A 72089-nucleotide genomic window follows, 5' to 3' on the forward strand; every position below is an offset into this window, starting at 1 on the left:
GCCTACTTCTGTTCCCAATTCTTATGTTCTTATATTAAATCTTCATGGAATAATTACCAGTCATTTTTAAACTGAAATCTTAGACCTGCCATTTCACTTTCAGTCAGGACAGATCGCTGTTTTACACCAATCTCTGATTTGACAGCATGTTTCCAGCATTCACCTTGGAAGAAGGGACTGAGTGTAACGTAGCCAAGTTTGCTGACGATACAAAGATGGAGGAAAAGCAATGTGTGAGGAAGATACAAAAAATCTGCAAAAGGACATAGACAGGCTAAGTGAGTGGGCAAAAATTTGGCAGATGGAGTATAATGTTGGAAAGTATGAGGTCATGCACTTTGGCAGAAAAAAAATCAAAGAACAAGTTATTATTTAAATGGAGAAAGATTGCAAAGTGCCGCAGTACAGCGGGACCTGGGGGTACTTGTGCATGAAACACAAAAGGATAGTATGCAGGTACAGCAAGTGATCAGGAAGGCCAATGGTATCTTGGCCTTTATTACAAGGAGGATGGAGTATAAAAGCAGGGAAGTCTTGCTACAATTGTACAGGGTATTGGTGAGGCCACATCTGGAATACTGCGTGCAGTTTTGGTTTCCATATTTACGAAAGAATATACTTGCTTTGGAGGCAGTTCAGAGAAGGTTCACTAGGTTAATTCCAGGGATGAGGGGGTTGACTTATGAGGACAGGTTGAGTAGGCTGGGCCTCTACTCATTGGAATTCAGAAGAATGAGAGGTGATCTTATCGAAACGTATAAGATTATGAGGGGGCTTGACAAGGTGGATGCATAGAGGCAATTTCTACTGATGGGGGAGACTAGAACTAGAGGGCATGAAGGTTGGCATGCAGTCATTGAAGGTTGGCATGCAGGTACAGCAGGCGGTTAAGAAAGCAAATGGCATGTTGGCCTTCATAGCGAGGGGATTTGAGTACAAGGGCAGGGAGGTGTTGCTACAATTGTACAGGGCCTTGGTGAGGCCACACCTGGAGTATTGTGTACAGTTTTGGTCTCCTAACCTGAGGAAGGACATTCTTGCTATTGAGGGAGTGCAGCGAAGGTTCACCAGACTGATTCCCGGGATGGCGGGACTGACCTATCAAGAAAGACTGGATCAACTGGGCTTGTATTCACTGGAGTTCAGAAGAATGAGAGGGGACCTCATAGAAACGTTTAAAATTCTGACGGGGTTAGACAGGTTAGATGCAGGAAGAATGTTCCCAATGTTGGGGAAGTCCAGAACCAGGGGACACAGTCTAAGGATAAGGGGGAAGCCATTCAGGACCGAGATGAGGAGGAATTTCTTCACCCAGAGAGTGGTGAACCTGTGGAATTCTCTACCACAGAAAGTTGTTGAGGCCAATTCACTAAATAAATTCAAAAAGGAGTTAGATGAAGTCCTTACTACTAGGGGAATCAAGGGGTATGGTGAGAAAGCAGGAATGGGGTACTGAAGTTGCATGTTCAGCCATGAACTCATTGAATGGCGGTGCAGGCTAGAAGGGCCGAATGGCCTACTCCTGCACCTATTTTCTATGTTTCTATGTTTCTATGATCTTAGAATAAGGGGCCGTCCATTTAAAACAGAGATCAGGAGAAATTTCTTCTCTCAGAGGTTTGTAAATCTGGAATTCGCTGCCTCAGAGAGCTGTGGAAGCTAGGACATGGAATAAATTTAAGACAGAAATAGACAATTTTTTAACCGACAAGGGATTAAGGGGTTATGGGGAGCGGGCGGGGAAGTGGAGCTGAGTCCATGATCGGATCAGCCATGGTCTTATTGAATGGAGGAGCAGGCTCGAGGGGCCGTATGGCCTACCCCTGCTCCTATTTCTTATGTTCTTATGTTCTTCCTGACTCTAAGCGCAGTTCTAAAGGAGACTTCCGTTCAATGCCTAGGAGCTCTGAAACATGGAACAGAGCGGCTGGGACATATTTCTTACACGCCTCGAGATTAACCCGCACGACGACTTTGGTGTCAGTGAAGAGAGACGAGAAAGACCAAAGTGCCATTTGGCCCTCTCAGTGTGGCCCTGAAGGACTGTGTCCAGGCTGAAGTTCTGTTCCCACCGTATGATCCTCCCCCCAGATTGTCCTTTCTGAGCTCCAGCCAGGTGATGCTAAACACTCAGGTGGGAAAGACTAAAATCTACAACAATGTGTGTAAACTAAAAATGATTTATTTGACATATATATCCAGAATATTAAACTCCAGCCCAGTTATAGGCATTATTAACATCAACAGAAACAAACTCCAACTCTCAGAATGAACATGGTTCAGTCCTGGATATGATTAACAACAGCAATAACAGCAGAATCCAACCACTGCAGTCACGTGTGAACTCGCTGGTGTTTCAGCAGGGTGGATGATCGCCTGAACCCAGTCCCGCAGTGAGAGCACCTGAACGGTCTCTCGTCAGTGTGAACACATTGATGGCGCCTCAGCTCTGTAGGCGGTTTGTTCGGGCATACCGAAAACGCACCTCCTACTACAAGTTCTGGACGATAAGGATTATATGGACAGATCAGACTCGAACACACGTTTTTCGGGCTCAACCGTATTGTGTTTAATAAGATTAACAACACCACTCATAAACAGTCCAATAAGCCCTGCCATGCTAAGTTACCATGGCCTAATCAAATAAAAATAAACTAACACAGGACCCTCCCCCCACACCCCCCCCCCCGCCCCCCCAGCACTAAACCCCTTGGGTTTGGTTGGGACTTACAACTACCCCCTCACACAGCTAAGTGGTCTTGCGGATGTGTAGGCGCAGGCAATATGCTCACCCTGATTGCCCATTGTCTTGCTTGCACCTTCTTCCTGTGAGTCTCCATACTGCCGACGCAATATCCAAGTTCCAGTTTGAGTCGAGGTCCGTTGGTGAGGGTTGAAGAGCAGCGCTCAGCTTCTGGCGGTATTTCGTTGAATGAAGAGAGCTTCGAATTGTTACAAAACGGCTCCTTAAACCCATCACCTTTCCTCCCGCCAATACTGACTGGTGTATTGACTCAGATGATCTGTCTGTACACCATCTCCCCCCCCCACCCCCCACCCCACCCCGCCACCACTGCCGTGGTCTGGAGTGGCTCATAACCTTTGAAATCTTTGTGAAAAATGACATTTTGCTTTCCCGCTCCCAGGCCTTGCACTTGGAGAGACAATGGGTGCTGGTTAATGGATGTCTGTCATTTCCTGAGTTGATGGCCCCCATTAGCAGGTAATGGGTTTCGATCTCAAACCGATCTTGCTCCACTGTCTTACATCTCACCATTCACAGTGGGGAGGAACTGTACATGTGTTCTGTGTGTGGACGCGGCTTCAACTGATCGTCCAACCTGGAGAAAGACAAGAATACTCGCATCACGGAGAAACTGTGGAAATGTGGGGGACTGTGGGAAGGGATGCAGTTTCCCGTCCCAACTGAAAATTCATCGACGCAGTCACACTGGGGAGAGGCCGTTCACCTGCTCCGTGTGTGGGAAGGGATTCACTTATTCATCCCACCTTCTGTCACACCAGCATATTCATACTGGAGAGAGGCCGTTCACCTGCATTGAATGTGGGAAGGAATTTAATGCTCTATCAAACTTCCTGGCACACCAGCGAGCTCACTCTGATATCAGACCTTTTAAATGTTCTTACTGTGAGAAGAGCTTTAGAAGCATTAATGATGTGCTGAGACAGCAACGAAGTCACACAGGGGAGAGGCTGTTCACCTGCTCTGTGTGTGGGAAGGGATTCACTGATCTATTCAACCTGCAGAGACACCAGCGAGTTCACAAGTGACTGCAGGGGTTGGATTCTGCTGTTCATCACATCCAGGCCTGAACCATGTTCATTCTGACAGTTGGGGTTTGTTTCTGCTAATGTTAATAACCCCTATAACTGGGCTGGAGTTTAATATTCTAGTAATCAGTTTGTTTTACTCTATGACCTTTACTCTTCAAATAAAGTCACTTCCTTCGGGCTATTCTCAAGGTTTCTTGGGATGAAACTGAACAGTGAATTACTTGTACTTCTTTCAATTTAGTATATTGTATTCACTGCTCACGATGCAGTCTCTACATTGGGGAGACCAAACGCAGATTGTGTGATCGCTTTGCTGAACACCTCCATTCAGTCCACAAGTGTGACCCTGAGTTTCAGTCTCTTGCCATTTTAATTCTCCATCCCACTCCCACTCCGACATCTCTGTCCTCGGCCTCCTACACAGTTCCAATGAAGCTCAACGGAAGCTCGAGGAACAGCACCTCATCTTTCGATTGAGCATTTTACAACCTTCCGGACTCAATATCGAGTTGAACAATTTCTGTACCAGCCAAGAGTTGTCGGGATCTGAATGTTCTACCTGAAAAGGTGGTGGAACTGATTCCATTACTAATTTTAACGGAGTTGGACAGGTACTTGAGGATCAGGACCTTGCAGGGTTACGGACAAAAAGCGGTGTGTGGGACTAAACATGACGTATCTTTCAAAGAGCCAGCACAGGCACAACGGGTCGAACAACCTCTGTGCTGTAAGTTTCAATGATTCACGACTGATCTGTGACCCAACTCCATATACCCGCCTTTGCCCCATATCCCTTCATACCTTTGGTTGACAAAAATCTATCAATCTCCGATTTAAAATTGACAACTGACCTAGCATCAACTGTTGTTAGCGGAAGAGAGTTCCAAACATCTCCCACCCTTTGTGAGTAAGAAGTGTTTCCCAACTCCACTCCTGAAAGGTCTGGCTCTAATTTTCAGGCCATGTTCCCTAGCCCGAGATTCCCCAACCAATGGAAATAGTTTCTCTCCACCTACCCTATCAGTTCCAGCTAATATCTTGAAAACTTCAACTCCTGTGTGCAGAGTGAGAATAAAATAAATAACAACAGAGGAAATAGGAGCAGGAGTTGGCCATTAGGATGTTCCCCCTGGCTGGGGGGTCTAGAATGACGTTGCATAGTCTCAGGATCAAGGGTCGGTCCTTTTAGACTGAGATGAAGAGGAATTTCTTCACTCAGGGTTGTGAATATTTGGAATTCTATACCCCCAGAGGGCTGTGGATGTTCAGTCATTCAACATAACATAAAAAATCGATGTAATTATTTGTACTGCACTTTTTTTGACAGACAGACGACTGTAAAGCTGCCCCCACCACCTGCCTGTACTGCATTTTTTGACCGACATGCGACAAGCCCCACCCCCTGTCAAGTTCCACCCCCCGCCCCCGGCCCGAATCAATCCATGCATGTGGTGCCGAGAAGCAGGACCTGAGGATCCGACTCTTCCCCCACCCCCCCGTCCCCACCCTGGCTGATGGGGGGCCGAGAGCAGCCAGTGTGGGCCCGATAGTGGCGGTCCTGGGCCTGGAGAGCAGCCGGCAGGGGAGGCCGATAGCGAGAGAGGGGCTGGGGGGGCGGGGTAGAGTGAGGCTGGGGGGGAAAGAGAGGCTGGGGGCGAAAGAGAGACTGAGGGGAAAGAGAGGCTGGGAGAGGGTGAGGCTGGGAGAGAAGCTGGGGCGAGAGAGGCTGGGGAGAGAGAGAGAGAGAGAGGCGGGGGGGAGGGAGAGAGGCTTGGAGGGGGGGGGAGAGAGAGAGGCTGGGGGAGGAAGAGAGGCTGGGAGAGGGGGAGCGAGAGAGAAGCTGGGGGAGAGAGAGAGACTGGGAGGGAAAAGAGAGGCTGGGGAAGGGAGAGAGGCTGGGGGGGAAAGAGAGGCTGGCAGAGAGAGGCTGGGGGAGAGAGAGGCTTGGGGAGGGTGGGGGGGAGAGGGAACTCAGGGAAGACGGATCACATTCTTCCAACCCCCTACAAGGGATATCGATGGAGTGGATAATATCCAGAAGTCACGACACTGTCACTATTCACTTCATACCCAATAAACCTGTTAACAATCCATACATCTATGGGGGGGGGGGGGCAGGGAGTGGGGGAGGCATGTACTTGGACTGGGGTAAAGTACTTTGTCTGGGGAAGGCATGTACTTGGACTGGGTTAAGGCTATGGCTGGCCCTTGCTGTCTTCTGGGGAGCTCGGTCCTCTGTCGCTTCAGGAAGTCAAAGTGGATTGAGTTACAATTTGCCAAGTCAGTGAGACCTTGGGATGGGCGGATCCAGTGACACATTGCAGTGAAACTTCAGGGTGTGGCTTATCCTCCAAGGGGACCAATCAGAAATAAAGGGTGGAGCATGTTGGTCATTTTTGCAGTACAAATAAGCAAGACCATAAAAAATAGGAGCAGGAGTCGGTCATTTGGCCCCTTGAGCCTGCTCCGCCATTCAATAAGATCATGGCTGATCTGACCATGGCCGCAACTCCACTTCCCTGCCCGTTCCCCATAACCCTTTATTACCCTTATCATTTAAAAATCTGTCGATCTCCAACTTAAATATATTCAATGACCCAGCCTCCACAGCTCTCTGGGGCACAGAATTCCAAAGATTCACGACCCTCTGAAAGAAGAAATTCCTCCTTATTTCAGTTTGAAGTGGGTGACTCTTTATTCTGAAACTATGCCCCTTCACCATCAACCAGTAAATCCCCAGACTGTTCCCATAGTAAGGATTCTTCTGGTTCCTCGGCATTTATTTATCAGGATACTGAAACCCAGTGGAATTGAGTCCATGATCAGATCAGCCATGATCTTATTGAATGGAGGAGTAGGCTCGAGGTGCCAAATGGCCTACTCCCGCTCCTATTTCTTATGTTCTTACAGTCCACTCCTGGAGGCCCCATTCCCTGAGCCGACAACCTTCAGCAGAATCAGCGGTGGAATTCCGCAGTGGGAGCAATCCCAGAGAAACTGTTGGGCTCGCACCCCCGTGGATGTTCCGGGTCGTGTATTTTTAGTTATCCTGGTGTCTAACACACACACATCAATAAAACAGGGAATTCCTGGAAACACGCTGCAGATCCTTCTTTATCTGCAGATCAAATATCTGTTGTATAATTGTACCAGCAGTTAACGGGCTCCTGTGAACTCTGCTATTTTAGTGCAGACTTTAACCAATTTATTTTTAATCGAGCTGAGCCTGCCTTAAAATGATAGACTCAGGACTGTCACACAAACACGTTCAAGACAGAGATAGATAGATTTTTGATCTCTAAGGGAATTGATATGGGGATCGGGCGGGAAAGTGGAGCTGAGGTCGAAGATCAGTCATGATCTTACTGAATGTCAGAGGAGGCCCGAGGGGCCGTATGGCCTACTCCTGCTCCTAATTCTTATTTTCTTACAATGGATTCGGGGGTTGGGAACTTTCTTTATTCTGTCCCATTGAGGAGTTAAATAACAGACTTTCCTCTGTGAATGTCGAGTTGGATTAATGGGCAGTGATGTATTACTTGTTCATCTTTTGCTAAATATATATCCTGAGTAAATTTAAATTGAAACCAGGGGCTAGACGTTCCACTTTCTGGCTAAGGCCGAAAAAAATGTGCCTTGTTCCAGCGATGTGGGACCTATCGCCCGTGCTGATCGCTGGCTCAAGGTCTATTTTTTTTTTGCGATTTTCCACTCGGCCTTAGCCCAGCGATGTCAAATGGGCGATGTCATTTCTCCTGATCGCCCAAAGAAAACAGAAGTGAATGAAAAAAAAAGCTTCCCTAGCAATGCATTACTGTGCATGTGCAGGTTGATTTATTTTTCAGGTTGATGCTTCTTTCCACGTTTTGAGAGGTCAAGGGTCTTCACACATGCTCAGAAGCTCTGGGTGGGTCTGGGAGAGAGAGAGAGAGAGAGAGAGAGAGGAGAGAGGAAGCAGGTCGGAAAGTCTTATCCAAATTACAGATAAATTTAAATAATGGAGGGAGGTGCAGGAAAGAGAAGGGCCAAACCCTTCAGCGAAGTGGCAAATGAGGCCCTCGTAAATGCTGTCAGCTCCAGGTGGGAGGATCTGACATGGGGTGGGCAGGGGAAACCTCCACCCCGTGCATATCGCAGGAATTGGTCCGAAATAGCCGACATAGTCACATCGGCCTCCAATGAAATGCACACACCGGACCAGTGCCGCAAACGATGGGACAGCCTACTGGCAGCTGCGAGAGTAAGTTGAAATTTATATTTATGTATTATTTAATGATCTAAATAGTAAGTAGAATCTGCAATGTTATTGGGTTACATTTGAACATAACTAAATTTTACGCAACCCAGCATAAAGTTAAATGTTGTAGTGCGAAATATGCAACGTAATGCTAATTTGCGATAGAGCATTTAAATCTGTCAGTCTTATATGTCTTCAATGTCTTAAATTGCCTGATCCATTTGCTTATGCCATGCAATGTTATCGTATCATTTACAGAAGAAGATTTCAGTGATTAATCGGGAGCGACAGAGGACGGGTGGGGGTGCTGCCATGATGCACACACTAAGCCAGTACGAGGAGCTCGCGGTGTCCTTGGTGGGGCCAGAAAGCCGTTCGGTCACATCCCGTGGTGTGGCCGAACCCACCCTTGAGACATGTGAGTAATGAGAAATGTGCGTTGTGCAATGTGTGAATCATTAGTAAATATTGAAAATATGGTAGTTACGCATGTAATGTTATGCAATTATAATATAATCTGATATATAATTGTGATGTCCTATAGATCTTCGAATGAGGTCATATTCGGTCATGTTAAACCTTGTGATCACTTGTGCATATGGGGTAATGGAAAGCATTGCAATGTTTTCAGTTGGAGAAAAATTGTAATGTAATGATTTGAATCGTTAAACGTTGTTTATCAAATTAAAGGTCAAGTGGTCGTCGAGTCGGTGGAATCCACTACTACCACCACTGAAACTTCGCCGAGATCGCAGGAGACTGAGGAGGAAGGGGAGCCACTGTGGACTCCTGCTGCTGTGGTATATCAGCAGGAGGAGGAGGAGATTGACGAGACGGAAGAAGAGGAAGAGATTTTTGTGGGGGGGAGCAACCTGCGGCCATCTCAGTTGAGATGGAAGAAGCACCGGGACCAAGCAGTGTGCAGGTGGCAATGCCAAGGCGCGTCATATTGCAAACGCCGACTCCACGGAGGTCCGGTCAGCGTGGCGAGCAATCGCCTGCCTTGGAGGGCCAGACAGAGAGCTTGATTTCCCTGTGCAGGGAGACGGTCGCGATTGGTCACAACCTTATCCAGGAGATCGCGGGATTCTCTACGAACTGGAGCCAGTTCTCTGCGGCCAGTTTCCAGCATCCTGGAGCGAGTCTGCCAGAACTTCTTGAACTGGTCTTCTGAGCAGTCACAGACTGCTCGGGAGATGTTGGAGGCGATTCGGCAGCAGATTGCCGCAACCAATGCCCTACGGCATGCGTGCTGGCTGGACATGGCGCTGCACCCCAAGGTGTTGTGTCTGCTCGCAGCGAGACCCCTAGCACACAAGCGAGTACAGAGGGCTTCTGCTTCCTCTCCATCACCTCCACCACGGCAGGAGGTCTTGACATCCCACTCTGCACGACGTCTTGGTGTCAGTCTGCGTAGACCAAAACGAGCGGGTGGGGTGCAAACACGGGGTGGGATAGAATCTGGAGGGAAATATGACCGCAGGTAGGGAGGGGGGAGTGCTTCTCAATAGTTCACCTGTTTTAAAATGTTCACTTATTACCAATTTATTATACTCTTGTTATTGTTACTAAATTGGCCAATTGTATTCAATAGTTAAATGTTCACTTGTTATCATTACTTAATTGTTCCCTTTCCATTCTTTCTGAAATGGTCACTTGTTATCGTGACTGAAATGGTCACTTGTTATCATCACTGAAATGGTCACTTGTTATTATTACTTAAATGGCCACTTGTTCTGTTCATTTCTTCTTGTAACGTTTTGGGGATTTTGAGGGAAGGGTAGGTTGGTGCGGGGGGGGGGGGGGGGGGGTTGGAGGGAGGGTGTTGTTCATTAGTTCTTTGTTTGTTAATTTTAAAAAAATTCTCCAACTTTTGAATCTTCTCTCTTACATAAGTTTTACAATGTACAGATTTGTTTGTTTATTCTGTTTCCCCACGGAATATCATTAAATAACTTCATTATGTAAAAAGCTATTTAATAAATAATTCCAATATATGCATAAATAAGATAATACCTATTTATATTTGTTGTAGATATTAGGCACCCTAGGGCAACGGCACCTGTAGGATAAGGTTAGAAATACACCTGTAGTATAAGGTTAGAATTAAATATGTAACTTGTACCATAAAATGGCTACCAGTGAAGCCTCAAGGGATTTCTGTTAGCTGAAATAGACCACATTCCTGGAGACTGATACTTGTTGTTCCCACAGAACCAGCAAGCAAGCTCTGCAGGTGTCTGTAATCAGCCAAGCCTCATGACTAAATGTTCTAGTAACAATACGACTCTGTAGCAGGATTGAGATAAGGAGGCTACCCAAAGACAGCATCCAAGGACAGTAAGATAAGGGAGGCCCAGGCCATGTTACAAGACACATGAGTCATTCCTAGCAACACACCCCTTAGCAACACATCTCTTGGCAACACATGAGCCACTTTATGTTTAGAAACGAACTTTACCTATTGGTCTAATTGAATTTATAATCAATATGATTGGATAGTATGTAACTGTAGTAAACTGTTGTAAAACACATGTTGTAAAACATATAAAAATCCATGAAACCCTTTGTTTGGCGGAGAGAAGCCTGGATCCAGTCCTGTGACTTCCTCCCCGCTGGTGGCAATAAAGACCACACTGGCGTTGGAACCGACTCTTGAGTGTTGAGTGATTCTTCTGATAAACACTAACACGAACAATATTCCCTGTCCAAAATTTCTGAGTACAATTTGCACCATAATAACTCACAACAATTCTCCACCCTGCCTCAGAGGCTAAAAATGGTGTCCGTAGTGCCAATTTCCCTCTGAAAGGCCCTGAAAAAGCTACTATTTTTGGGCCTTGCATCAGCCCAGCGAAGTGCATGCTAAGTGCTGAAACTTAGGATGGGCCTTGTGTGGGCGATCATCTCAGCGATCAAAGTGGAAACTTTTTCCGGCGATATTTTGGGCCTAGTTTCCATTTTTTGCTCAAAATGGGCGCTAGGGGTCCGTTTTGGGCCAAAGATGGGCGATGTGAAGTGGAAAGTCTAGCCACAGGTTTGCAGGCATGATACTCTATTCACACATTGAAGGTGAGAGAGATGCTGTGGGGCACACGGTAAGTCCTGTAGCTCAAAGTGATGAATAGTCTGGGTTTTGTGTTTAGTGATCATTGGCTGCCAAGGCAAGGAAAGGCACTCTGGAAGGTATGGGGAGCTGGAACTTGTCCATGAGAGATACAGAAGGTATGAGAATTGAAATAATCCAGAGTGAGAAAGGAGAAAAGGCCCAAAAATGGAGCAGTCGGTAACAGGACATCAATTAGTCTCCTTTTATATTGGGAAATCAAGGAATCGACACACTGTTTGACACAAAACTGATTTATTGACAAATGTGCAGAAAATATAACTCAAGCCCAGTTATTTGAGCCACTGACATCAGAAACAAACAACTGCCAGAATGAACATGGTTCAGTCCTGGATAGAAACAGATTATCGGGTCATTATCACATTCCTCTTTGTGGGAGCCTGCTCTGCGCAAATTGGCTGCTGTGTTTCTTACATTACAACAGTGATGAGACTTCAAAAGTACTTCATTTGCTGTAAAGCATATTGGGACACACGAGACCGCAGGCGTTATATAAATGCAATTCTTTCCTTCTGGATGTGATTAGCAGCAGCCCTAACAGCAGAATCCAACCCCTGCAGTCCCATTTGAACTCACGTGTGTGTCAACAGGTGGGATGACTGAGTGAGTCCCATCCTATACTCAGAGCAGGTGAACGGCCTCTCTCCAGTGTGAACTCGCTGGTGAGTCAGCAGATCCCTTGTGCTTTTAAAGCTGCTCCCAGTCAGCATTTCAAAAGTCTCTCCCCAGTGTGAACTCTGGTGTGCCTACAAGGTAGATGACTGAGTGAATCCCTTCCCACACTCAGAGCAGGAGAACGACCTCTCCCCAGTGTAACTGGAGCAATGAGTTTCCAGCTGGGAATTGAATCAGTTCCCACATTTCCACGGTTTCTCCATGGGTCCGGTGTCCTCGTGTCTCTCCAGGTTGGATGATCAGTTGAAGCCTCGTCCACACAAACACGTGTACGGTTTCTCCCCGCTGTGAATGGTGCAATGTTTTTTCAGGCTGTGTAACTGGTTAAAGCTCTTTCCACAGTCAGCGCACTGGAACACTCTCACTCGGGTGTGTGTGTCTTGGTGCTTTTCCAGTCACACTGATGTTTGAAATCTTTTCCCACAGACAGAATAGACAAACATTTCTCCTTCCACATTCAAAGGCCGATGATATTCAGATCCTGATGAATTGAGTGATTCTGTCAGATTTTGATGTGATATTTGGTTTGAGTTTCCTGTCTGTAAATCGTATGCTTCTAACACCCAGTGAAAGGATAAAAATTTAGAACAGATAATTCTAGTTTTTATGAACTCTTAGACATCTCTGAAAGTTGTAACTCCTCGTCCCACGCACTCTCCTCCATCCCCGTCCCACACACTCTCCCTCCTCCCTGTACTGAAATCAAAATCCATCACACATCTCCCAACAGATTTTCGTCCTCTCCCAGTTTTCGGCCCTGACTCTGGCTGGGTTTAGTTCTACACTCACTGGTTCTCCTCCCTCTCCACCCCTGAAGGTGCTGACTCAGGCCGAGTTCAGTTCTACACTGTATTCTAATGGTATTCTGAGCACCTAGTGTCTGCCTGAAACACGCTCCAGTCAGATACAGCACGGGTTAAATACAGAGTAAGGCTGCCTCTATGCTGTCCCATCAAATGTTAAACCCAGCCCATAATGAGCAAGGCTCAGGGAGGTTGGTTGCTAGGCACTGCAGTGATGTCATAAAGCAGGCCATTCAGCTCAAGTGGTCCTCGCCTTGTCCCTTTAAAGGTGGAGAGCTGGGACATCCTGTCTCAAAACACATCCCGCCTGTTCATACTGAGAATCCCCGGGGCAATACAACCAAGGGGGGAAAGAGGAGGAGAGAAGGGGAAGTAAATCAGGGAGTACGACCGGAGGGACACCAAGCTGAAGTGGAAGAGTGAATTCAGTAGTTCTAGGATCCAGGGAGAGAACAAGGTGCAAGGCACATTGGACAAATTCCTACTATTTTACCCTTCTCTCCTTTCCTCCCTGGAGATGCTGACTCTGGCTGGGTTCAGTTCTACACTCACTGGGTCCCCTCCCTCTCCACCCCTGAAGTTGCTGACTCTGGCTGGGTTCAGTTCTGCACTCACTGGGTCCCCTCCCTCTCCACCCCTGAAGTTGCTGACTCTGGCTGGGTTCAGCTCTACACTCACTGGGTCCCCTCCTTCTCCACCCCTGAAGTTGCTGCCTCTGGCTGGGTTCAGCTCTACACTCACTAGTTTCCCTCCCTTTACTCCGCAGAAGGTGCTGACTCTGGCTCTACTCCTCTGTCCTTTGCTATAAGCTTTCCCTCTGTAATTTTGGTGAGCAGCTCTCCTTAACTAGTCACCAATTTGCCTTTATTTACAGACTCTCCCTGACTCACTTCCTGTCCCGGAGTTGGCCATGGGGCCGCTTCGTTGAGCTTCGGGCTGGAATGAAATGGGAGAAATCAGGAACCAGTGGATGAGGGGTGTATAATTTTAGAGAGTAAAGCTCCCTCTACACAGCCCCATCAAACACTCCCAGGGCAGATACAGCACGGGTTAGATACAGAGTAAAGATCTCTCTACACTGTCCCATCAAACACTCCCAGGGCAGATACAGCATGGGTTAGATACAGAGTAAAGATCTCTCTACACTGTCCCATCAAACACTCCCAGGGCAGATACAGCACGGGTTGGATACAGAGTAAAGATCTCTCTGTGCATGATAAGGAGGTTGTGATTCCGCAATTATTTACACAAGAGATTTCCATTACCCACATTCCTGATTATCCATCAGAATTTTCACACGGCAAAACCTTGCAAGAGATGTCACTGCATTTACACTAATCTCCTGTCTGATATAAACCAACCCCACAATCACTGACACCAATCTCCTCCTAGAAACATAGAAACATAAAAAATAGGTGCAGGAGTAGGCTATTCAGCCCTTCGAGTCTGCACCACCATTCAATAAGATCATGGCTGATCATTCAACCTCAGTATCCCTTTCCTGCTTTCTCTCCATACCCCTTGATCCCTTTGGCCGTAAGAGCCTTATCTAACTCCCTTTTGAATATATCTAACAAACTGGCATCAACAACTTTCTGTGACAGAGAATTCCACAGGTTCACAATTCTCTGAGTGAAGAAGTTTCTCCTCATCTCGGTCCTAAATGGCTTACCCCTTATTCTTAGACTGTGACCCCTGGTTCTGGAACTCCCCAGCAACTGTCTCATATAAACCAACCCCACAGGCCGAGAAAGACTAAACTCAGCCCGTTACTTGGATTGGACTTGTCTCCATTTCCGTGCCGAGGGGATTTCTGTACCAGACGGGAGGGGCAATATTAGGGGCTCTTGATTCTCCACCAATTCCCATTCCCGTTCTGTCTGGTGGATAATGGAGGGGCCACTGTGTGTAATGTGCAAGTCAGTAAGAATTGTCAGCAAGGATTAATCAGCACTTTCTAATTGAAGATGTGCATCAGTGAAACCTTTCAGACACTGAATTGTAGATTGTGTACCAAAGAACAATTTAGGATTGAAGTAAAAGTTCATAATTTTGTTGCAAACAAATTTCTGAAGACAGTCCCTGAATTAAGGGAACAGATCACAGACAGCGGTTCTTAAAGGGACATTGCAGCCCCAAGAACACAGTCAGCTATAAGCTATATATTCAGAATATTAAACTCCAGCCACGTTTTAGGGGTTATTAATATCAGCAGAAACAAACCGCCAACTGTCAGAATGAACATAGTTCAGTTCTGGATGTGATTAACAGCAGCAATCACAGCAGAATCCAACCCCTTCAATCACTTGTGAACTCGCTGGTGTTTCAGCAGGTTGGATGACCGAGTGAATCCCTTCCCACACTCAGAGCAGGTGAACGGACTCTCCCCAGTGTGAGTGCGCTGGTGTCTCAGCCGGGTGGATGAATCAGTGAATCCCTTCCCACACTCAGAGCAGGTGAATGGCCTCTCCCCACTGTGAACTCGCTGGTGTTTCAGCAGGGAGGATAAAACAATGAATCCCTTTGCACATATGGAGCAGGTGAATGGTCTCTCCCCAGAGTGAACTCGCTGGTGTGTCAACAGAAAGGAAGACTGAGTGAATCCCTTTCCACATTCAGAGCAGGTGAACGGTCTCTCCCCGGTGTGAACCCACTGATGTGTCAGCAGATTGGATGACCGAGTGAATCCCTTCCCACACTCAGAGCAGGTGAATGGCCTCTCCCCAGTGTGAGTGCGCTGGTGTGTCAGCAGGTTGGATGACAGAGTGAATCCCTTCCCACACTCAGAGCAGGTGAACGGCCTCTCCCCAGTGTGAACTCGCTGGTGTCTAAGCAGGTCAGATGAATCAGTGAATCCCTTCTCACACACAGAGCAGGTGAATGACCTTTCCACAGTGCGAACTCGCTGGTGTCTCAGAAGGTGAGATAACCGAGTGAATCCCTTCCCACACTTGGAGCATGTGAATGGCCTCTCCCCAGTGTGAACTCGCTGGTGTGTCAGCAGGCTGGATGACAGAATGAATCCCTTCCCACACTCAGAACAGGTGAATGGCCTCTCCCCAGTGTGACTGCGCCGATGAATTTCCAGCTGGGATGGGTAATTGAATCCCTTCCCACAGTCCCCACATTTCCACGGTTTCTCAATGGTGCGGGTGTCCTTGTGTTTCTCCAGGTTTGGATGATCAGTTGAAGCCTTGTCCACACACAGAACACGGTTTCTCCCCGCTGTGAATGGTGTGATGTTTTTTTCAGGCTGTGTAACTGGTTAAAGCTCGTTCCACAGTCAGTGCACTGGAACACTCTCACTCAGAGGTGTGTGTCTCGGTGCTTTTCCAGTCACACTGATGTTTGAAATCTTTTCCCACAGACAGAATAGACAAACATTTCTCCTTCTGTATTCAAAGGCCGATGATATTCAGGTTCTGTGGAATTTAGTTACTCTATCGGGTCTTGATCTTAGTTTTCCATCTGCAAATCCTCCACTTCTAATACCTGTAAAAGGAGTTTAGAACAGCCATCACTATAAGTACAGGATAGAAAATTAGAAGAAACAATTTTAATTTCTATGGAACATTTTATCCTCTCTTGTTCCCCAAAGCTGTAAATCCCCATCCCACATGTTGTCCTCCCTCCCCGTGCTGAAATCCATAGTCACCACACATCCCAAAACAACTTTTCCTCCGCTCCCGGTTTTCTCCCGCATCTCTGTCTGGGTTCAGTTCTACACTCACTGGTTCCCCTCCCTCTCCTCCCCTGAAGGTGCTACCTCTGGCTGGGTTCAGTTCTACAAAAGCAAAATACTGTCATGCCGGAATCTGAAATAAAAACAGAAAATGCTAGAAATCTCAGCCGGTGAGGCAGCATCTGTGGAGAGAAAAAGAGTTAACATTTCAGGTCTGTGACCATTCGTCAGAACTGGGTTCAGTTTTACACTCACTGGTTCCCCTCCCCTGAAGGTGCTGACTCAGGCTGGGTTCAGTTCTACACTCACTGGTGCTCCTCCCTCACCACCCCTGAAGGTGCTGACTCTGGCTGGGTTCCGTTCTACACTTGTACAAAAGTAAAATACTGCAGCTGCTTGAAATCTGAAGTAAAAGCAGAATCTACTGGAAATACTCAGGAATCATCTGTGGAAAAACAGAGGTAACGTTTCTGGTTTCTGTCCTTTCATCAGGACTCCTTCCACATTCAACATTGAACCAAGATTGGTCTCAGGGATCAGTTCTGAGTACAAGGGGACCAAATGTGGGGACTTTCTGCTACTCTCGGAATGAGTGATCACAGTATGGTTGAATTTGTAACATAGATTGAGGGTGAGGAAGTAGTGTCTCAAACAAGCGTACTATGCTTAAACATTGTACAGTAGGATGAGGGCAGAGTTGGCTAAAGTAGACTGGAAACACAGACTAAACGGTGGCACAATTGAGAAATAGTGGAGGACTTTTAAGGAGCTCTTTCATAGTGCTCAACAAAAATATATTCCAGTGAAAAAGAAGGGCGGTAAGAGAAGGGATAACCAGCTGTGGATAACCAAGGAAATAAAGGAGAGTATCAAATTAAAAACCAATGCGTATAAGGTGGCCATGGTTAGTGGGAAACTAGAAGATTGGGAAAATTTTAAACGACAGCAAAGAATGACTAAGAAAGCAATAAAGAAAGGAAAGATAGATTACGAAAGTAAACTTGCGCAAAACATAAAAACAGATAGTAAAAGCTTTTACAGATATATAAAACGGAAAAGAGTGACTAAAGTAAATGTTGGTCCCTTAGAAGATGAGAAGGGGGATTTAATAATGGGAAATGTGGAAATGGCTGAGACCTTAAACAATTATTTTGCTTCCGTCTTCACAGTGGAAGACACAAAAACCATGCCAAAAATTGCTGGTCACAGGAATGTGGGAAGGGAGGACCGAGACAATCACTATCACTAGGGGGGTAGTGCTGGACAGGCTAATTGGACTCAAGGTAGACAAGTCCCCTGGTCCTGATGAAATGCATCCCAGGGTATTAAAAGAGATGGCGGAAGTTATAGCAGATGCATTCGTTATAATCTACCAAAATTCTCTGGACTCTGGGGAGGTACCAGCGGATTGGAAAGCAGCTAATGTAATGCCTCTGTTTAAAAAAGGGGGCAGACAAAAGGCAGGTAACTATAGGCCAATTAGTTTAACATCTGTCGTGGGGAAAATGCTTGAAGCTATCATTAAGGAAGAAATAGCGGGACATCTAGATAGGAATAGTGCAATCAAGCAGACGCAACATGGATTCATGAAGGGGAAATCATGTTTAACTAATTTACTGGAATTCTTTGAGGATATAACGAGCATGGTGGATAGAGGTGTACCGATGGATGTGGTGTATTTAGATTTCCAAAAGGCATTCGATAAGGTGCCACACAAAAGGTTACTGCAGAAGATAAAGGTACGAGGAGTCAGAGGAAATGTATTAGCATGGATCGAGAATTGGCTGGCTAACAGAAAGCAGAGAGTCGGAATAAATGGGTCCTTTTCGGGTAGAAATCGGTGGTTAGTGGTGTGCCACAGGGATCGGTGCTGGGACCACAACTGTTTACAATATACATAGATGACCTGGAAGAGGGGACAGAGTGTAGTGTAACAAAATTTGCAAATGACACAAAGATTAGTGGGAAAGAGGGTTGTGTAGAGGACACAGAGAGGCTGCAAAGAGATTTGGATAGGTTAAGTCAATGGGCGAAGGTTTGGCAGATGGAATACAATGTCGGAAAGTGTGAGGTCATCCACCTTGGGAAAAAAAACAGTAAAAGGGAATATTATTTGAATGGGGAGAAATTACAACATGCTGAGATGCAGAGGGACCTGGGGGTCCTTGTGCATGAACTCTTTTTGGAGCAAACAAAAAACATTAAACCGTGTCCCCCGATCTGGGGGAAACACCAAACATTTGTAGGCCCTTTTATTTTTTTTTGTGGTTTTTTTGGGGGGGGTTTTTTTTGGGCACAAAATCGTATTTTTTCTCCAAGTGCCCCCTATAAAAGGGGAGGGGGACATTAACAGCACCGGCAATTAAAACAAATTAACTTAAAAACATAAAATCAAATTAAAATTTGGTTGCCGGGCGTGATGATGCACTCCAGTCCCTCCGGTGCCCACCTCTCGCGGAAGGCCGCGAGCGTACCGGTGGACACCGCGTGCTCCATCTCCAAGGACACCCTGGACCGGATGTAGGCGCGGAAGAGAGGCAGGCAGTCTGGCTGAACGACCCCCTCGACCGCCCGCTGCCTGGACCGGCTGATGGCACCCTTGGCCGTGCCCAGGAGCAGTCCTACGAGGAGGCCCTCGGACCTACCCGCTCCCCTCCGCACAGGGTGCCCAAAGATCAGGAATGTGGGACTGAAGTGCAGCCAGAATTTCAGAAGCAGCCTCTTTAAATAACAAAACAGGGGCTGCAACCTCGTGCACTCAATAAAAACATGGAACATGGACTCTTCCAGACCGCAGAAATTGCAGGCGGCCTGGGAGCCCGTGAACCGGCTTAAAAATTTATTGCACGGCACTGGTCCGTGCACCACCCTCCAGGCCAAGTCCCCGACAAATAGTGGGAGGACCTCTGCGTAGAGTGCCCTCCATCGGGGACCCCCGCCTCCTCCGGTCCTTGTGCATGAAACTCTTTTGGAGTTTACCTGTAAAACATAAACATTAATCGGTGCCACCCGACCTGGATGACACACCAGACATTTACAAGGCCCCTTTTTTTTTCTTTTTTGTGTTTTTTTTTGTGTTTTTCTTTTTTTTCTTCTTTTTTTTTGGGGCACTATAATCACATTTTTTTTCCTCCAGTGCCCCCTATAAAAGGGGAGGGGGACACTAAAAGCACCGGCAATTAAAACAAATTAAACTTTAAAACGTAAAATCAAATTAAAATTTGGTTGCCGGGCGTGATGATGCACTCCAGTCCCTCCGGTGCCCACCTCTCGCGGAAGGCCGCGAGCGTACCGGTGGACACCGCGTGCTCCATCTCCAAGGACACCCTGGACCGGATGTAAGAGCGGAAGAGAGGCAGGCAGTCAGGTTGAACGACCCCCTCGACCGCCCGCTGCCTGGACCGGCTGATGGCACCCTTGGCCGTGCCCAGGAGCAGTCCTACGAGGAGGCCTTCGGACCTACCCGCTCCCCTCCACACAGGGTGCCCAAAGATCAGGAGTGTGGGTCTGAAGTGCAGCCAGAATTTCAGGAGCAGCCTCTTTAAATAACAAAACAGGGGCTGCAACCTCGTGCACTCAATAAAAACATGGAACATGGACTCTTCCAGACCGCAGAAATTGCAGGCGGCCTGGGAGACCATGAATCGGCTTAAAAATTTATTGCACGGCACTGCTCCGTGCACCACCCTCCAGGCCAAGTCCCCGACAAATAGTGGGAGGACCCCTGCGTAGAGTGCCCTCCATCGGGGACCCCCGCCTCCTCCGGTCCTTGTGCATGAAACTCTTTTAGAGTCTACCTGCAAAACATAAAACATTTATCCGTGTCACCCGACCTGGATGACACACCAGACATTTACAAGGCCCTGTTTTTTTGTTTGTTTTTTCTTTTTTTTTTCTTTTTTTTTTGGGCACCAAAATAAAATGTTTTCCTTTTTCCAGTGCCCCCTATAAAAGGAGAGGGGGACACTAAAAGCACCGGCAATTAAAACAAACTAAACTTTAAAACGTAAACTCAAATTAAAATTTGGTTGCCGGGCGTGATGATGCACTCCAGTCCCTCCGGTGCCCACCTCTCGCGGAAGGCCGCGAGCGTACCGGTGGACACCGCGTGCTCCATCTCCAAGGACACCCTGGACCGGATGTAAGAGCGGAAGAGAGGAAGGCAGTCAGGTTGAACGACCCCCTCGACCGCCCGCTGCCTGGACCGGCTGATGGCACCCTTGGCCGTGCCCAGGAGCAGTCCTACGAGGAGGCCCTCGGACCTACCCGCTCCCCTTCGCACAGGGTGCCCAAAGATCAGGAGAGTGGGACTGAAGTGTAGCCAGAATTTCAGGAGCAGCCCCTTCAAATAATGGAACAGGGGCTGCAACCTCGTGCACTCAATAAAAACATGGAACACGGACTCCTCCAGACCGCAGAAATTGCAGGCGGCCTGGGAGTCCGTGAACCGGCTTAAAAATTTGTTGCACGGCACTGCTCCGTGCACCACCCTCTAGGCCAAGTCCCCGACAAATAGTGGGAGGACCCCTGCGTAGAGTACCCTCCATCGGGGACCCCCGCCTCCTCCGGTCCTTGTGCATGAAACTCTTTTGAGTTTACCTGAAAAAAAACATAAACATTAAACCGTGCCACCCGCCTGGGTGACACAGCAGACATTTTCAAGGCCCCTTTTTTTTTTCCTTTTTTTTGTGGTTTTCTCTTTCTTTTTTTTCGGTTTTTTTTTGGGCGCTAAAATCACATTTTTCCAAGTGCCCTCTATAAAAGGGGAGGGGGACACTAAAAGCACCGGCAATTAAAACAAATTAAACTTTAAAACGTAAAATCAAATTAAAATTTGGTTGCCGGGCGTGATGATGCACTCCAGTCCCTCCGGTGCCCACCTCTCGCGGAAGGCCGCGAGCGTACCGGTGGACACCGCGTGCTCCATCTCCAAGGACACCCTGGACCGGATGTAAGAGCGGAAGAGAGGCAGGCAGTCAGGTTGAACGACCCCCTCGACCGCCCGCTGCCTGGACCGGCTGATGGCACCCTTGGCCGTGCCCAGGAGCAGTCCCACGAGGAGGCCCTCGGACCTACCCGCTCCCCTCCGCACAGGGTGCCCAAAGATCAGGAGAGTGGGACTGAAGTGCAGCCAGAATTTCAGGAGCAGCCCCTTCAAATAATGGAACAGGGGCTGCAACCTCGTGCACTCAATAAAAACATGGAACACGGACTCCTCCAGACCGCAGAAATTGCAGGCGGCCTGGGAGTCCGTGAACCGGCTTAAAAATTTGTTGCACGGCACTGCTCCGTGCACCACCCTCCAGGCCAAGTCCCTGACAAATAGTGGGAGGACCCCTGCGTAGAGTGCCCTCCATTGGGGACCCCCGCCTCCTCCGGTCCTTGTGCATGAATCCCAAAAAGTGAGTTTGCAGGTGCAGCAGATAATCAGGAAGGCGAATGGAACGTTGGCCTTCATTGCGAGAGGGATGGAGTACAAAAGCAGGGAGGTCCTGCTGCAACTGTACAGGGTATTGGTGAGGCCGCACCTGGAGTACTGTGTGCAGTTTTGGTCACCTTACTTCAGGAAGGATATACTAGCTTTGGAGGGGTTACAGAGACGATTCACTAGACTGATTCCGGAGATGAGGGGGTTACCTTATGATAGATTGAGTAGACTGGATCTTTACTCGTTGGAGTTTAGAAGGATGAGGGGTGATCTTATAGAAACATTTAAGATAATGAAAGGGATAGACAAGATAGAGGCAGAGAGGTTGTTTCCGCTGGTCGGTGAGACTAGAACTAGGGGGCACAGCCTCAAAATACGGGGGAGCCAATTTAAAACCGAGTTGAGAGGTAATTTCCTCTCCCAGAGGGTTATGAATCTGTGGAATTCTCTGCCCAAGGAAGCAGTTGAGGCTGGCTCATTGAATGTTTTCAAGTCACAGATAGATAGATTTTTAACCAATAAGGGAATTAAGGGTTACGGGGAGCGGGCAGGTAAGTGGAGCTGAGTCCACAGCCAGATCAGCCATGATCTTGTTGAATGGCGGAGCAGGCTCGAGGGGCTAGATGGCCTACTCCTGTTCCTAATTCTTATGTTCTTCTGTACAATTCTGCGGGCTGTAAACCGTAATTCCCGCCGAGATTTCTCTCGTCACTGGGACCCTGCGGCCCGCCTACTCTTTGTTCCTTCACAAAGATGGTCGCGCATGCGCTCTATTGTTCCCGCCATTAAAATGACGACACACAAAACCTCTGTTTCCCCTTACAAACATGGCAGCCGTTAGCCAAGGCCTGTTACTGGAAAAAAGACCTGGAGCTGCAAACTCGAAACCTATAGGTTCTCATTCGGGGCTTGAGGCCTACACAAGGTGCTTATGGAAGCCCACACGCCGCGTACGTTATTTCCCTGCGGCTGATCGCTTCTCACCTGCCGCAAATACCGCGTCTCCAACTTCAATGCACTTCCAGCTCCCGCAGGGCTCTGATCAAAGTCGTACTGCGCATGCTCCAAATACCACCCTGCCCTGCGCCTGCGCGCTGTAAACCTAAGTGTGAATCGGGCATATTCTCCTCCGCGGGGCATGCAGGCTAACAGCCTCGCCATTGAAAGCCCCAAATTAGTGAATGGAGAATGATTTTTCTGAGATTCGATTGAGAGAAAATTAATTAATAATTCCCACAGAAACGCAAGTACGCGGGCCCTCTGCCATGGATGTGATTAATAACAGAATCCAACGCCCTGCAGTCACAAGTGAATTGATGAGAACATAAGAAATAAGAACATAAATAAGAACATAAGAAATAGGAACAGGAGCAGGCCAATATTGCCCTTCAAGCCTGCTCCGCCATTCAATAAGATCATGGCTGATCTGATCATGGACTCAGCTCCACTTCCTATAGACTCTGGATCAGTTCCAATGAATTGGAGAGTAGCTAATGTAACCCCACTTTTTAAAAAGGGAGGGAGAGAGAAAACAGGGAATTATAGACTGGTTAGCCTGACATTAGTAGTGGGGAAAATGTTGGAATCAATTATTAAAGATGTAATAACAGCGTATTTGGACAGCAGTGACAGGATTGGTCCAAGTCAGCATGGATTTATGAAAGGGAAATCATGCTTGACAAATGTTCTAGAATTTTTTGAGGATGTAACTAGTAGAGTGGACAAGCGAGAACCAGTGGATGTGGTATATTTGGACTTTCAAAAGGCTTTTGACAAGGTCCCACACAAGAGATTGGTGTGCAAAATTAAAGCGCATGGTATTGGAGGTAATGTATTGACATAGATAGAGAACTGATTGGCAGACAGGAGAACTGATTGGCAGTTTGGCAAAGAGTAGGAATAAATGGGTCCTTTTCAGAATGGCAGGCAGTGACCAGTGGGGTACCGCAAGGTTCAGTACTGGGACCCCAACTATTTACAATATACATTAATGATTTCAACAAAAGAATTGAATGTAATATCTCCAAGTTTGCAGATGACACTAAGCTGGGTGGCAGTGTGAGCTGTAAGGAGGATACTAAGAGGCTGCAGGGTGACTTGGACAGGTTAGGTGAGTGGGAAAATGCATGGCAGATGCAGTATAATGTCGATAAATGTAAGGTTATCCATTTTGGTGGCAAAAACAGGAAGGCAGAATATTACCTGAATGGTAACAGATTAGGAAAAGGGGACGTGCAACAAAACCTGGGTCTCATGGTACATTAGTCATTGAAAGTTGGTAAGCAGGTACAGCAGGTGGTGAAGAAGGCAAATGGCATGTTGGTCTTCATAGCGAGAAGATTTGAGTATAGGAGCAGGGAGGTCTTACGGCAATTGGTGAGGCTACACCTTGAGTATTGTGTGCAGTTTTGGTCTCCTAATCTGAGTAAGGACATTCTTGCTATTGAGGAAGTGCAGCGAAGGTTCACAGACTGATTCCTGGGATGACAGGACTGACATATGAAGAAAGATTGGATCGACTAGGCTTATATTCACTGGAATTTAGAAGAATGAGAGGGGATCTCATAGAAACATAAAATTCTGATGGGATTGGACAAGTTAGATGCAGGAAGAATGTTCCCGATGTTGGAGAAGTCCAGACACAGTCTAAGGATAAGGGGTAAGCCATTAAGGACTGAGATGAGGAGAAACTTCTTCACTCAGAGAATTGTGAACCTATGGAATTCTCTATCACAGAAGGTTGTTGAGGCCAGTTCGTTAGATATATTCAAATGGGAGTTAGATGTGACCCTTATGGCTGAAGGGATCAAGGGGTACGGAGAGAAAGCAGGAATGGGTACTGAAGTTGCATGATCAGCCATGATCATATTGAATGGTGGTGCAGGCTCGAAAGACCAAATGGCCTACTCCTGCACCTATTTTCTATGTTTCTATGTTTCCCTGCACGCTCCACGTAACCCCTTATCATTTAAGAAAGTGTCTATTTCTGTCTTAAATGTATTCAATGTCCCAGCTTCCACAGTTCACTGAGGCAGCGAATTCCACAGATTTACAACCGTCTAAGAGAAGAAATTCCTCCTCATCTCTGTTTTAAATGGGCAGCCCCTTATTCTAAGATTATGCCCCCTAGTTCTAATCTCCCCCATCAGTGGAAACATCCTCTCTACATCCACCTTGTCAAAGCCCCTCATAATCTTATACATTTCGATAAGATCATCTCTCAATCTTCTGAATTCCAATGAGTAGAGGCTCAACCTTCTCAACCTTTCCTCATAAGTCAACCCCCTCATCCCCGAAATCAACCTAGTGATCCTTCTCTGAACTGCCTCCAAAGCATGTATATCCTTTCGTAAATATGGATCAGTAGTAGGCCATATGGCCCCTTGAGCCGGCTGTGCCACTGAATAAGATCATAGCTGATCTGATCCTGGCCTCTACTCCACTTTCCAGCCTGTTCCCCATAACCCTTGACTCTCTTATAGTTCAAGAATCTGTCTATCTCAGCCTTGAATATATTCAGCGACACAGCTCCACAGCTCTCTGAGGTAGAGAATTCCTAAGATTCATGACCCTGAGAGCAGAAATTCCTCCTCACCTCTGTCTTAAATGGGCGACCCCTATTCTGAAACTATGCCCCCTAGTACTAGATTCCTCCACAAGGGGAATCATTCTTTCTGCATCTACCCTGTCAAGCCCCCTCAGAAACTTATGTATTTCATTAAGATCATCTCTCATTCTTATGAAGTCCAATAAGTACAGGCCTAAACTGCTCAACATTTCTGCATGACAACCCCTTCATCTCAGGAATCAACCTCGTAAACCTTCTCTGAACTGCGTCCAATGCAAGTATATCCCTCCTTAAATAAGGAGACCAATACTGTACGCAGTATTCTAGGTGTGGTCTTACCTGTTGTCTCGTGTGGTGGGGTGAATTTCTTCCCATACACACGATATTGAAACAGCCTTCCTCCAGTATCAATGCACTGATGCATCAGCTGCTTTGAAGTTTGAAAGCTTTTCTTGCAGTCAGATTATTTAAAGCCATGGTCGTATTGAATGGCGGAGAAGGCTCGAGGGGTTGTATGGCCGAATCCCATGGTAGGTACAGCATGGGTTAGATACAGAGTAAAGCTCCCACTACACTGTCCCATCAAACACTGCCAGGCCGGTATAGCACGCGTTAGATACAAAGTAAAGCTCTCTCTACACTGCCCCATCAAACACTCCCAGGACAGGTACAGCACAGCTTGGATACAGAGTAAAGCTCCCTCTGCACTTTCCATCAAACACTCCAACTGCTGGTACAGCATAGGTTAGATACAAAGTATAGCTCCCTCTATACTATCCCACCAAATACTCCCAGGGCAGGTACAGCACAGGTTAGATACAGAATAAATCTCCCTCTGCACACCCCATCAAACATTCCCAGGGAAAGTACAGCACATGTTGGATATGTAGTACAACTCCCTCTACATTGTCCCATCAAATAATCCCAGGGCAGGTACACCACGGGTCAGATACAATGTAAGGCTCCCTGTGCACTGTCACATCAAATACTCCCAGGGCATGTATGGGTTAACTACAGAATAAAGCTCCATTTACACTGTCCCATCAAACACTCCCAGGGCAGGTGCTGCACTGGTTAGATACAGAGTAAAGGTCCCTCTACATTGCCCATCAAACACTCCCAGGGCAGGTACAGCACAGTTTAAATAGAGAATAAAGTTCCCTCTACACTGTCCAAACAAATATTCCCAGGGCAGGTACACTACGGGTTAGATACAGAGTAAATCTCCCTCTGCACTGTCTCACAAATATTCTCAGGGCATGTACAGCAGGCTTTAGATACAGAGTAAAGCTCCATTTACACTGTCCCATCAAACACTCCCAGGGTTGGTACAGCACAGGTTATATACAGAGTAATGCTTCATCTACACTATCCAATCACGCACTCGCAAGCCAGCGAGCCCAAGGTGAGCAGAGGAAACGTTACAAGGACACCCTCAAAGCCTCCTTGATAAAGTGCAACATCACCACTGACATCTGGGAGTCCCTGGCCAAAGACCGCCCTAAGTGGAGGAAGTGCATCCGGGAGAACACTGAGCACCTCGAGTCTCATCGCCGAAAACATGCAGAAATCAAGCGCAGGCAGCAGAAAGAGCATGCTGCAAATCAGTCCCACCCACCCCTTCCCTCAATGACTATCTGTCCCACCTGTGACAGGGACTGTGGTTCTCGTATTGGACTGTTCAGCCACCTAAGGACTCATTTTAAGAATGGAAGCAAGTCTTCCTTGATTCCGAGGAACTGCCTATGATGATGCAGGCCAGGTACAGCACAGGTTAGATACAGAATAAAGCTCCCACTGCACTGTCCCATCAAATATTCCCAGGTCATGTACAGCAGGCTTCAGATACAGAGTAAAGCTCTCTATGCAATGTTCTACCAAGTGCTCCCAGGGCAGTTACAGCAAGGGTTAGATACAGAGGAAAGCTCCCTCTACACTGTCCCATCAAACACTCCCAGGGCAGGTACAGCATGGGTTAGATACAGAGTAAAGCTGCTTCTACACTGTCCCATCAAACACTCCCAGGGTTGGTACAGCACAGGTTAGATACAGAGTAAAGCTCCCTCTACACTGCCCATCAAACACTTCCAGGGCAGGTACAATATGGTTTAAATAGAGAGTAAAGTTCCCTCTACATTGTCCAATGAAATAATCCCAGGTCATGTACAACAGGCTTTAGATACAGAGTAAAGCTCCATTTGCACTATCCGATCAAATACTCCCAGGTGTAAGGGGTTCTCAGGGAATGTTGTTGTGCCTTGGGTGTCTCTCTCTGGGCTTCTGCCCTCACAGCTTATGCCAGGCCTGTGAGGTACCCTGAGTGCTGCAAGAGCACCCCTGGAGAGACTGTGTCCACAGCTTATGAAGGGGGTTTTTGAGACTCGTGCGTCCCCACAGCTTATGCCTATCCTGTGAGGCACCTGTGAGTGTCAAACACTCCTAACCCCTTCTTCCCTAGCCTGTGACACACAGTTGAGCATTTTGAAGGCACTCCTAGCTTCCCTTGCACTGTTCTGACATAAGACTCACGATCAGGAGATGTAATACAATAGAACTGAGACAAGGTGATTCCAAGAGGAACTTAGGCTTCCAATTTATTTGACAAGGTGTATCTCAACAAACAGCAATACACCAATAAAACAATCCTCCTAAATCCCACTAAACGGACACAACGAAAATCTTTACACAAGTTTAGCAGTACAATGTCCAACCTCCCACCTTTCCTGGCCTAACTGAGTTGGGAGTTCTGGGGACCAGAGGTTATACTCACTACTGTGCCTTCTGCAGTCTGGTGGTTTGTTTCTTCTATCTTCGGTGTCTTCGGACACTGGTTTTCCTTCAGTGTCGAGAGGCTTGCTGGTTGTTGGATCACGAGAGCAGGGAACCACACACAATGTGTCAGAAACCCCTTTTTATAGCCAGATTATCCAGTCCGCCTCTTCTGCTGAAATCGATCCTTCCCATTGGTGGGCTTTGTTATTTTGAAAAATGCAGCAGTTTTAGATTATTGCGGGGTTTTTTCCACTGATGTTAACCTACTCAAGGTTTGAGTGGGTGTTGATTGCGTTGGCCTCCTGTAGCCATTGTGTAGGCCCTTGGGTTATTTTGGGTTCCCTAGTTTTCTGAAGGTCTGAATAATTTCCTTCCATAGTGTAAACATGGGGAAGACAATAGCCCGATAATAGCGATGAGTCAGTCCCACAGTTTTCGAGCAAGTGCTCTCCCATTGGCTTGAAAGCCCCATGCTTCAGGCTGACTCTGTCCCACCATTGGCCCTCTGGTGTCCTCCCCCATCTAATCACTGCTCTACCAAGGTCAAACCGTCTCGGTTTCAATTCACATTGCAGCACAGACCGATCCCACAACCCTTTTCCTTCTGGATAAAATGAGGGGGTTTTCATCCTCTCCTACACAGGGCAGGTACGGGTTAGATACAGAATATCTACACTGTTCCATCAAACACTTCCAGGGCAGGGGCTGCATGAATTAGATACAGAGTAAAGTTCCCTCTGCACTGACCCATTAAATACTCCCAGGGCAGGTACAGCACAGATTAGATATGAGTAAAACTCCCTCTACACTGCTCATGAAACAGTCCCAGGGCAGCTACTGCACTGATGTTGAGTGAAGCTCCCCTGAAGGCCCGCCCCACGGCACTCCCGGATTGGTTGGAGGACCCGTTGCGATCTCGGTTCTCAAGGTGCTGCCTACTTGGTTCCTATTGGTCGGAAGCTCCCGTCAATCAGACCGCGCGAATCACGTGCCTGCGGTGAAGTGGAATCGACTCCCGGCCAGGACACTCAGGGACGCAGTACCCCACTAGTCACTGCCTGCCATTCTGAAAAGTACCCATTTACTCCTACTCTTTGCTTCCTGTCTGCCAACCAGTTCTCAATCCAAGTCAACACACTACCCCTAATCCCATGTGCTTTAACTTTGCACATTAATCTCTTGTGTGGGACCTTGTCGAAAGTCTTCTGAAAGTCCACATACACCACATCAACTGGTTCTCCCTTGTCCACTCTACTGGAAACATCCTCAAAAAATTCCAGAAGATTTGTCAAGCATAATTACCCTTTCACAAATCCATGCTGACTTGGACCTATCATGTCACCTCTTTCCAAATGCGCTGCTATGATATCCTTAATAATTGATTCCATCATTCTACCCACTACCGATGTCAGGCTGACCGGTCTATAATTCCCTGTTTTCTCTCTCCCTCCTTTTTTAAAAAGTGGGGTTACATTGGCTACCCTCCACTCCATAGGAACTGATCCAGAGTCAATGGAATGTTGGGAAATGACAGTCAATGCATCCGTTATTTCCAAGGCCACCTCCTTAAGTACTCTGGGATGCAGCCCATCAGGCCCTGGGGATTTATCGGCCTTCAATCCCATCAATTTCCCCAACACAATTTCCCGACTAATAAGAATCAGTTCCTCCTTCTTACTAGACCCTCTGACCCCTTTTATATCCGGAAGGTTGTTTGTGTCCTCCTTAGTGAATACCGAACCAAAGTACTTGTTCAATTGGTCTGCCATTTCTTTGTTCCCCGTTATGACTTCCCCTGATTCTGACTGCAGGGGACCTACGTTTGTCTTTACTGACCTTTTTCTTTTTACATATCTATAGAAGCTTTTGCAGTCCGTCTTAATGTTCCCTGCAAGCTTCCTCTTGTACTCTATTTTCCCTGCCCTAATCAAACCCTTTGTCCTCCTCTGCTGAGTTCTAAATTTCTCCCAGTCCCTGGGTTCGCTGCTATTTCTGGCCAATTTATGTGCCACTTCCTTGGCTTTAATACTATCCCTGATTTCCCTTGATAGCCACGGTTGAGCCACCTTCCCTTTTTTATTTTTATGCCAGACAGGATGTACAATTGTTGTAGTTGATCCATGTGGTCTCAAAATGTCTGCCATTGCCCATCCACAATCAACTCCTTAAGTATCATTCGCCAATCTATCCTAGCCAATTCACGCCTCATACCTTCAAAGTTACCCTTCTTTAAGTTCTGGACCATGGTCTCTGAATTAACTGTTTCATTCTCCATCCTAATGTAGAATTCCACCATATTATGGTCACTCTTCCCCAAGAGGCCTCGCCCAACGAGATTGCTAATTAATCCTCTTAGGGAGAGTGTTTCTGAGCTTGGGGCCGAGGCAACAGAAGACATAGTCACCAATGGTTGAGTCAATTATAATCGGATGTTCAAGAGGGTAGAATTAGAGGAGCGTAGCTATCTCGGGTGGGGCGGGGGGTTCGTTCGACTGGAGGAAGTTACAGAGATAGGGAGGGGCAAGGCCATGGAGGGGTTTGAAAACAAGGAAGAGAATTTGGAAATTGAGCTTAACTGTGAGCCAAATGTAGGTCAGCGAGCACAGGAGTGATGTGTGAACGGGACTTGGTGTGAGCTAGGACACAGGCAGGCAAGTTTTGGATGACTTCAAGTTTATGTTGGGGAGAATGTGGGAGACCAGTCAGCATTGGAATAGTCAAGTCTAGAGGTAACAAAGGAATGAATGAGGGTTTCCACAGAGGATGGGCTGAGGCAAGTGCTGACATGGGCGATATGGAGGTGGAAATAGGCGGTCTTGGTTATGCTGAAGATATATGGTTGGAGCATTCTGGGTACGATCGTCTGCCATTTTCATAGAATGAAACCGCACAAAAAGAGGCCATTCGCCCCATTGTGCCTGTGCTGGCTCCTAGGTAGAGCTATCCAATTAGTTCCACTCCCCTGCTATTTCCCCATAGCTCTGCAAATATTTTCCCTTCAGTATTTATCGAATTCACTTTTGAAAGGTACTATTTCAGGCAGTGCATTCCAGATTGCAATAACTCACTGCATAAAAAATGTTTCCTTATGTCGTCTCTGCTTCTTTTGCCAATCACCTTAAATCTGTCTCCTCTGGTTACCAACCCTTCTGACACTGTAAAGATTTTCTCGTTATTTAGTCTATTAAATCTGTTCATGATTTTGAACACTCTATCAAATCTCCTCTTAACCTTTTCTGCTCTAAGGAGAATAATCGCAGCTTCTCCAGTATCTCCACATAACTGAAATCCCTCATCCTTGGTACCATTCTAGTAAATCTCTTCTGCACTAAGGTGTAGACAGCCTTCTGAAAGTGTGATGCCCAGAATTAAACACAATGCGCCAGCTGAGGCTTAACCAGTGTTTGATAAAGGTTTAGCTTAACTAAACATCAAATGCTGATATTTCTGTGATGGGGTTCAGAAGGGCGAGGATCATCCAGTCAGTTGGCTGAGAGCCAAAACATGTGCATTTGGAGCAAAGAGAACCAGAGACATGCTGTGTAACCGGGCACAAACACTCCTGCACAGTCCAGACATCACTTGTTTCCCAGTTGGCACAAAACGAATACATTAATTGCAACAATTGATTTGATTTGACTTGAAATAGTTTTGTTTATAAATTTAATCATGCTTCTCTAATTTAACTTCTTAACTCAGATTCACGGCCTTATTTTATTACTTCCTCTGAGCCTCTCGACTTCATCTGGCAGCGTAATGTTGGTGAGTGGTGATTGATTGCCTGGGAACCAACAGGAAAAGAGCTCAGAGGCCGGAGGGCCAAGGGAGCAGTGTGTTCTGCAACTAATCATGGTGCTTGAGGGGTGGCTCCTGAATCGGCCTGTCAGGTGAGTCAGTGTGAACCCCTGTTAAATAATTTACCTTTTTAAAAGTTAAATCGAGATTTCTTTTGTCAACAAAACAGATTAACATTTTTCAGTATTTAGTTTTCCAGCAGTTCCTATTATGAATTTCAGGCACTTCAGTGCCAAGTGGGCCAGGTGTTTAAAGGTCATTAATTTCCCTCTTTCAATGTCGCAGTCAGTTAAAGGTACAGAGTTTGATTTCCCGTCATTATGCATCTGTAGTAGTTAAAGAAATATCCGTCCTGTTAGTAGTGGGGCACATTCTGCACCCTTCGAGCAGAGAATGCTTCAGCCTTTAAAATTCTCATCCTATTGTTCAAATCCCTCCCAGGGCATTGCCCATCCCTATCTCTGTAACCACCTCCAGCCTGCCAACCCTCTTAATAAGGAGAAACAATTTTCAGTGTCAGAAGGGTTGGTAACTAGAGGACACCGATTTAAGCTGCTTGGCAAATGAACCAAATGCTGCATGAAGGAAAAAAATTAAGCAGCGAGTTGTAATGATGCACTGCCTGAAAGGGCGGTGGAGGCAGATTCACTAGTAGCTTTCAAAAGAGATAAATATTTGAATTGAAAAAAATTGCAAGGTTATGAGGCAAGAACAGAAGAGTGGGACTAATTCTACAGCTTAGGTGGAGCAAGCGAAGAATAAATTGTTCCAGAGAAGCTAAAACTGTCTGTTCAGAATTTTTATCATGCCAGGGCAGCTCAATCCCATGGAATGCACATCCTGTGCCATGTGGAAAATCCTGGAGACTTCTCGTGCCCCGGACATCCACATGTGCAGGAAGTGTCGCCAGTTAGAGCACCTCGAGCTCCTGGTTTCGGAGCTTGTGCGGCGGCTGGCATCACTGCGGTGCATCCGCAAGGCTGAGAACTTCATGGATACCACGTTTCAGGAGGTGGTCACCCTGCACCTTAAGTGTGTGCAGGCAGAGAGGAAATGGGTGACCACCAGGCAGACAAGAAGGACCTGACAGGTAGAGCGGGAGTCCCCTGAGTGCATCTTGCTTGCTAACCATTTTTCAGTTCTGGATACTGTTGAGGGCGATGGTTCCTCTGGGGAGTGCAGCCAGAGCCAATTTCACAGTACCATGGGTGGCTCAGCTGCACAGGGGGTGGGGGGGGGGGGGCGGAGGAAGAAGAAGAGTGGAAGAGCAATAATGGTAGGGGATTCAATAGTTAGGGGAACAGACAGGCGCTTCTGCGGCCGCAGACGTGACTCCAGGATGGTATGTTGCCTCCCTTGTGCCAGGGTCAAGGATGTCACCGAAAGGCTACAAGACATTCTGAGGGGGAAGGATGAACATCCATAGGTGGTGTTCCATATCGGCACCAATGACATAGGTAGAAAGAGGGATGAGATCCTGCAAGCAGATTTTAGGGAGCTAGGAAAGAGATTAAAAAGCAGGACCTCAAAGGTAGTAAGCTCTGGATTATTCCCAGTGCCACGTGCTAGTGAGTACAGAAATAGGAGGATAGAGAAGATAAATGTGTGGCTGGAGAGATGGTGCAGGAGGGTTGGCTTTAGATTGCTGCGGCATTGGGACCGTTTCTGAGGGAGTTGGGACCAGTACAAGCCGGACGGGTTGCACCTCAACAGGGCCGGGACCAATAGCCTCGCGGTGCTAGAGGGTTTAAACTAGCTTGGCAGGGGGATGGGAACCTGAGAGTAGATTCAGAAGGGAGAGAAGAAAAGCAGGAAAGGAAGAAAGAAAATTAGTAAGAGAGTTTGGAAGGCAAAGGAAACAAAAGCTAGACGAGAGTTTGAAAGTGCTAAATGGTATATACTTCAATGCAAGGAGTCTAGTGAATAAGGCAGAGGAGCTGAGAGCACAGATAGACATGTGGAAGTATAATATTATGGTTATTAGTGACAAATGGCTAAAAGAAGGGTAGGAATGGCAGTTCAACATTCCTGGTTACAGGGTTTTCAGACGAGAAAGAGGTGGGGGTCGCAATATTGATTAAAGAAACAATTACAGATGTGAGGAGGGATGATATGTTAGAAGGATCATCAAATGAGGCCATTTGGGTTGAACTGAAGAACAAAAAAGGGCCAGTCACATAAGAACATAAGAAATAGGAGCAAAAGTAGGCCATACGGCCCCTCGAGCCTGCTCTGCCATTTAATACGATCATGGCTGATCCGATCATGGACTTCGGTCCATTTCCCTGCCCACTCCCCATAACCCCTTATTCCCTTATCGGTTAAGAAACTTCCTATCTCTGTCTTAAATTTATTCAATGTCCCAGCTTCCACACATCTCTGAGGCAGTGAATTCCACAGATTTACAACCCTCTGAGAGAAGAAATTCCTCCTCATCTCAGTTTTAAATGGGCGGTCCCTTATTCTAAGATTATGCCCCCTAGTTCTAGTCTCCCCATCAGTGGAAACATTCTCTCTGCATCCACCTTGTCAAGCCCCCTCATAATCTTATACGTTTCGATAAGATCACCTCTCAATTTTCTGAATTCCAATGAGTAGAGGCCCAACCTACTCAACCTTTCCTTATAAGTCAACCCCCTCATCTCCGGAATCAACCTAGTGAACCTTCTCTGAACTGCCTCCAAAGCAAGTATATCCTTTCGTAAATATGGAAACCAAAACTGCACACAGTATTCCAGGTGTGGCCTCACCAATACCATGTATAACTGTAGCAAAACTTCCCTTCTTTTATACTCCATCCCTTTGCAATAAAAGCCAAGATTCCATTGGCCTTCCTGATCACTTGCTGTACCTGCATACTAACTTTTTGTGTTTCATGCACAAGTACCCCCAGGTCCTGCTGTACTGCAGCATTTTGCAATCTTTCTCCATTTAAATAATAACTTGCTCTTTGATTTTTTTTCTGCCAGAGTGCATGACCTCACACTTTCCAACACTGCTGGAAGTGTACTAAAGACCCCCAAACAGTCAGAGGGAGAAAGAAGAGCAAATATGTAGGGCATTTCTGAGAAGTGCAAAACAATAGAAACATAGAAACATAGAAAATAGGTGCAGGAGCAGGCCATTCAGCCCTTCTAGTCTGCACCGCAATTCAATGAGTTCATGGCTGAACATGAAACTTCAGTACCCTCTTCCTGCTTTCTCGCCATACCCCTTGATCCCCCGAGTAGTAAGGACTTCATCTAATTCCCTTTTGAATATATTTAGTGAATTGGCCCCAACCACTTTCTGTGGCAGAGAATTCCACAGGTTCACCACTCTCTGGGTGAAGAAGTCTCTCCTCATCTCGGTCCTAAATGGCTTACCCCTTATCCTTAGACTGTGACCCCTGGTTCTGGACTTCCCCAACATTGGGAACATTCTTCCTGCATCTAACCTGTCTAAACCCGTCAGAATTTTAAACGTATGGCAGTAATAGTCAAGGATTTCAACTAACCTAACATTAACTGGAATATAATTAGTGTGAAAGGTATAGCGGGAGCAGAATTCTTAAAATGCATTCAGGAAAACTTTTTTAGCCAGTACGTAGCAAGCCCAACAAGAGACGGGGTGGTTCTGGACTTGGTTTTAATGAATGAAGCTTGGCAGGTGGAAGAGTTATCAGTTCAAGAATATTTTGGTGGTAGTGATCATAATTCAGTTAGATTTAGGGTAGTTATGGAAAAGGACAAAGAATGACCAGGAATAAAAGTTCTCAATTGGGGAAAAGCTAATTTTACTAAGCTGAGATGTGATTTAGCCAAAGTGGACTGGAAACAGCTACTTGAAGGTAAATCAGTGTCAGAGCTGTGGGAGGCATTCAAGGAGGAGATAGTGAGGGTTCAGAGTAAGTATGTTCCCTTAAAGAAAAAGGGTGGGACTAACAAATCTAGAGCCCCCTGGATTTCAAGTGGCATACAGGGTAGATAAAGAAAAAAAGGGAGGCATATGACACATACTGAGCGCTCAATACTGCAGAAACCCTAGAGGAGTATAGAAAGTGCAGGGGTGAAATTAAAAAGGAAATTAAAAAAGCAAAGAGAGGGCATGAAAAAATATTGGGAATTAAAATCAAGAAAACTGCAAAGATGTTTTATAAATACATTATGAGCAAAAGGATAACTAAAGAAAGAGTAGGGCCAATGGGGGATCATAAAGGTAGCCTGTGTGTGTGGAGGCAGAAGATGTGGGTATGGTTCTTAATGAATACTTTGCATCTGTTTTCACAAAAGAGAGGAACAATGTGGACATTGCAATCAGGGAGGAGTGTGAAATATTAGGTGAAATAAACACAGTGTGAGAGAAAGTATGAAGGGGTTTGCCATCTTTGAAAGTGGATAAATCCCTAGGCCCGGATGAAATGTATCCCAGGTTGTTCAAAGAAGCAAGAGAGGAAATAGCAGAGGCTGTAACCAACATTTTCCAATTCTCTCTGGCTACAGGTGTGGTGCCAGAGGACTGCTAACATTGTACCATTGTTCAAAAAGTGAGAAAGGGATGGACCGAGTAATTACAGGCCAGTCAGCCTAACCTCGATGGTGGGAAAATTATTGGAAAAAAGTCTGAAGGACAGGATAAATCTTCATTTAGAAAGTCAAGGATTAATCAAGGACACTCAGCACGGATTTGTTATGGGAAAGTTGTGCCTGACTAACTTGATTGAATTTTTTGAGGAGGTAGCAAGGAGGGTCAATGAGGGTAGTGCATTTGATGTAGTCTATATGGATTTTAGCAAAGCTTTTGATAAAGTCCCACATGGCAAAAGCCCATGGGATCCAAGGCAAAGTGACAAGTTGGATCCAAAATTGGCTCCGATGCAGGAAGCAGAGGGTAATGGTCGATGCAGAGGTTCTGGCCACAATCTTCCAATCCTTCTTCGATTATAGGGGTGGTGCTAGAGGACTGAAGGAGTGCAAATATGACAACCCTGTTTAAAAAAAATGGGAGTTGGATAATTCAGGCGAATACAGGCCAGTCAAGTTAATGTTGGTAAGGGGATCCTGACCAATAGATCCAATTCAGACCCAATCCTGATGCCTGAGGAAGAGAGTGTTTGAAGACCAGGACCTCAAATCTGGCACCGAGCTTATGGACTAAAGGATAGTAGTGATAGCTGCCCTCCTATATGGCTCAGAAATGTGGACTGTATACAGCAGACACCTCAAAACGCTGGAGAAGTACCACCAACCGCCTCCGCAAGATCCTGCAAATCCACTGGCAGCAACGTCCATGTTCTCGCTCAGGCCAACATCTTCTGCATCGAAGCACTGACCACACTCAACCAGGTCCATTGGGCAGGCCACAATGTCCGCATGCCCGACACGAGACTCCCGAAGCAAGCGCCCTACTCGGAACTCTCGCACGGCAAGTGAGCCGCAGGTGGGCAGAGGAAATGTTTCAAGGACACCCTCAAAGCCTCCTTGATAAAATGCAACATCCTGGGAATCCCTGGTCCAAGACCACCCAAAGTGGAGGAAGAGCATCCGGGAGGGCGCTGAGCACCTCGAGTCTCGTTGCCGAGAGCATGCAGAAATCAAGCGCAGACAGCAGAAGGAGCGTGTGGCAAACCAGACTCCCCACCCACCCTATCCTTTAATGACTGTCTGTCCCACCTGTGGCAGAGACTATAATTCCTGTAGTCACCTGAGAACTCACTATTAGAGTGGAAGCAAGACTTCCTCGATTTCAAAGGACTGTCTATGATGATGGTGGTGGTAAGGGGAATCTATTAGAGACAATAATCTGGGACAAAATTGAGAGGCATTTGGAAAATATGGGTTCATAAATGAAACTCAGCACAGATTTGTTAAAAACAAATTGTTTTTGAACAACTTGATTGAGTTTTTTGATGAAGTAATGGAGATGGTTGATGAGGGTAGTGCGGATAATTTTGTGGATTATCGGGAAACGAGGATGATAATTTTAAATGAGGCATTGCTGGACCAAGAGCCAATAAAGGTCATTGAGCACAGGGCTGATAGCTGAACAGGACTTGGAACGAGTTAAGATATGGCAAGAGTTTTGGATCAACTGAAGTTTACGGAGAGGAGTTCGTGGAGGCGGGAGTTCGTTGGTGAGGCAGGAGATCGAGGAGCCAGAGGCCTATAAAGGCCAGTGAGCGGGGAGTTCATGGTGGCGGGAGTTCGTTGGTGAGGCGGGAGATCAAGGAGCCAGAGGCCTATAAAAGCCCGTGAGCGAGGGGTCTTGGGTGTTCATGGAGGCGGGAGTTCGTTGGTGAGGCCTACCGGTGCAGCTGCAGCAGGGAGGCAAAAAAGTAGAAAGAAATCGAAAGGTGACGTCACAGCCAAGGGGGTAAGTGATTGGCTGGTGATTGGTAAGTAGCTTTTCTTTTTCTTGATCAGTAAGTAACATTTTAACATTGTTGTTGCCCAATCAGGTTAATCTAGGGGTTAAGTCATGGCAGGAGAGCTCGGACACACGTTATGCTCCTCCTGTACTATGTGGGAACTCAGGGACGCTTCCGGTATCCCTGACAACTATGTGTGCAGGAAGTGTATCCGCCTGCAGATCCTGACAGACCGCATTGCGGCACTGGAGCTGTGGGTGGATTCACTCTGGAGCATCCACGATGCTAAGAATGACGTGAATAGCACGTTTAGTGAGTTGGTCTTACCGCAGGTAGAGAGTCCACAGCCAGATAGGGAATGGAAGACCAACAGGAAGAGCAGTGCAAGGAAGGTAGTGCAGGGATCCCCTGCTATCATCCCCCTGCAAAACAGATACACTGCTTTGAGTACTGTTGAGGGGGATGACTCATCAGGGGAGAGTAACAGCAGCCAAATTCATGGCACCATAGCTGGCTCTGCTGCACAGGAGGGCAGGAAAAAGAGTGGGAGAGCGATAGTGATAGGGGATTCAATTGTAAGGGGAATAGATAGGCGTTTCTGCGGCCGCAACCGAGACTCCAAGATGGTATGTTGCCTCCCTGGTGAAAGGGTCAAGGATGTTTCGGAGCGGGTGCAGGACATTCTGAAAAGGGAGGGTGAACAGCCAGTTGTCGTGGTGCATATAGGTACCAATGATATCGGTAAAAAACGGGATGAGGTCCTACGAATTTAGGGAGCTAGGAGTTAAATTAAAAAGTAGGACCTCAAAAGTAGTAATCTCAGGACTGCTACCAGTGCCACGTGCTGGTCAGAGTAGGAATCGCAGGATAGCTCAGATGAATACGTGGCTTGAGCAGTGGTGCAGAAGGGAGGGATTCAAATTCCTGGGGCATTGGAACCGGTTCTGGGGGAGGTGGGACCAGTGCAAACCGGACGGTCTGCACCTGGGCAGGACTGGAACCAATGTCCAAGGGGGAGTGTTTGCTAGTGCTGTTGGGGAGGAGTTAAACTAATATGGCAGGGGGATGGGAACCTATGCAGGGAGACAGAGGGGAATAAAATGGAGGCAGAAGTAAAAGATAGAAAGGAGAATTGTAAAAGTGGAGGGCAGAGAAACCCAAGGCAAAAAACAAAAAGGGCCACATTATAGCAAAATTCTAAAGGAGCAAAGTTTGTTAAAAAGACAAGCCTGAAGGTTCTGTGCCTCAATGCGAGGAGTATTCGGAATAAGGTGGACAAATTAACTGCACAGATAGCAGTTAATGGATATGATGTGATTGGCATCACGGAGACATGGCTCCAGGGTGACCAAGGCTGGGAACTCAACATCCAGGGGTATTCAACATTTAGGAAGGATAGACAGAAAGGAAAAGGAGGCGGGGTGGCGTTGCTGGTTAAAGAGGAAATTAATGCAATTGTAAGGAAGGACATTAGCTTGGATGATGTGGAATCGGTATGGTATGGATCGGTATGGATCGCTACGGAATACCAAATGGCAGAAATTGCTAGTGAGAGTTGTGAACAGGCCACCAAATAGTAGTAGTGAGGTTGGGGACAGCATCAAACAAGAAATAAGGGATATGTGCAATAAAAGTACAGCGGTAATCATGGGCGACTTTAATCTACATATTGATTGGGTTAACCTAACTGGTAGCAATGCTGTGAAGGAGGATTTCCCGGAGTGTATTAGGGATGGCTTTCTGGACCAATATGTCGAGGAACCAACCAGAGAGCTGGCCATCCTAGTCTGGGTGATGTGTAATGAGAAGGGACTAATTAGCAATCTTGTTGTGCGAGGTCCCTTGGGGAAGAGTGATCATAACATGGTAGAATTCTTTATTAAGATGGAGAGTGACACAGTTAATTCAGAAACTAGGATCCTGAACTTAAGAAAAAGTAACTTTAACGGTATGAGGCGCGAATTGGCTAGATTAGACTGGCAAATGACACTTAAAGGGTTGACGGTGGATAGGCAATGGCAAACCTTTAAAGATCATATGGATGAACTTCAACAATTGTACATCCCTGTTTGGAGAAAAATAAAACGGGGAAGGTGGCTCAACCGTGCCTAACAAGGGAAATTAAGGATAGTGTTAAATCCAAGGAAGAGGCATATAAATTAGCCAGAAAAAGCAACAAACCTGAGCATTGGGAGAAATTTAGAATTCAGCAAAGGAGGACAAAGGGTTTAATTAAGAGGGGGGAAATACATTATGAGAGGAAGCTTGCCGGGAACATAAAAACTGCTGAAGAGAAAAAGATTAGTGAAGGCAAATGTAGGTCCCTTGCAGTCGGATTCGGGTGAATTTATAATGGGGAACAAAGAAATGACAGACCAATTGAACAAACACTTTGGTTCTGTCTTCATGAAGGAAGACACACATAACCTTCCGAATGTACGAGGGGACCGAGGATCTAGTGAGAAGGAGGAACTGAAGGATATCCTTATTAGGCGGTAAATTGTGTTAGGGAAATTGATGGGATTGAAGGCTGATAAATCCCCGGGGCCTGATAGTCTACATCCCAGAGTACTTAAGGAAGTGGCCCCAGAAATAGTGGATGCATTGGTGATCATTTTCCAACAGTCTATCGACTCTGGATCAGTTCCTATGGACTGGAGGGTAGCTAATGTAACACCACTTTTTAAAAAAGGAGGGAGAGAGAAAATGGGGAATTATAGACCCGTTAGCCTTACATCAGTAGTGGGGAAAATGTTGGAATCAATCATTAAGGATGAAATAGCAGTGCATTTGGAAAACAATGACAGGATTGGTCCAGGTCAGCATGGATTAATGAAAGGGAAATCATGCTTGACAAACCTTCTGGAATTTTTTGAGGATGTAACTAGTAGAGTGGACAAGGCAGAACCAGTGAATGTTGTGTATTTGGACATTGAAAAGGCTTTTGACAAGGTCTCACACAGAGATTGGTGTGCAAAATCAAAACACATGGTATTGGGGGTAATATACTGATGTGGATAGAGAACTGGTTGGCAGACAGGAAGCAGAGAGTTGGGATAAACGAGTTCTTTTCAGAATGGCAGGCAGTGACCAGTGGAGTGCCGCAGGGCTCAGTGCTGGGACCCCAGGTCTTTACAATATACATTAATGATTTAGATGATGGAATCGAGTGTAATATCTCCAAGTATGCAGATGACACGAAACTGGGTGGCAGTGTGAGCGGTGAGGAGGACACTAAGAGGCTGCTGGGTGACTTGGACAGGTTAGGCGAGTGGGCAAATACATGGCAGATGCAGTATAAGAACATAAGAATTAGGAACAGGAGTAGGCCATCTAGCCCCTCGAGCCTGCTCCGCCATTCAACAAGGTCATGGCTGATCTCACCGTGGACTCAGTTCCACTTACCCGCCCGCTCCCCATAACCCTTAATTCCCTTATTGGTTAAAAATCTATCCATCTGTATAATGTGGATAAATGTGAGATTATCCACTTTGGGGGTAAAAACACAAAGGCAGAATATTATCTGAATTGCGGCAGATTAGGAAAAGGGGAGGTGCAGCGAGACCTGGGTGTCATGGTTCATCAGTCATTGAAAGTTGGCATGCAGGTACAGCAAGCGGTAAAGAAGGCAAATTGTATATTGGCCTCCATGGCTAGGGGATTTCAGTATAGGAGCAGGGAGGTCTTACTGCAGTTGTACAGGGCCTTCGTGAGGCCTCACTTGGAATATTGTGTTCAGTTTTGGTCTCCTAATCTGAGGAAGGACGTTCTTGCTATTACATAGAAACATAGAAAATAGGTGCAGGAGTAGGCCATTCGGCTCTTCGAGCCTGCACCGCCATTCAATGAGTTCATGGCTGAACATGCAACTTCAGTACCCCCTTCCTGCTTTCCCGCCATACCCCATGATCCCCCTAGTAGTAAGGACTACATCTAACTCCTTCTTGAATATATTTAGTGAATTGACCTCAACAACTTTCTGTGGTAGAGAATTCCACATGCACCACTCTCTGGGTGAAGAAGTTTCTCCTCATCTCGGTCCTAAATGGCTTACCCCTTATCCTTAGACTGTGACCCCTGGTTCTGGACTTCCCCAACATTGGGAACATTCTTCCTGCATCTAACCTGTCTAAATCCGTCAGAATTTTAAACGTTTCTGTGAGATCCCCTCTCATTCGTCTGATCTCCAGTGAATACAAGCCCAGTTGATCCAATCTTTCTTGATATGTCAGTCCCACCATCCCGGGAATCAGTCTGGTGAACCTTCGCTGCACTCCCTCTATAGCAAGAACATCCTTCCTCAAGTTAGGAGACCAAAACTGTACACAATACTCCAGGTGTGGCCTCACCAAGGCCCTGTACAACTGTAGTAACACCTCCCTGCCCCTGTACTCAAATCCCCTCGCTATGAAGGCCAACATGCCATTTGCTTTCATAACCGCCTGCTGTACCTGCATGCCAACCTTCAATGACTGATGTACCATGACACCCAGGTCTCGTTGCACCTCCCCTTTTCCTAATCTGTCACATAAGAACATAAGAACATAAGAATTAGGAACAGGAGTAGGCCATCTAGCCCCTCGAGCCTGCTCCGCCATTCAACAAGATCATGGCTGATCTGGCCATGGACTCATCTCCACTTACCAGCCCGCTCCCTGTAACCCTTAATTCCCTATCTATCTATCTGTGACTTGAATACATTCAATGAGCTAGCCTCAACTGCTTCATTGGGCAGAGAATTCCACAGATTCACAACCCTCTGGGAGAAGAAATTCCTTCTCAACTCGGTTTTAAATTGGCTCCACCGTATTTTGAGGCTGTGCCCCCTAGTTCTAGTCTCCCCGACCAGTGGGAACAACCTCTCTGCCTCTATCTTGTCTATCCCTTTCATGATTTTAAATGTTTCTATAAGATCACCCCTCATCCTTCTGAACTCCAACGAGTAAAGATCCAGTCTACTCAATCTATCATCATAAGGTAACCCCCTCATCTCCGGAATCAGCCTAGTGAATCATCTCTGTACCCCCTCCAAAGCTGGTATATCGTTCCTTAAGTAAGGTGACCAAAACTGCACGCAGTACTCCAGGTGCGGCCTCACCAATACCCTATAAAGTTGCAGCAGGACCTCCCTGCTTTTGTACTCCATCCCTCTCGCAATGAAGGCCAACATTCCATTCGCCTTCCTGATTACATGCTGCACCTGCAAACTAATTTTTTGGGATTCATGCACAAGAACCCCCAGGTCCCTCTGCACCGCAGCATGTTGTAATTTCTCCCCATTCAAATAATATTCCCTTTTACTGTTTTTTTTTCCAAGGTGGATGACCTCACATTTTCCGACATTGTATTCCATCTGCCATACCTTAGCCCATTCGCTTAACCTATCTAAATCTCTTTGCAGCCTCTGTGTCCTCTACACAACCCGCTTTCCCACTAAACTTTGTGTCATCTGCAAATTTTGTTACACTACACTCTGTCCCCTCTTCCAGGTCATCTATGTATATTGTAAACAGTTGTGGTCCCAGACCGATCCCTGTGGCACACCACTAACCATCGATTTCCAACCCGAAAAGGACCCATTTATCCTGACTCTCTGCTTTCTGTTAACTAGCCAATTCTCTATCCATGCCAATACATTTCCTCGGACTCCGCATACCTTTATCTTCTGCAGTAACCTTTTGTGTGGCACCTTATCGAATGCCATTCAGATAATAGTCTGTCTCTCTGTTTTTACCACCAAAGTGGATAACCTCACATTTATCCACATTATACTTCATCTGCCATGTATTTGCCCACTCACCTAACTTATCCAAGTCACTCTGCAGCCTCAATGCATCCTCCTTGCAGCTCACACAGCCACCCAACTTAGTGTCATCCGCAAATTTGGAGATACTACATTTAATCCCCTCGTTTAAATCATTAATGTACAATGTAAACTGCTGGGGCCCCAGCACAGAACCTTGCAGTACCCCACTAGTCACTGCCTGCCATTCTGAAAAGTACCCATTTACTCCTACTCTTTGCTTCCTGTCTGCCAACCAGTTCTCAATCCACGTCAGCACACTACCCCCAATCCCACGTGCTTTAACTTTGCACAGTAATCTCATGTGTGGGACCTTGTCGAAAGCCTTCTGAAAGTCCAAATACACCACATCAACTGGTTCTCCCTTGTCCACTCTACTGGAAACATCCTCAAAAAATCCCAGAAGATTTGTCAAGCATGATTTCTCTTTCACAAATCCATGCTGACTTGGACCTATCATGTCACCTCTTTCCAAATGCGCTGCTATGACATCCTTAATAATTGATTCCATCATTTTACCCACTACCGATGTCAAGCTGACCGGTCTATAATTCCGTTTTCTTTCTCCCTCCTTTTTTAAAAAAGTGGGGTTACATTGGCTACCCTCCACTCCATAGGAACTGATCCAGAGTCTATGGAATGTTGGAAAATGACTGTCAATGCATCCGCTATTTCCAAGGCCACCTCCTTACTACTCTGGGATGCAGAATATCAGGTGCTGGGGATTTATCGACCTTCAGTCCCATCAATTTCCCCGACACAATTTCCCGACTAATAAGGATTTCCCTCAGTTCCTCCTTCTTACTAGACCCTCTGACCCCATTTATATGCAGAAGGTTGTTTGTGTCCTCCTCAGTGAATACTGAACCAAAGTACTTGTTCAATTGGCCTGACATTTCTTTGTTCCCCGTTATGACTTCCCCTGATTCTGACTGCAGGGGACCTACGTTTGTCTTTACTAACCTTTTTTTCTTTACATATCTATAGAAGCTTTTGCAGTTCGTCTTAATGTTCCCTGCAAGCTTCCTCTCGTACTCTATTTTCCCTGCCCTAATCAAACCCTTTGTCCTCCTCTGCTGAGTTCTAAATTTCTCCCAGTCCCCGGGTTCGCTGCTATTTCTGGCCAATTTGTGTGCCACTTCCTTGGCTTTAATACTATCCCTGATTTCCCTTGATAGCCACGGTTGAGCCACCTTCCCTTTTGTATTTTTACACCAGACAGGGATGTACAATTGTTGTAGCTGATCCATGCGATCTCTAAATGTCTGCCATTGCCCATCCACAGTCAACCCCTTAAGTATCATTCGCCAATCTATCCTAGCCAATTCACGCCTCATACCTTCAAAGTTACCCTTCTTTAAGTTCTGGACCATGGTCTCTGAATTAACTGTTTCATTCTCCATCCTAATGTAGAATTCCACCATATTATGGTCGCTCTTCCCCAAGGGGCCTCGCACAACGAGATTGCTAATTAATCCTCTCTCATTACACAACACCCAGTCTAAGATGGCCTCCCCCCCTAGTTGGTTCCTCGACATATTGGTCTAGAAAACCATCCCTCATGCACTCCAGGAAATCCAGTTTGGTTAGCCCAATCTATATGCATATTATAGTCACCCATGATAACTGCTGCATATTTGAGGGATAATTGAGGGAGTGCAGCGAAGGTTCACCAGACTGATTCCAGGGATGGCTGAACTGACATATGAGGAGAGACTGGATCAATTGGGCCTTTAGAAGGATGAGAGGGGATCTCATAGAAACAAATAAGATTCTGACGGGACTGGACAGGTTAGATGCGGGAAGAATGTTCCCGATGTTGGGGAAGTCCAGAACCAGGGGACACAAACTTAGGATAAGGGGCAGGCCATTTAGGACTGAGATGAGGAGAAACTTCTTCATTCAGAGAGTTGTTAACCTGTGGAATTCCCTGCCGCAGAGAGTTGTTGATGCCAGTTCATTGGATATATTCAAGAGGGTATTAGATATGGCCCTTACGGCTAAAGGGATCAATGGGGTATGGTGAGAAAGCAGGAAAGAGGTACTGAGGGAATGATCAGCCACGATCTGATTGAATGGTGGTGCAGGCTCGAAGGGCCAAATGGCCTACTCCTGTACCTATTTTCTATGTTTCTATGAAAGATATGAGGCCAGCAAGGAGAGCATTGGTATAGTGAAGTCTGGAGGTAACAAAAGTATGGGCATGGACAAGGATTTCAGCAGCAGATGGGCCGAGACAGGGGCAGAGACAGGCAAATTTATGGAGGTGTGAGGAGGAGGCCTTGGTGAAAGAGAGGCGGTGGGGTCAAAAGCTCAGCTCGGGGCCAAATAGGCCATCGATGTTGTGAACTGGCTGTTCCAGTCTCAGACAATGGCCAGTGAAGGAGACAGAGGTGCTCGCTAGGGAACGGAGATTATGGCAGGGATCCCATAGGCCCGAGCATTAATCTACCCCCTGGATAAGGACCCCGTACACCTGAGCATTAATCCACTCCCTGGGTAAGGGCACTGTCAGACCGAGCATTAATCCACCCCCTGTGGCCCCATAAACTGGAGCATTAATCCATTCCTGGGGGAAAGCCCCGTAGGCCTGAGCATTAATCCACACCGGAGAAACATCGCTTAACTCTTGCCCTCTGCATTCTGATTTGTAGCCATCTTTTCATCAACCCCACACACCCTGACCTTGGTCATCTTGTAGATTGTACATACTGCCAACACACTGCTTCAGTGTTGGAGGGATTGATGTTGAGTCTTGTGGCAGCTGTGCTGATGAAGTGCACTTCTGTGACCCGTATGATTTAAGCCTCTGTTAGTGGCGTTTTTCACTTTCTTCCTCCTTGAAAAAAAATAATTGCCAGCTTATTAAAGCCATTAACAGCAGCTCAGGTAGGGACACACAAAAAATGGTGCCTCGTAAGTTTCACTCTGAATAACAGGTCTGCACTGAAGTTGGAATACACAGTTAGTAAATATTTACCAATTAAACCAGATTGGGCAGGGCTTGAGATAGGTTACAGCACGAAGGCCATTCGGCCCATTGAGCTCATGCCGGCTCTCAGCTAGTCCCACTCCCTCGCCCTTTCCCCATAGTCCTGCAAATGTTTCTCCTTCAGATACTTATCCAGTTCCGTTGAAAGATAAGATTAAGTCTCCCTCCTCCACACTTGCAGGCAGTGCATTCCAGATCCGAACTGCTCGCTGCATAAAAAATATTTTTTCTTACATCATCTTTGGTTCTTTTGCCAATCACCTTAAATCTGTGTCCTCTGGTTCTCCCCCCTTCCGCTCTGTTCAGACCCCTCATGATTTTGAACACCTCTATCAAATCTCCTCTCGAGCATCTCTGCTCCAAGGAGAACAACCCTAGCTTTTCCGGTCTATCAATGTAACTGAAGTCCCTCAATCCTGCAGTCATTCTCGTAAATCTTTTCTACACCTTCTCCAAGGCCTTCGCATCCTTCCTAAAGTGCGGTGCCCAGAATTGGTCACAATACTCCAGTTGGGGCCCAGGACCAGGATCCCGTAAGCCTTTTTAACTGCTTTCCCAACCTGCCCTGCCACCTTCAACGATTTCTGCACATATACCCCCAGGTCTCACTCTTCATGCACCCCCTTCAGGATTGTATAATTCAGTTTATATGTCGTTTCCTCATTCTTTCAACCAAAATGCATCAGTTCCCATTTTTCTGTGTCAAATTTCATCTCCCATGTGTCTGCCCATTTCACCAGCCTGTCTATGACTTCCTGAAGGCTATCACTCTCCTCACTGTTCAGTATACTTCCAAGTTTTGTGACATCTGCAAATTTTGAAGTTATGCCCAGCACACCCACGTCCAAGTCATTAATATATATCAAGAAAAGCAGTGGTCCTAGAACTGACTCCTGGGGAACACCACTGTATACCTTCCTCCAGTCCAAAAAAACAACCGTTCAGCACTGTTCTCTGCTTCCTGTCACTTAGCCAATTTTGTATCCAGGCTGCCACTGTCCCTTTTATTCCATGGGCTTCAATTTTGATGGCAAACCTATTATGTGGCACTTTGTCGAACGCCTTTTGGTAATCTATGTGCACTACATCAACCGCATTACCCTCATCAATCCTCTCTGTTATCTCATCAAAAAACTCGATCAAGTTGATTACACATGATTTGCCTTTAACAAATCTGTGCTGGCTTTCCTTAATTACATAAGAACATAAGAATTAGGAACAGGAGTAGGCCATCTAGCCCCTCGAGCCTGCTCCGCCATTCAACAAGATCATGGCTGATCTGGCCGTGGACTCAGCTCCACTTACCCGCCCGCTCCCCGTAACCCTTAATTCGCTTATTGGTTAAAAATCTATCTATCTATCTGTGATTTGAATTGTCCACCTCTATCCAAATGACTCTTAATTTTGTCCCTGATTACTGTTTCTAAAAGATGCCCCACTACCGAGGTTAAACTGGCTGGCCTGTAGTTGCTGGGTTTATCTTTGCAGCCTTTTTTGAACAATTGTTTAACTTAGAATAAGGGGCCGCCCATTTAAAACTGAGATGAGGAGGGTTGTAAATCTGTGGAATTCGCTGCCTCAGAGAGCTGTGGAAGCTGGGACATTGAATAAATTTAAGACAGAAATAGACAGTTTCTTAAACAATAAGGGGTTATAGGGAGCGGGCGGGGAAGTGGAGCTGAGTCCTTGATCAGGTCAGCCATGATCTTATTAAAAGGCGGAGCAGGCTCGAGGGGCCGTATGGCCTACTCCTGCTCCTATTTCTTATGTTCTTATTTGCAATCCTCCAGTCCTCTGGCACCACACCCATATCTATGGAGGATTGGAATATTATGGGCAGTACCTCCGTGATTTCCGCCCTCAGTTCCCTCAGCCTCCTAGGATGCATCCCATCCGCTCCTGGCGATTTATCTACTTTAAGTACAACCAGCCTTTCTAATACCTTTATCAATTTTAATCTTATGAAATGCCTCCACTATCTCTTCCTTCACTGCGTCTATGGCAGCATCCTCTTCCTTGCTGAAGACAAATGCAAAGTAATCATTTAGTATCTCAGTCATACCCTCAGCCTCCATTCATAGGCCTCCCTTTTGGTCCCTAATCGGCCCCACCCTTCCTCTTACTACCCTTTTTCTATTTATGTCTATAGAAGACTCTTGGATTACCTTTTATGTTGGTTGCCGTTCTAGTCTCATACCCTCTCTTTGCCCCTCATTTTCTTTTTCACTTCTCTTCTGACCTTGCTGTATATAGCCTGATTCTCAGATGTATTTGCATCATCATCATCATGGGCAGTCCCTCGAAATCGAGGAAGACTTGCTTCCACTCTAAAAGTGAGTTCTTAGATGACTGAACTGTCCGATACGGGAATTATAGTCTCTAGCACAGGTGGGACAATCGTTGAAGGAAAGGGTGGATGGGGTGTCTGGTTTCCTGCATGCTCCTTCCGCTGCCTGCGCTTGCTTTCTGCATGCTCTCGGCGACGAGACTCGAGGTGTTCAGCGCCCTCCCGTATGCTCTTCCTCCACTTAGGGTGGTCTTTGGTCAGGGACACCCAGGTGTCAGTGGGGATATTGCATTTTATCAAGGAGGCTTTGAGGGTGTCCTTGAAACACTTCCTCTGCCCACCTGGGGCTCGCTTGCCATGTAGGAGTTCCGAGTAGAGCGCTTGCTTTGGGAGTCTTGTGTCAGGCATGCGGACAATGTGGCCTGCCCAACGGAGCTGGTCGCATGTGGTCAGTGCTTCGATGCTGGGGCTGTTGGCCTGATCGAGGACACTAATGTTGGTGCATCTATCCTCCCAGGGGATTTGCAGGATCTTGTGGAGATATTTCTCCAGCGATTTGAGGTGTCTACTGTATATGGTCCACGTCTCTGAGCCATACAGGAGGGCGGGTATCACTGCAGCTCTGGAGACCATGGTGCCAGATTTGATGGCCTGATCTTCGAAAACTCTCTTCCTCAGGCTGGTCCACTGGAGGCAGTGTTGAACCTCGTCATCGATGTCTGCCCTTGCTGATAATAGGCTCCCAAGGCATGGAAAGTGGTCCACGTTGTCCAGGGCTGCGTCGTGGATCTTGATGACCTGGGGGGGGGGGGGGGACAGTGCTGTGTGGTGGGGTCAGGTTGGTGGAGGACCTTTGTCTTACGGATGTTTAGTGTAAGGTCACATGCTTTTGTACGCCTCAGTGAAGATGTTGACTATGATTTGACATTTGTCATACATGCTCTTTTTCTGCTTCATTATATTCTCTATCTGTTTCATCATCCAGGGACCTCTGACTTTTATTGCCAGATTTTTTTTTCTCCCTCATGCGAATGTACCTTGACTGTACCGAACTATTTTCTCTTCAAAGGCAGCCCATTGTTCCACTACAGTTTTGTCTGCCAATCTTGAATCTAGTTTACCCAGGCCAAATCCGTTCTCATCCCACTGAAATTGGTCCTCCCCCAGTTAAACATTTTTAATCAAGATTGCTCCCTGTCCTTTTCCATAGCCAATCTAAATGTTATGATACTATGATCACTGTTCCCTAAATATTCATATACTGATACTTGCTCCACTTGACTTGCCTCATTCCCCACAACCAGATCCAGCAATGCCTCGTCCCTCATTGGGCCGGAAACATACTGATCAAGAAAGTTCTCCCCCCTCTGCCCTTTACACTATTGTGATCCCAGTCTATACTAGGATAGTTGAAGTCCCCCATTATTACATAGAAAAATAAAAAATAGGTGCAGGAGTAGGCCATTCGGTCCTTCGAGCCTGCACCACCCTTCAATATGATCATGGCTGATCATGCAACTTCAGTACCCCATTCCTGCTTTCTCTCCATACCCCTTGATCCCTTTAGCCATAAGGGCCACATCTAACTCCCTTTTGAATATATCTAATGAACTGGCCTCAACAAATTTCTGTGGTAGAGAATTCCACAGGTTCACAATTCTCTGAATGAAAAAGTTTCTCCTCATTTCAGTCCTAAATGGCTTACCCCTTATCCTTAGACTGCGACCTCTGGTTCTGGACTTCCCCAACATCGGGAACATTCTTCCTGCATCTAACCTGTCCAATCCCGTCAGAATTTAATATGTTTCTATGAGATCCCCTCTCATCCTTCTAAATTCCAGTGAATATCCAGTCTCTCCTCATATGTCAGTCCTGTCATCCCGGGAATCAGCCTGGTGAACCTGCTGCACTCCCTCAGTAGCAAGAATGTCCTTCCTCAGATTAGGAGACCAAAACTGTACACAATATTCAAGGTGTGGCCTCACCAAGGCCCTGTATAACTGTAGTAAGGCCTCCCTGCTCCTATACTCAAATTCCATCGCTATGAAGGCCAACATGCCATTTGCCACCTTTACCGCCTGCTGTACCTGTATGCCAACTACTCTATAGTTCTTGCACCTCTCTGTAATTTCTCTGCAAATTTGCTCCTCCATATCTCTCCACTGTTTGGTGGCCTATAGAATACACCTAGTAGAGTATACATCCAGTAGCGTAAGAGCTCCTCTATTGTTCCTTAATTTAAACCAAATACATTCTGTTTTTGACCTCTCATGTGCATCATCCCTCTCCAGTGATATAATGGTTTATTTGATCAATAATGCCCTTTTTTTCCTTCCCTATCTTTCCTGAATACCTTGTAGCCAAGAATATCGAGTTCCCAATCCTCCCGTTGTGTGAACCAGGTCTCTATTATTGCCACTATATCATAGTCACATGTGGCTACTTGTGTCTGCAGTTCACCAACTTTATTTACCATGGTCTGTGCATTTACGCCCATGCACTGCAAACCCATCTTAGACCGCTTCACATTTGGCCCCTGTCTGATCCCTCCTATTTCTGAATGATTCTTTATTCTATCACTATTTGTCTCTCCCAGTCCCCTGTGCACTTTGTTTCACCTCTCTAATATTTCATCTTGGTGCCCACCCCTGATGATGGTGAACAGTGGTCCCAGCAAGGATCCCTGCAGGACACCACTTCTCACTTTCTGCCACTCAGAGAGACTTTCCGTAACTCCTACCCATTGGTTTATTTTTTGTAGCGGAATTTCCATTCATTCTGTTCACTGCTGCTTGAATCCAAATGTCCTGATTTTGGTCCCCTTGTAGACTGTACAAAGTGCAGGTCGGGCTCTGATTTTTAAAAATGTTTTATTTATTAATTGTGTTTATTGCTGCCTCCGGCCCCAACTCTGATGGGATGACAAAAAATCTGTTCACCAATTGGGGCTTTTAATGGCGGTGCATTAACCCAGAATCCTCCGCGCGGCAGAATGTGCCCTATCAATGACTACAGGAGCCCAGTGTGCCGGTGCAGTAACTTAGTGTGCTCTGAGCATGCGCAGTGAGAGTGGTGGTGGTGGTGGTTTGAGGCGGATCAGCAGCCGGGAGGAGATTATGGGGATGGATTGGAGCTGTGGGTGGGTTTGAAAGCTTTATAAACACCTGATTTAGGCCTTACGACCGGAGTAAGAGCCCACAGGCACCGTGTTTGTCCCCTAGTTACAGGCCCGGTCAGTGACCACCCGGGTGAGCAGGCTCACTGGCCTCCATCTTTGACAGGTGGTGGGGGGGGGGGGGGGGATTCACGGCGCATGCGCAGCACTTTGGACAGGAACAAAGAGTGGGCAGGCCTTCAGGGTCTCGGTCAGTTTGATTGGACCATATGTTTCTCCCCATATTAGTGGCCCCTGAAAGGGAGCCTTGTTGTGCTGATTTTTGTCAGGTGACCTTGGGGCAACCCAGGCTCACCCTATTGGTCCATCAGAAAAGGCCCAGTGACCAGGAGAGAAAATCATCAACTCACCGATTTTATTCTCACTCTGCACACACAGGGTGTAGAACTGAACCCAACCAGAGTAGAGGGAGGGAGAAAACTGGTAGTGGAGGAGAAAATGTTGGAGATGATATCCCTGAAGGTAACAGGCCAGGTGGATAAGGTGGTTAAGAAGGCATACGGAATACTTGCCATTAGCTGAGGCACAGAATACAAGAGCAGGGAAGTTATGCTTGAACTGTATAAAACACCAGTTAGGCCACAGCTAGAGTACTGCATTCAGTTCTGGTCACCACATTACAGGAAAGATGTGATTGCACGAGAGAGAGTACAGAGAATATTTAAAAGGATGTCGCCAGGACTGGAGAATTTTAGCTATGAGGAAAGGCTGGGTTTGTTTTCTTTGGAACAGAGGAGGCTGAGGGGAGATTTAATTGAAGTGTATAAAATTATGAGGGGTCTAGATAAAGTGGATAGGAAAGATCTATTTCCCTTAGCAGAGGGGTCAGCAACCAGGGGGCGTAGATTTAAAGTAATTAGTAGGAGATTTAGAGGATATATATGGGGAATTTGTTTCACCCAGAGGGGGGTCTGGAACTCACTGCCTGAAAGGGTGGTAGAGGCAGAAACCCACACCACATTTAAAAAGAACCTGGATGTGCACTTGAAGTGCTGTAACCTACAGGGCTACAGACCAAGAGCTGGAAAGTGGGATTAGGCTGGATAGCTCTTTGTTGGCCGGCGCGGACATGATGGGCCGAAATGGCTCCCTTCCGTGCTGTAAATTTCCATGATTCTATGGTGCGATGGGTTTGGATTTCAGCACAGGGAGGAGGGAGAGTGTGTGGGATGGGGATTTACAACTTGGGGGAACAAGAGAGGACAGAATATTTAATAGAAAGTGGAGTTGAGGTTGAGGATCAGCCATGATCTTATTTAATGTCAGAGCAGACTCGAGGGGCCGCATGGCCTACTCCTGCTCCTAATTCTTATAGAAATTAGAATTAAATGTTCTGAATTTCTATCCTGTACTTAGTAATGACTTCTGTAAACTCCTTTTACAGGGTATTAGAAGGGGGAAATATGTAAATGGGAAACTCAAAACAAATAACACATCAAGATCTGAGTCACTCGATACATTAGGCCCTGAATATCATTGACCTTTGACTGTGGAAGGAGAAATGTTTCTGTTCTGCCCGTGGGAAAAGATTTCAAACATCAGTGTGACTGGAAAAGCACCGAGACACACACACCTGAGTGAGAGTGTTCCAGTGCACTGACTGTGGAAAGAGCTTTAAGCAGTTACACAGCCTGAAAAAACATTGCACCATTCACAGCGAGGAGAAACCGTACACGTGTTCTGGGTGTGGACGAGGCTTCAACTGATCATCTAACCTGAAGAGACACGAGGACACCCGCACCATGGAGAAACCATGGAAATGTGGGGACTGTAGGAAGTGAATCAATTGACCATCCTAGCTGGAAACTGAGGAGAGGCTCCTTCTGTTGGAAGGGATTTACTCAGTTGTCTAGCAAGCTCGCAACAGGGAGAGGCCGTTCACCTGCTCCATGTGTGGGAAAGGATTCACTTGCTCATCCCACCTCATTACACACCAACTTGATCATGTCGATGAAAGACTTTTTAAATGCTCTGTCTGTGGGAACAGCTTTACACCCTCTGAGGAACTGATTAAACACCAGCGAGTTCACACTGACGAAAGACCATTCTGTTGCTCTCACTGCGGGAAGAGGTTCCGGCAGTCATTCCACCTGGCTGAACACCAGCTCTTTCACACTTATGAGAGTCCATTCAGTTGCTATACTTTGGGGAGAAGTTCACCCAGTCATGGAAACTCACAACACCAGCGAGTTCACACCAAGGAGAGATCGTTCCACTGTTCCGTGTGTGGGAAGAGATTTACTCGTTTAACCCATCTTTTGACACACCAGCGAGTTCACACAGGGGAGAAGCCGTTCACGTGCTCTGTGTATCAGAAGGGATTTGCTGCATCATCCCAGCTGCTGGGGCACCAGCGAGTTCACACATTTTAACCGAAGTTCGATTCTGCTGATATTGCTGCTGATAATCACATCCGAGACTGAACTGTGTTCATTCTGACAATTGGGGTTTGTTTCTCTTAATGTTAATAGCCCCTATAACTCACTGGAGATTAATATTCTGGATCAATGCCAAATAAATTGGCTATGTTTCAAACACACAGTATGTTGTGTATTTGATGTCCCCAAAATAAGAGAGTAATCTGTGTCCTGTTATCGACTGTTCCATTATTGGGCATTTTCTCCTTTCTAACTCTAGATTATTTCAGTTCTCAGACCTTCGGCTACTCTCATGGACAAGTCCCAGCTCTCCATACCTTCTAGAGTGCCTTTCCTAGCCTTGGGATCCAGGGAGGATGTTGGTAAGATGCCCGGTGTCACTAAACACAAAACCCAGTCTGTTAATCACTTTCAGCTATTGGACTTAGCGTGTGCCCCACAGCATCTCTCATCTTCGATTGTGTGAATAGAGCATCACACCTGCAAACCTGGTTTTAAATTTAAATCCATTTAGCAAATGTATTGAACAAGAGATGAACAAGTAAACAGATCACACGGCCCAATCCTACAGCTCTATATTGTAGGCCGATGAAACTCTGTTAAGGTGCCAGTGAGCTGCTCTGCATTTTGCCTGAATGAAAACGGAATGAAGATGTGTCCCAGTGTAACATTTGCTGTTGTGAAATGTGTGTATTTAATGAGCCTCACGTCCTTGCTCATGTCTGCTGTAATTGTGTAGAAAGAGATGGTCTTTGTATGGAAAAGTAAAACAAGAAAACGGTATGTGTGTGTGATAGTGACACAGCCTTGTGTTCACAGTCAGAACACTGCACAGATAGCCTTGTTATTATGGTTTGAATCGGGACAGATCACAAATGTAGTAAACAAGTTAAATATAAATATCGCCAGTGTAGCCGCAGCTTGTTACAGACCTGGAGTATAATGTTGGAAAGTGTGAGGTCATGCACTTTGGCAGAAAAAAATCAAAGAGAAAGTTATTATTTAAATGGAGAAAGATTGCAAAGTGCCACAGTACAGCAGGACCTGGGGGTACTTGTGCATGAAACACAAAAGGATAGTATGCAGGTACAGCAAGTGATCAGGAAGGCCAATGGTATCTTGGCCTTTATTGCAAAGGGGATGGAGTATAAAAGCAGGGAAGTCTTGCTACAGCTATACAAGATATTGGTGAGGCCACACCTGAAATACTGCGTGCAGTTTTGGCTTCCATATTTACGAAAGGATAAACTTGCTTTGGCGGCTGTTCAGAGAAGGTTCACTAGGTTGATTCCGGGGATGAGGGGGTTGACTTATGAGGAAAGGTTGAGTAGTTTGGGCCTCTACTCATTGGAATTCAGAAGAATGAGAGGTGATCGTATCGAAACGTATAAGATTATGAGGGGGCTTGACAAGGTGGATGCAGAGAGGATGTTTCCACTGATGGGGGAGACTAGAACTAGGAGGCATGATCTTAGAATAAGGGGCCGCCCATTTAAAACAGAGATGAGGAGCAATTTCTTCTCTGACGTTTGTAAATCTGTGGAATTCGCTGCTCAGAGAGCTGTGGAAGATGGGACATTGAATACATTTAAGACAGAAATAGACAGTTTCTTAAACGATAAGGGGATAAGGGGTTATGGGAGCGGGTGGGGAAGTGGAGCTGAGTTCATGATCAGATTAGCCATGATCTTATTGAATGGCGGAGCAGGCTCGAGGGGCCATATGGCCTACTCCTGTTCCTATTTCTTATGTTCTTAAGAGAGCTCTGAATCCACTGTATTATCTGTGTTCTCTGGATCAGGTAACTGTCTGTATTTTTGCAGTGCTGTTAATATAGTTAGTAAAAGACAATCTGTTGTTATGAGCTTGATTATCTGGTGTCAGAAACCACAAGACTCAATATTTAGAGACAACATGAGGAACAAGTAAATACATGATGACCCAATATTCCAGCTCTATATTCACAAATGAAAGTCTGTTATCTAATTCCTCGAGTGGACAGAATAAAGAAATAGCACAACTCTGTGAACCTCTAGAATCATTTCTAAATATCTTCCAAATTCTGACAAGTTCCAATTATCTTTCTAATAAAGTCAATAAAAGACGAGAGAGGCATTGGGGAGTAGGAATGAAAGAGGAGTTGGGGTGAAGGATTGGAGAGTAGGGGGATAGAGGAATTGGGGTGAAAGAGCTGTTGGAGGTGAGGGGGTTAGGAGAGTAGGGATGAAAGAGGAATTGGGGTGAGGGGGCTGGAGAACAGGGGTGAGGGAGGAGTTGGTGTGAGGGAGTTGGAGAGCAGGGGTGAAAGAGGATTTGGGGTGAGGGGCCTGGAGAGTAGGGGTGAGGGAGGAGTTGGGGTGAGGGGGCTGGAGAGTTGGGGTGAGGGAGGAGTTGGGGTGAGGAGGCTGGAGAGTTGGGGTGAGGGAGGAGTTGGGGTGAGGGGGGGCTCACTGCTCATGAATAGACTCTGTTGAACTATAATGGGTTTTATTTTCTCTTTAAAATATTTAGAATTGTGTGTTTAACTGAAGTCAGACGCAGGGCTGCAGTTACTCGCGGGTATTGGTCTGTTTTTAATGAATGAATGTGGATAGTGTTGGTGGTGAATAAGAGTTGTGTGGGAACAGTCCCAGTGAAGAAGTGAAACACAAACCCGCTGGAGATTTAAACCCTGGGTGAAAGCGACTGGTGGGGCCTGGTGATAGGTTATTCTCAGAAGCAATTTTCAGGCTGGCCGATGATGGGATGTACACAGTGCAACGCCTGGATCTGCCTGTTCTTGTCCCCAAATCCCAAAGTCTAATGTTCCTGATGTCTTTTTCTGTGGGAAATATTGAGATGTGAAAGAAGGGAGGAAATCAGGCTCGGGTCAGAAAGAAGGTTCCTTGAATGAACAATTCATGAGGCTGTTTTGTGACTCGTCTGCGTGAGGTTAAAAATCGTGAAATGAAAAGGACGCGTCATCAATAGTGGTTTCTAACCCTAATCACTATCTCCAAAGTCTAACATCCTATCAACTACCCCAACCACTAACCCCAATCCTAACCGATAACCACTAGCCCCAACCACTCACCCCAATCCTAACCGATAACCACTAGCCCCAAACACTAACCCCAATCCTAACCAATAACCACTAGCCCCAAACACTAACCTCTAAATCTTCATCCGAACCAAGTATTATTGACAGGGATCAGTGGAGGAGCTAAAGATTTGTTAAAGGAAGTATTTGAAACAATTACCTCGATTAAAAAAACAGTGCAGGTTACTTTAGGAACAAGAGAATGAATCAATGAGACCATCAAAATCAGTAATGATAATTACAAAGATCAGAATATTTCAAAGGCTGTCACATGGAGCAGCTCTCTTTTCAAAACACAGGTCCAGAAAGGGTTAATTGGTGCAGAAAATAAATAGATTTCAAATCTTATGCTAGATAGTTCTATAAAAGGATGAGTTTAAAGTGAGACACTACAGTTCAGTCTATAACACCCACAAGTCATGTACACAAACGGAACAAGCTTGGGATTTGATTGGGTAGAAGGCGAACTAGAGGAGAACTGAAATAATCTAGAGTAAGAAAAGTCCCAAAAACAGAGCAGTCGGTAACAGAACATCAATTAGTCTCTTATCATGGAGAAATCAAATATTCTACCCACTGCATGTTTGAAACAAAGCTGATTTATTCAATATTTATCCAGAATATTCATCTCAAGCCTAGTTATAGGGATTATTAACATCAGCAGAATCAAACCCAACTGTCAGAGTGAACATGGTTTAGTCCTGATGTGATTAACAGCAGCAATTACAGCAGAATCCAAACCCTGCTGTCACTTGTGAACTCACTGGTGTGGCAGAAGGATGTTTGACCGTGTGAATCCCCTCCCACACATGGAGCAGGTGAATGGCCTCTTCCCAGTGTGACTGCGTCAATGTATGTCCAGGTCAGATGGGTAACTGAATCTCTTCCAACAGTCCCCACATTTCCATAGTTTCTCCATGGTGCGGATATCCTCGTGTCTCTCCAGGTTAGAGATATTTGGATTGAGTTTACCGTCTGCAAATTCTCCCCTTCCCATGCTCTGTAAAAGTTGTTTACAAAACACATCACTAAGTACAGGATAGAAATTCAGAATAGACAATTCTAGTTTCTATGGAAAATTATTTCCTTTTCCGTCACACATTCCCTCCTCCCTGTGCTGAAATTCAAAACCATCACACCATTTCCAACATTTATTTCCTCCACTCCCAACTGTCTCCCTCTGGTTGGGTTCAGTTCTACACCCGCTGTGTGCAGAGAATAAAATAAATGAGCCAATATTTTTCTCTCCATATCACTGGGCTTTTTTTGATGGACCAACAGGGTGACATTGGATTGCCCCAGAGTCACCAAACAAGAATCAGCACAACGAGCCACTTTTGGAAGGTAGCAAATGTAACACTGTTGTTCAAGCTGGGCGAGAGAAAACTGGGAACTACAGGCCAGTTAACCTGACATCAGTCGTCATAAAAATGCTGGAATCCATTCATCATCATCATCATAATTGGCAGTCCCTCAGAATCGAGGAAGACTTGCTTCCACTCCTGAAGTGAGTTCTTTGGTGGCTGAACAGTCCAATATGAGAGTCACAGACTCTGTCACAGGTGGGACAGATAGAAGTTGAGGGAAGGGGTGGGTGGGACTGGTTTGCTGCACACTCTTTCCGCTGCCTGCGATTGATTTCTGCATGCTCTCAGTGTTGAGACTCGAGGTGCTCAGCGCCCTCCCGGATGCACTTTCTCCACTTAGGGCAGTTTTTGGCCAGGGACTCCCAGGTGTCAGTGGGGATGTTGCACTTTATCAGGGAGGCTTTGAGGGTGTCCTTGTAACGTTTCCACTGCCCACCTTTGGCTCATTTGCCATAAGGAGCTCCGCATCATGCACTTGCTTTGGGAGTCTCGTGCCTGGCATGCAAACTATGTGGCCTGCCCAGCGGAGCTGGAATCCATTATTAAAGAAATGGTAACAGGCCACTTAGAGAATCATAGCATGATAAAGCATATTAAGATGATTTTATGAAAGGGAAATTGTCTTTAACAAATTTCTTTGAGTTTTTTGAGGATGTAACGAGCAGGATGGATAAAGGGGAACCAGTGGATGTGGTATATTTGGATTTCAAAAAGGCATTCAATAAGGTGCCACATAAATGATTGCCATGCAGGATAAGAATTTGTAATACAGATTGAGGGTGAGGAAGTAGTGTCTCAAACGAGTATACTATGCTTAAACAAAGGGGACTACAGTGGGATGAGGACAGAGTTAGCTAAAGTAGACTGGGAACATAGACTAAACGGTGGCACAATTGAGGAACAGTGAAGGACTTTTAAGGAGCTCTTTCATAGTGCGCAACAAAAATATATTCCAGTGAAAAAGAAGGGTGGTAAGAGAAAGGATAACCAGCCGTGGATAACCAAGGAAATAAAGGAGAGTATCAAATTAAAAACCAATGCGTATAAGGTGGCCAAGGTTAATGGGAAACTAGAAGATTGGGAAAATTTTAAATGACAGCAAAGTATGACTAAGAAAGCAATAAAGAAAGGAAAGATAGATTACGAAAGTAAACTTGCGCAAAACATAAAAACAGATAGTAAAAGCTTTTACCGATATATAAAAAGGAAAAGAGTGACTAAAGTAAATGTTGGTCCTTTAGAAGATGAGAAGGGGGATTTAGTAATGGGAAATGTGGAAATGGCTGAGACCTTAAATAATTATTTTGCTTCGGTCTTCACAGTGGAAGACACAAAAACCATGCCAAAAATTGCTGGTCACAAGAATGTGGGAAGGGAGGACCTTGAGACAATCACTATCACTAAGGAGGTAGTGCTGGACAGGCTAATGGGACTGAAGGTAGACAAGTCCCCTGGTCCTGATTAAATGCATCCCAGGGTATTAAAAGAGATGGCAGAAGTTATAGCAGATGCATTGGTTATAATCTACCGAAATTCTCTGGACTCTGGGGAGGTACCAGTGGATTGGAAAGCAGCTAATGTAACGCCTCTGTTTAAAAAAGGGGACAGACAAAAGGCAGGTAACTATAGACCGGCTAGTTTAACATCTGTAGTGGGGAAAATGCTTGAAACTATCATTAAGGAAGAAATAGCGGGACATCTAGATAGGAATAGTGCAATCAAGCAGACGCAACATGGATTCATGAAGGGGAAATCATGTTTAACTAATTTACTGGAATTCTTTGAAGATATAACGAGCATGGTGGATAGAGGTGTACTGATAGATGTGGTGTATTTAGATTTCCAAAAGGCATTCGATAAGGTGCCACACAAAAGGTTACTGCAGAAGATAAACGTACGTGGAGTCAGCGGAAATGTATTAGCATGGATAGAGAATTGGCTGCCTAACAGAAAGCAGAGAGTCGGGATAAATGGGTCCTATTCAGGTTGGAAATTGGTGGTTAGTGGTGTGCCACAGGGATCAGTGCTGGGACCACAACTGTTTACAATATACATAGATGACCTGGAGGAGGGAACAGAGTGTAGTGTAACAAAATTTGCAGATGACACAAAGATTAGTGGGAAAGCGGGTTGTGTAGAGGACACAGAGAGGCTGAAAAGAGATTTACATAGGTTAAGCGAATGGGCTAAGGTTTGGCAGATGGAATACAATGTCGGAAAATGTGAGGTCATCCACCTTGGGAAAAAAAAACAGTAAAAGGGAATATTATTTGAATGGGGAGAAATTACAACATGCTGCGGTGCAGAGGGACCTGGGGGTCCTTGTGCATGAATCCCAAAAAGTTAGTTTGCAGGTGCAGCAGGTAATCAGGAAGGCAAATGGAATGTTGGCCTTCATTGCAAGAGGGGTGGAGTACAAAAGCAGGGAGGTCCTGCTGCAACCTAACAGGGTATTGGTGAGGCCGCACCTGGAGTACTGCGTGCAGTTTTGGTCACCTTACTTAAGGAAGGATATACTAGCTTTGGAGGGGGTACAGAGACAATTCACTAGGCTGATTCCGGAGATGAGAGGGTTACCTTATGAAGATAGATTGAGTAGACTGGGTCTTTACTCGTTGGAGTTCAAAAGGATGAGGGGTGATCTTATAGAAACATTTAAAATAATGAAAGGGATAGACAAGATAGAGGCAGAGAGGTTGTTTCCACTGGTCTGGGAGGCTAGAACTAGGGGGCACAGCCTCAAAGTACGGGGGAGCCAATTTAAAACCGAGTTGAGAAGGAATTTCTTCTCCCAGAGGGTTGTGAATCTGTGGAATTCTCTGCCCAAGGAAGCAGTTGAGGCTAGCTCATTGAATGTATTCAAATCACAGATAGATGGATTTTTAACCAATAAGGGAATTAAGGGTTATGGGGAGCGGGCGGGTAAGTGGAGCTGAGTCCATGGCCAGATCAGCCATGATCTTTTTGAATGGCGGAGCAGGCTCGAGGGGCTAGATGGCCTACTCCTGTTCCTAATTCTTATGTTCTTAAGTTCTCACTTTGGTAGAAAATCAGAATATTAATTAAATGGTGAGAAATTATTAAATGTTGGTATTCAGAGATTTAGGTGTCCTCATACAGGAAACACAAAGTTTAAATGCAGGTACAGCAAGGAAATCAGAAGGCAACTGACATGTTGGCCTTTATTGCAAGGGGGTTGGAGTATAAGAGTAATGAAGTCTTGCTACTATTGTACAGGACTTTGGTGAGACCACACCTGGAGTACCGTGCACCGTTTTGGTCTCATTATCTTAGAAAGAAAATACATGCCTTACAGGCGTTGCAACGAAGGTTCACTGGTGGACTGGGAACAGCTACTTATAGGTACATCAGTGTTGGAACAGTGGGAAGCATTCAAGGAGGAGATCCAGAAGGCTCAGCTCAAACATGTGCCCTTAAAGAAAATGGGTAGGAATAATAATTCTGCAGCCCACTGAATGTCTAGGAATTCACAGGGGAGGATTAAAAAAAAGGGAAGCGTATGTTATATACCAACTGTTAAATACTGTAGAATCTCTGGAGGAATAAAGAATTAAAAGGTAAAATTAAAAAGGATATAAGGAATGCTAAGAGAGAGCATGAAAGAGTCTTGGCAAATAAAATTAAGGAAAACCCAAAGATGTTCTATAAATACATTAAGAGTAAGAGGATAACTAAAGAAAGGGCAGGGCCTATTAGAGGCCATGAGGATAATATCTGTGTGGAGGTGGAAGATATTGGTATGGTTCTTAATGAATACTTTGCATCTGTTTTCACAAAGGAAAGGGGCAATGCAGATACTGCTATCGAGGAGGAGTGTGAAATTCTGGATGAAATAAACATAGTGAGAGGAGGTATTAAGGGGTTTAGCGGCTTTGAAAGTGGATAAGTCCCCAGGCCTGGATGAAATGTATCCCAGGCTGTTAAGTGAAGCAAAAGAGGAAATAGCAGAGGCCTTGACCAGTCCTCTTTGGATTTAGGCATGGTGCCGTAGGACCATTGGAGGATTGCTAATGTGGTACCCTTGTTTAAGAAGGGAGAAAGAGATAGGCCGAGTAATTACAGGCCTGTCAGCCTAACCTCAGTGTGGGAAAATTATTGGAAAAAATCCTGAAGGACAGGATAAATCTACATTAATCAGGGGCAGTCAGCACGGATTTGTTAAGAGAAGATCGTGTTTGACTAACCTGATTGAATTTTTCAAGGAGATAACCAGGAGGGTCAATGAGGGTAGTGCGTACGAACGACTTTAGTAAAGCTTTTAATAAGGTCCCACATGGTAGACTGGTCACAAAGGTAAAAGCCCATAGGATCCAGGGCAAAGTGGCACGTTGGATCCAAAATTGGCTTAGGAAGCAAAGGATAATGGTTGATGGATGTTTTTGTGACTGGAAGGATGTTTCAAGTGGGGTTCCGCAGGGCTCAGTACTGGGTCCCTTGCTTTTTGTGGTATACATCAATGATCTAGATTTGAATGTAGTAGGTATGATTAAGAAGTTTGCAGGTGACACTAAAATTGGCTGTGTGGTTGATAATGAAGAGGAAAGTCATGGATTGCAGGAGGATATTAATCTACTGGTCAGGTGGGCAGAACAGTGGCAAATGGAATTTAATTCAGAGAAGTGTGAGGTAATGCATTTGGGGAGGGCTAATAAGGAAAGGGTATACACATTAAACGGTATGTGAAATAGGAATTGGGGCCTGCTTTAGCCAAGTGGGGCTTTTTAGGAGTCCACTGTAGTGAATAGTGTTGTAGTCTGGGAAATGTGTTCAGAAAAGTGGCCAAGCCAGTAAGCAGGTGCAGTCTGGGTAAGAAAGGTTTTTTTTTGCCTAGCAACAATAAGCAAGAACGAATCAAGAACATAGTAACAATAAATAGGTCACTTGCAAGAGGATGTAGTGTACGAAGATGACATGCTGACTTGCGGTCAGGCTAAGATGGGAAATAACAGGATAACGTCTCTGCTTGACTTGAAGCTACATGGAAAGTCCCGATATTATTAGAGACATTGTAAATGTTAAAAGGATATTGAGGTCTGTTGATGGAACAATGACGCACGCGCTTGTGCTTTGTAAGCTTAAATACAGAACGCTGAAAGTCAGACTTCGAGTCAGCCAGGAATGAGTTACGAAACTCTAAGCTGGACTCCCTGATCAGCCTTTAGGTAAAACTGTAATAAACTGTTTGACTCTATACCCATGACAGACTAGTGTGTGGACTCAATTATTTACACATTGGAATTCGCCCACAACAGTATGCCACTTAGAAATGCAGATGAACAAAGGGATCTTGGAGCGCTTACCACAGATCCCTGAAAGTAGCTGGTCAGGTAGATAAGGTAGTTAAGAAGGCATATGGAATGCTTGCCTTTATTGGCCGAGGCATAGAATACGAGAACAGGGAGCTTATGCTTAAATTGTGTAATACTCTGGATAGGCCACAGCTGGAATACTGCGTGCAGTTCTGGTCGCCGTATTATCGGAAGGACGTAATTGCACTAGAGAGGGTGCAGGAGATTTACGAGGATGCTACCTGGAATGGCTTCAATGAACAAAATGTTGAATCATTGTGGGTGGAGATTAGAGATAGTAAGGGGAAAAAGTCACTGGTGGGCGTAGTTTATAGGCCCCCAAATAATAACTTCACGGTGGGGCGGGCAATAATCAAGGGAATAATGGAGGCATGTGAAAAAGGAACGGCAGTAATCATGGGGGATTTTAACCTACATATCGATTGGTCAAATCAAATCGCACGGGGTAGCTTGGAGGAGGAATTCATAGAATGCATACGGGATTGTTTCTTAGAACAGTATGTTACAGAACATACAAGGGAGCAAGCTATCTTAGATCTGGTCCTGTGTAATGAGACAGGAATAATAAACGATCTCCTAATAAAAGATCCTCTCGGAATGAGTGATCACAGTATGGTTGAATTTGTAATACAGAATGAGGGTGAGGAAGTAGTGTCTCAAACGACCATATTATGCTAAACAAAGGGGACTACAGTGGGATGAGCGCAGAGTTAGCTAAAGTGGACTGGAAACACAGACTAAACGGTGGCACAATTGAGGAACAGTGGAGGGCTTTTAAGGAGCTCTTTCATAGTGCTCAACAAAAATATATTCCAGTGAAAAAGAAGGGCGGTAAGAGAAGGGATAACCAGCCGTGGATAACCAAGGAAACAAAGGAGAGTATCAAATTAAAAACCAATGCGTATAAGGTGGCCAAGGTTAGTGGGAAACTAGAAGATTGGTAAAATTTTAAATGACAGCAAAGAATGACTAAGAAAGCAATAAAGAAAGGAAAGATAGATTACAAAAGTAAACTTGCGCAAAACATAAAAATAGATAGTAAAAGCTTTTACAGATATATAAAAAGGAAAAGAGTGACTAAAGTAAATGTTGGTCCCTTAGAAGATGAGAAGGGGGATTTAATAATGGGAAATGTGGAAATGGCTGAGACCTTAAACAATTATTTTGCTTCAGTCTTCACAGTGGAAGACACAAAAACCATGCCAAAAATTGCTGGTCACAGGAATGTGGGAAGGGAGGACCTTGAGACAATTACTATCACTAGCGGGTAGTGCTGGACAGGCTAATGGGACTCAAGGTAGACAAGTCCCCTGGTCCTGATGAAATGCATCGCAGGGTATTAAAAGAGATAGCGGAAGTTATAGCAGAGGCATTCGTTATAATCTACCAAAATTCTTTGGACTCTGGGGAGGTACCAGCGGATTGGAAAGCAGCTAATGTAACGCCTCTGTTTAAAAAAGGGGGCAGACAAAAGGCAGGTAACTATAGGCCAGTTAGTTTAACATCTGCAGTGGGGAAAATGCTTGAAACTATCATTTAGGATGAAATAGCGGGACATCTAGATAGGAATAGTGCAATCAAGCAGACGCTTGATTCATGAAGGGGAAATCATGTTTAACTAATTTACTGGAATTCTTTGAGGATATAACAAGCATGGTGGATGGAGGTGTACCGATGGATGTGGTGTATTTAGATTTCCAAAAGGCATTCGATAAGGTGCCACACAAAAGGTTACTGCAGAAGATAAAGTATGTGGAGTCAGAGGAAATGTATTAGCATGGATAGAGAATTGGCTAGTTAACAGAAAACAGAGAGTCGGGATAAATGGGTCCTTTTCGGGTTGGAAATCGGTGGTTAGTGGTGTGCCACAGGGATCGGTCTGGGACCACAACTGTTTACAATATACATAGATGACCTGGAAGAGGGGACAGAGTGTAGTGTAACAAAATTTGCAGATGACACAAAGTTTAGTGGGAAAGCGGGTTGTGTAGAGGACACAGAGAGGCTGAAAAGAGATTTAGATAGGTTAAGCGAATGGGCTAAGGTTTGGCAGATGGAATACAATGTCGGAAAGTGTGAGGTCATCCACCTTGGGAAAAAAAACAGTAAAAGGGAATATTATTTGAATGGGGAGAAATTACAACATGCTGTGGTGCAGAGGGACCTGGGGGTCCTTGTGCATGAAACTCTTTTAGAGTCTACCTGCAAAAACATAAAACATTAAATCGTGCCACCCGACCTGGGTGACACACCAGACATTTACAAGGCCCTTTTTTCCCTTTTTTTGTTTTTGTTTGAGATTTTTTTTTTTTTTTGGGCACTAAAATCACAATTTTCCAGTGCCCCCTATAAAAGGGAAGGGGACACTAAAAGCACCGGCATTTAAAACAAATTAAACTTTAAAACATAAAATCAAATTAAAATTTGGTTGCCGGGCGTGATGATGCACTCCAGTCCCTCCAGTGCCCACCTCTCGCGGAAGGCCGCGAGCGTACCGGTGGACACCGCGTGCTCCATCTCCAAGGACACCCTGGACCGGATGTAAGAGCGGAAGAGAGGCAGGCAGTCAGGTTGAACGACCCCCTCGACCGCCCGCTGCCTGGACCGGCTGATGGCACCCTTGGCCGTGCCCAGGAGCAGTCCTACGAGGAGGCCTTCGGACCTACCCGCTCCCCTCCACACAGGGTGCCCAAAGATCAGGAGAGTGGGACTGAAGTGCAGCCAGAATTTCAGGAGCAGCCCCTTCAAATAATAAAACAGGGGCTGCAACCTTGTACATTCCATAAAAACATGGAACATGGACTCTTCCAGACCGCAGAAATTGCAGGTGGCCTGGGAGTCCGTGAACCGGCTTAAAAATTTGTTGCACGGCACTGCTCCGTGCACCACCCTCCAGGCCAAGTCCCCGACGAATAGTGGGAGGACCCCTGCGTAGAGTGCCCTCCATCGGGGACCCCCGCCTCCTCCGGACGGCAAGATGGTACGCCATGGCGTGTCCGGACGGCCGGCGAGGATGGCAAAGTTGAGAGTGTGTAGGATCAGCCCGTACAGGAAACCCCTCCGCGCGGAACTGAAAGGCACGGAGGGGATTTCCCCGAGGCGGCTCAAGTTGTGAGGCGCCGGCCCCTGAGGGAGGTTCCGGGGTTTGGCGCCGATGAGGAATTCCGTCCGGACGGGGGTCAGTTCGGACGGGATCTCCCCACGTGCTTGAGCCTCCTCGATGCACCTAACGGAGTCAGGGCCCAGAGCTGTTTTTAGCGACTCGATGGCATCGACCGCGTGGCGGACGTTGGCAGAATTTAGGCGCTGCGCCAGCGTGTCTGGCGCCATCCAGCCCGCTCCTCCGCCATCGAGCAGGTCCCTGACCCTGGTCACCTCACCAGCCACAGCCCTCTCTTCCGACCGCCACATAAAACCTCGGTCGTGGAGGTACGGATTCCCGAGCAGCGGCTCCTGCAGGACGGCCGCCACTCCAGTCGGCGGAGAGCTGCGCTTGGTGGAGACTTTGTTCCAGACCCTGATGAGTTCCCTGTAAAAGACAGGCAGCTCCCGGAGGGCGGTCCTGGCACCCCCCAAGTTCACAAACAGGAGCTGCGTGTCATAATTGAGGTCGCGCTGCTGGCGGAAGAAATACCTCGCCAGAGCACACCACCTAGAAACATAGAAAATAGGTGCAGGAGTAGGCCATTCGGCCCTTCTAGCCTGCACCGCCATTCAATGAGTTCATGGCTGAACATTCAACTTCAGTACCCCATTCCTGCTTTCTCGCCATACCCCTTGATCCCCCTAGCAGTAAGGACCTCATCTAACTCCTTTTTGAATATATTTAGTGAATTGGCCTCAACAACTTTCTGTGGTAGAGAATTCCACAGGTTCACCACTCTCTGGGTGAAGAAGTTCCTCCGCATCTCGGTCCTAAATGGCTTACCCCTTATCCTTAGACTGTGACCCCTGGTTCTGGACTTCCCCAACATTGGGAACATTCTTCCTGCATCTAACCTGTCTAACCCCGTCAGAATTTTATATGTTTCTATGAGGTCCCCTCTCATTCTTCTGAACTCCAGTGAATACAAGCCCAGTTGATCCAGTCTTTCTATAGAAACATAGAAACCTAGGAGGGGGCTCGACGTAAAGGTATCTCTGCAGGGTCTGAAGACGGAAAGTTGCGAGCTGGGCGCTGACGCACACCAACGACTGACCGCCCTCCTCAAGCGGGAGACTCAAGACCGCAGCAGAGACCCAGTGCTTCCTGTTGTTCCAGAAGAAGTCCACCAGCTTCTTCTGTATCTTGGCGACAAACGCAGGGGGAGGGGTCAAAGTGACCAGCCGGTACCACAACATTGCGGCCACCAGCTGGTTTATGACTAGCGCTCGACCCCTTTAGGACAGCACTCGGAGCAGTCCTGTCCAGCGCCCTAGGCGAGCGGCGACCTTGGCCTCCAGCTCCTGCCAGTTCGCCGGCCAGGCTCCCTCGTCTGGGCTAAGGTAGACTCCCAGATAGAGGAGATGGGTCGTGCTCCAGGAAAAAGGCCTGAGCTCCTCCGGCAGGGAGTCCACCCGCCACTGACCCACCAGGAGTCCGGAACATTTCTCCCAGTTGATCCTGGCGGAGGACGCGGCCGAGTAAATCTCCTGGCACTCACGCATCCTCCGCAGGTCAGCGGGATCCTCTACCGCGAGGAGCACGTCATCGGCATAAGCCGAGAGGACAACCTCCACGCCCGGCCCTTGCAGAGCCAGTCCCATCAACCTCGTCCGCAAGAGGCGCAGGAAAGGCTCCACGCAAATGGCGTATAACTGGCCGGACATGGGGCATCCCTGGCGCACCCCTCTCCTAAAGCAAAGGGGCGCCGTCAAGGACCCGTTAACCTTAATCAGACACTCCGCGGCGGCGTACAAAAGTCGGATCCGGGCGACGAAATGCGTCCCGAATCCGAAAGCGCGCAGAGTTCCGAGCAGATAGTCGTGATCCACCCTGTCGAACGCCTTCTCTTGGTCGAGGGATAGGAAGGCGACCGACAGACCAGCCTCCTGGGAACAATGGATGAGGTCCCGGACCAGATGGATGTTATCGTGGATTGTCCGGCCCGGGACCGTGTAGGACTGGTTGGGGCGGATCATGTGGTCCAGCATGGCACCAAGGCGAGCAGACATCGCCCTGGCGAAGATTTTGTAGTCCGTGCTGAGGAGGGAGACCGGGCGCCAGTTCTAAAGGAGGCGGAGATCGCCCTTCTTAGGCAGCAGGATGATGACTGCCCTGCGCCAAGAGAGGGGCATCTCCCCGGTCGCCAGACTTTCCCCCAGGACCCGCGCGTAGTCGCTGCCCAGGACGTCCCAGAATGTCCTGTGGAACTCCATGGTCAGCCCGTCCAGCCCCGGGGATTTTCCCCTCAAGAGCCGGTCGAGGGCACCGGTCAGCTCCGCCAGGCTTAGCGGAGCTTCCAAATTTTCACCGCCCTCCGGGTTGACTTTCGGCAGGTCCTCCCACAAAACTCTACGCGCTTCCTCGCTGGACGGATCCGGAGAGAACAGAGCCCCGTAATATTCACGGGCCCTGTTGTTGACGCCCTCCGGATCCGAGACGAGAGAGCCGTCGTCGGCCAGCAGCGTCAAGAGCTGCTTACGGACACTCTGCCTTTTTTCCAGCGAGTAGAAGAAGGGGGAGCCGCGGTCCAGATCCCGCAGGAACCGGATCCGCGACCTCACGAACGCGCCTCGGGACCCGACGAGCTGCAGGTCCTTCAGCGCGGCCTTCTTCGCTGCGTACACCGTCCGCAGGGCCGGGTCCTGGACGACTTGACCGAGACGGGCTTCCAGGTCGAGCACCTCTTTTTCTAGGCGCCCGACTCTGGCCGCCCGCCTCTTGGTCGACCCCCTCGCGTACTCTTGACAGAAGACGCGGACGTGAGCCTTGCCCACGTCCCACCATAGCCTCAAGGAGGGGAAGCCCCCCTGCTTCCTTCTCCAGTCGGACCAGAATCGACGGAACGAGTCCTGGAACCGCACGTCCTCCAGCAGCCGGTTGTTAAAGTGCCAGTACGCGGACCCCATCCTCGCGCGGAGCGAAGCGAGCTCCGCCCACACCAGGTGGTGGTCCGAACACGGCACCGGCCGCATGGAGGCCGCCGGGACGCAGGAAACGTACGCCCGAGACACGTAAAGGCGGTCGACTCTAGACCATCCAACTCCAGGCCTCACCCAAGTAAAGGCGCTGGAGTCGGGGTGGAGATTTCGCCAGACGTCCACCAAGTCGAAGGACCCGACCAGGTCCCTCAACTTCTCCATCGCCGTCATGCACTGCGGGGCACCGGAGCGGTCCCTCACCTCGAGGGTGCAGTTAAAATCCCCCCCGAGGACAATGCAGTCGCCGACGTCGACGGAGTCAAGAAGAGCGGACACCTCTTCAAAGAAGCGCGTTTGCTGCGGGCCGGGCTGAGGGGCGTACACGTTCACGAGATGGAGCGGCACGTCCCCCAGGCGAACCGTTACGTGCAGCAAGCGGCCTGGCACGGGCTCCTCGACCCCCAAGATCTCCGGCTGAAAATGCGGGCCCAGCAAGATGGCCACCCCACTAGAAATGGCGGTGAGGTGGCTCATGCGGACCTCTCCTTGCCATTCCAGGAGCCACGTGGCTTCGTCTCCCGGAACGGTGTGGGTTTCTTGCAGGAAGCACACCGCATATTTCCCCTCCCGCAGGAGCGAAAAATTGTCAAATCTACGGCGTGCCCCTCTGCCGCCGTTGATGTTGAGGCTGGCTATGGTTATCTTCATGGCAAAAGCATAGTGCAACCTCTACCTTAATCTATTGTGGGGGAGGGAGCGGAGTCTTTTGTTGAACTCCGCTCCCTCCGCAGCCCAGCGAGGAGTCCCTCGAGCTCGCGCAGCTCAAGTTGTTGCGCCTTTGTCAAGGGCCCGCCCGCGGCCAAGGTTTTAACGGCGGCGCAGACGGACCCCTTGATCAGCTCTGGCTCGGACCATTTTTCCAGGGCCAGTCGGGCTTGGTTGCAGCGACCCCGGCTCTGGGCCAAAAAGTCCCGGAGTTCCTTTGCAGGAATGAGGATGGTCTCGGCGGCGGCCGCGAGCAGATCCACCGCCTCGCTGGCGGTGGTCTCTCGATTTTCTCCCGCGTCCCCCACCGAGTCCCCGTCCTCCTCCGGGAGGTGGCCGCCAGCAGCCAGCCCATCGACCGCACAAGGTACGGCAAATGACCCGGCCGCTCCAACCGGCCCTGGCTCTGCCCCGATCCCACCCCCAGGATCGTCGGCAGAGGAGTCCCCACTGGGCTCTTTTAAAAATGGTGCTGGGTCGGGAAATGACAGCGGAAGGGGTTCCCCCTCCGCCCCAGGAACCGGGGAACAAGGAGAGACCCGGCCATAGGAAATCCCCAGGCTCCCCAAGTGCTCCAGCTCCAAAGTAAGGGGCGAGGGTGGGTGTTCCTCCCGCTCCCCGC

At 46.8% G+C, this 72089-nt stretch overlaps 2 protein-coding genes across 2 annotated transcripts; one reads left to right on the top strand and one right to left on the bottom strand.

The window, feature by feature from the left end:
* Positions 1 to 11376: 11376 nt before the first annotated feature.
* LOC139228608 (histone-lysine N-methyltransferase PRDM9-like) lies at positions 11377 to 51822 on the bottom strand. Its single transcript, XM_070859790.1, has 3 exons — positions 51664 to 51822; positions 31319 to 31434; positions 11377 to 15888 (listed from the first exon to the last, which is right to left on the bottom strand). Exons 1-3 carry the CDS (start codon positions 51820 to 51822, stop codon positions 14940 to 14942), a joined length of 1224 nt encoding a protein of 407 aa, XP_070715891.1. The 3' UTR covers positions 11377 to 14939.
* A 2552-nt stretch (positions 51823 to 54374) lies between these two features.
* LOC139228616 (zinc finger protein 664-like) lies at positions 54375 to 54857 on the top strand. Its single transcript, XM_070859802.1, has one exon. It carries the CDS (start codon positions 54375 to 54377, stop codon positions 54855 to 54857), a length of 483 nt encoding a protein of 160 aa, XP_070715903.1.
* The last annotated feature ends 17232 nt before the right edge of the window (positions 54858 to 72089 follow it).

Source organism: Pristiophorus japonicus, chromosome 2 (genome assembly GCF_044704955.1).
Source record: "Pristiophorus japonicus isolate sPriJap1 chromosome 2, sPriJap1.hap1, whole genome shotgun sequence".
Lineage (NCBI taxonomy): Eukaryota > Metazoa > Chordata > Chondrichthyes > Pristiophoridae > Pristiophorus > Pristiophorus japonicus.

What these genes read in the sequence shown, in the direction of transcription:
- LOC139228608 (XM_070859790.1), bottom strand. Translation starts at nt 51,822, where the DNA reads ATGGGTTTGCAGTGCATGGGCGTAAATGCACAGACCATGGTAAATAAA. An exon ending in TCGATATTCTTGGCTACAAG is followed by an intron (nt 31,435 to 51,663) that starts GTATTCAGGAAA and finishes TCACACTTTCAG; the next exon opens with AAGGCTGTCTACACCTTAGT. An exon ending in TTCTCCTTAGAGCAGAAAAG is followed by an intron (nt 15,889 to 31,318) that starts GTTAAGAGGAGA and finishes AGTTACACAGCC; the next exon opens with TGAAAAAAACATCACACCAT.
- LOC139228616 (XM_070859802.1), top strand. Translation starts at nt 54,375, where the DNA reads ATGTGTGGGAAAGGATTCACTTGCTCATCCCACCTCATTACACACCAA.